The 54309-nt window shown below is 35.3% G+C and overlaps 3 protein-coding genes across 3 annotated transcripts; all 3 read right to left on the bottom strand.

The window, feature by feature from the left end:
* Window positions 1–17508: 17508 nt before the first annotated feature.
* On the bottom strand, window positions 17509–19671 carry HOXB5 (homeobox B5). The gene is made up of 3 exons (XM_088179475.1): window positions 19389–19671; window positions 19131–19295; window positions 17509–17824 (listed from the first exon to the last, which is right to left on the bottom strand). The coding sequence occupies exons 1-3, from the start codon at window positions 19669–19671 to the stop codon at window positions 17577–17579; spliced, it is 696 nt and encodes a 231-aa protein (XP_088035601.1). The 3' UTR covers window positions 17509–17576.
* A 4473-nt stretch (window positions 19672–24144) lies between these two features.
* HOXB6 (homeobox B6) lies at window positions 24145–26908 on the bottom strand. Its single transcript, XM_088179625.1, has 2 exons — window positions 26437–26908; window positions 24145–24409 (listed from the first exon to the last, which is right to left on the bottom strand). Exons 1-2 carry the CDS (start codon window positions 26906–26908, stop codon window positions 24150–24152), a joined length of 732 nt encoding a protein of 243 aa, XP_088035751.1. The 3' UTR covers window positions 24145–24149.
* An 18298-nt stretch (window positions 26909–45206) lies between these two features.
* Window positions 45207–51211, bottom strand: HOXB7 (homeobox B7). The gene is made up of 2 exons (XM_088179626.1): window positions 50713–51211; window positions 45207–46433 (listed from the first exon to the last, which is right to left on the bottom strand). Exons 1-2 carry the CDS (start codon window positions 51155–51157, stop codon window positions 46180–46182), a joined length of 699 nt encoding a protein of 232 aa, XP_088035752.1. The 5' UTR covers window positions 51158–51211; the 3' UTR covers window positions 45207–46179.
* Between the last annotated feature and the right edge of the window lie 3098 nt (window positions 51212–54309).

Genomic DNA, 54309 nt, shown 5'->3' with positions numbered 1-54309 from the left:
AAAAAAGGGAAATGCAGAAAAAAAGGAAAAAAACAAAAAAGGAGAAATGCAGAAAAAAGGGGGAAAAAGCAAAAAAAGGGGAAATGCAGAAAAAAGGGGAAAAAAGAAAAAAAAAGGGGGGAAATGCAGGAAAAAAAAGGGGAAAAAGAGGGGGAGGGAAAGAGGAGGGGGAAGCAGAAGAGAGGAAAAATCAGAAAAAAGGGAAAAGGAAAAAAGGGGGGAAAAGCGGAAAAAATGGGAAAAAGAAGGAGGGGAGGAAAAAAGGGAAAAAAGCAGAAAAGGGGAGGGGAAAGAAGGAGGAAAGGAAAATCAGAAAAGGGGGAAAAAAGAGGAAAAATGGGAAAAAAAAGGGAGGGGGGGAAAAAAGAAAAGGGGGAAAATCAGCAGGGAGGGGAGGGAAAGAAAAAAAGGGGGAAAAGTAGAGGTGGAAAAAGTAAAAAAAGAGGGAAAAAGAGGAAAAAAAAGGAGAAAAGAGGGGGAAAAGGAGGAAGGGAGGAAAAAACAGAAAAAGGGAGGAAAAAAAGCAGAAATGGGGGGAAAAAAGGAAAAAAAGGGGAAAAGAAGAGGTGGAAAAAGAAGAAAAAGGGGAAAAAAGAAGGGAAAAGGGAAAAAAATCAGGAAATGGGTGGAAAAGAAGGAGAAAGGGGGAAAGCAGAAAAAGGGAAAATTAAAAAAAGGGAAAAAAGAAGAAAGGGAGAAAAAAAAAACCAGAAAGGGGGAAGGAGGAGGGGAAATCAGAAAAGGGGAAAAAAACAGAAAAGGGGGAGGGAGAAAGAGGAGGGGAAACAGAAAGGGAGGGGAAAAGGAGGAGGAGAGAGAAAAAAGGGAAAAAGGGGGGAAAAAAGGAAAAAAAAGAAAAAAAAGAGGGTGGAAAAACAGGAAAAGAGGAAAAAAGAGAGGAGGAAAAAAGAGGGGAAAAACAGAAAAGGAGGAAAAAGAGGAAAAGAGGGAAAAGGGGGAAAAAAAAGAAAAGGGGAAAAAAGAAGAAAAGGGGAGAAAAAGAAGAAAAAGGGAGAAAAAGAAGAAAAAGGGGAAAAAAGAGGAAAAGGGGGAAAAGGAGGAAAAAAAAGAAGGGGAGAGGGAAAAGAAACAGAAGAGGGGAAAAAAGGAAAAAAAGAGGGGAAAAAAGAGAAGGGGGGGGAAAAGGAGAAAATGAGAAAAAGAAAAGGGGAGAAAAAGGAGAAAAGGGGAAAAAGAAAAAGGGGAAAAAGCAGGAAAAGGGGAGAAAAAGAAAAGGGGGAAAAGGAAAAAAAAGGAGGAAAAGAAGAAAAAGGGGAAAAATAAGAAAAGAGGGGAAAGGAAGAAAAGGGGGAAAATAAGAAAAGGGAGAAAAAGAAAGGGGGAGAAAAAGAAGAAAAGAGGAGAAAAAGGAAGAAAAAGGGAGAAAGAGAAGAAAAGAGAGAAAAGAGGGGGAAAAAACAGAAAAGGGGGTAAAAAGGAAGAAAAGAGGAAAAAGAAGTAAAAGGGAGAAAAAGAAGAAAAGAGGAGAAAAAGAAGAAAAGAGGAAAAAGGAGAAAAAGGGAGAAAAAGAAGAAAATGGGAAAAAAGAAGAAAAAGGAGAAAAAGCAGAAAAGGAGGGGAAAAAAAAAAAGAAAAGGAGGGGGGAGGGGAAAAAGCTGGAGGAGAGGGAGGTAAAAAAAAAAAATAAATAAAAATAAAATAAAATAAAATTTGGAGATCCTCGAGATCCCGCACAGCGGAGGCGGCGCCGGCCGCGAGCAGAAAATCGAAAAAAAAAAAAAAAAAAAAATTAAAAAAATTGGAAAAAAAAGGGGAAAAAATAGGAAAAAAAAATAGAAAAAAAAAAAACCAAAAAAAGGATGCGGGAGGCTCGGGCTGTGCTCGGTGTCTGCTGACCCCGCGATGATCCCGCGGCCATGAATTATTGATGAGATATCGGCAGCCCCATCCATCCCCCCGCCAGCAGCCAGCCCGCCCTCGAAATCCCTCCCAGATTTTTTTTTTTGGGGGGGGTTTTTTTGGGTTTTTTTGGGGTTTTTTTGGGGTTTTTTTGGGGGTTTTTTGGGGTTTTTTGGGGTTTTTTTGGGGTTTTTTGGGGTTTTTTTGGGGGTTTTTGGGGTTTTTTGGGTTTTTTTTTAAATTTTTTTAAATTTTTTTTTATTATTTTTTGGATAATTAAGGCAGGGTTATCCCGGTGGAGTTCGGTTTTTTCGTGGAGATTTTAAATTATTTTTTTTAAAAATTATTATTATTTTTTTTCGGGGTTTCGCTCCGAGCGAACCTTTCTCTCCTTTTCGCGTTTGAAATTTTTGTAATCTCAACTCTCGCGCCACGCAAAGCGCACGGAAAGCTCGGCAGAATAACACCCAAAAAATGGAAATAAGTGGAAATTAAAAATGAAAACCAATGGAAATAAATGGAAATGAAAAATGGAAATGAATGGAAATAAATAGAAATGAAAAATGAAAATGAATGGAAATAAGTGGAAATAAAAAATGGAAATAAATGGAAATAAAAAATGAAAATGAAGGGAAATAAATGGAAATAAAAAAATGAAAATGAATGGAAATAAATGGAAATAAATGGAAATAAACAATGGAAATAAATGGAAATAAAAAATGGAAATAAATGAAAAGAAAATATGGAAATAAATGGAAATAAACAATGAAAATAAGAAATGGAAATTTAAAAAAATGAAAGTAAACGAGAATAAAAAATGAAAATAAATGAAAATAAAAAATGGAAATAAAAAATGGAAATAAATGGAAGTAAATGGAAATAAAAAATGAAGATAAATGCAAATAAAAAGGGATAATAAATGAAAATAAACAACGAAAAAAATGGAAATAAAAATTGAAAATAAATGGAAATAAAAAATGGAAATAAATGGAAATAAAAAATGAAAATAAATGGAAATAAAAATTGAAAATAAATGGAAATAAAAATGAAAATAAATAGAAATAAAAAATGAAAATTAAAAATAAAAATAAACGGCCTCAGCGCAGCGCCACAACCTCGAGCCCAAATTCTTCCCCTCCTTCATTTTTTTGCTGAAAAAAACCCCAAAAAAAAACCCCAAATTAAACTGAATTTTACGGGCGAAATTTGATTTTTTTTTTTTTTTCACCTTCCAGCAGCGCCCGCAGCACGGAGGGACCTCCCGGCCCAACCCCTCCCCCAAAAATAAATTAAAAAAAAAAAAAAAAAAAAAAAAAAAAAAAAGCGCGGCTTAATGAGGGCTGTAATTAATCCCGACGCTCGTCAGGGCTCTGACAGGTTAAGGAACCTGAGCTCGGCTTTTGGGTGGGAAAAAAAAAGAAAAAAAAAAGAAAAAAAAAGAAGATTTAGGGTTTTTTATTTCCCTTTCAAATCCGTGTTTACGACAGGAAAGCCTCGGGGTGAGCACACAGGGCAAGGAGGGGAAAAAAAAACAAAAAAAAACAAAAAAAAAAGGAGTTTGGTGTAATGGGATTTATTTATTGCAGGGACAGGTGGGATTCCTCACTTGGCGGGTTTGGGGAGGGAAAAATGAAAAAAATAAGATTAAAAAAAAAAAAAATCCCAAATTTCAGCGTTGAGGGTTGGGGGAAATCGTAAAATCTGGTGATTCCCATGCACAAAAAAAAAAAATTTTAAAAAATAAATAAAAAAATAAAAATAAAAATAAAGTAAATAAAAATAGAAAGAAATAGAAATGGAAATGGAAATAGAAATAGAAATAGAAATTAAAATAAAAATAAAAATAGAAATAGAAATAGAAATGGAAATAGAAATAAAAATAAAAATAGAAATAAAAATAAAAATAAAAATAAAAATTAAAATAAACATAAAAATAGAAATAGAAATAGAAATAGAAATAGAAATAGAAATAAAAATAAAAATAAAAATAAAAATTAACATAAACATAAAAATAAAAAGAAATAGAAATAAACATAAACACAAACATAAAAATAGCAATAAAAATAAACATAAACATAAACATAAATTTTAAAAATAAAAACAAATTAAAAAAAAACCCCAACAGGGATTTCAAGGCCAGGTTTTGGCTCTCCTGGAGCTTGTCCCGGCCCCCCGAGCCGAAATTTGAATATTTGGTGTTTTCCCGTCTCCGCGGCTGCGGAAGGAGCGATTGTCCCGTGCCCGACGTGTGCCCTGGAAGGGGCAGAAAAGATGAAAAATGCGCAGGAAAATGGAAAATCCCCGCCCACCCGCGGGGCCTGAGCTGCGCTTTCCTGTTTGCTCCCCTCTCGTTTCCTTCGGCATCACAAATGGGCAGGGTTTAATTTTTTTTTAATTAGTTTTTCCTGTTTTTTTGAAAAAAAAAAAAAAAATATAGGAAGGGTGTGCCGAGCCCGTGACCTCTGGCAAGGCGGGAAATGAGACAATGACAAAGAGAAAAAAAAAATTAAAATAAAATAAAATAAAAGGGGAGAGGGTTTGGTCATGAGAAAAACAAAATATTAAAAAAAAAAAAAAATCCAAAATAATCCCCTTTAAAAAAAAAAAAATTCTCCGGAAATGCTGCAGGTAGAAATGGTGGATGGACAGAGGGAGGGGAGGATGGGGTTAAAAAAAAAAAAAAAAAAATTAAAAAATGAAAATTCCAGAGCCTGGGAACCGGGATGCTCCCGGCCAGGGCTGGTACCTGCTGCCACCTCAGCGAGGATTTCAAAAATCCCCGCTGGAAAATCCCGGGGAGAAAAATCCCACTGGAAAATCCCAGAGATAAAAACCCCACTGGAAAATCCCAGAGATACAAATCCACTGGAAAATCCCATGGATAAAAATCCATTTAAAAAATCCCATAGGTAGAAATCCACTAAAAAAAATCCCATGGACAGAAATCCATCGGAAAATCCCATTGCAAAAATCTCCACTAAAAAAATCCCATGGATATAAAACCCCACTGGAAAATCCCACGGATAAAAATCCCGTTGGAAAATCCCAAGGATAAAAATCCCATTGGAAAATCCCATAGATAAAAATCCACTGAGAAAATCCCATTGCTAAGAACCCCATTGGAAAATCCCATGGATAAAAATCCCACTGGAAAACTTCACTAAAAAAAATCCCACAGGAAAAAAATCCACTGAAAAATCCCATGGATAAAAACTCGATTAAAAACATCCCATAGATAAAAATCCACTAAAAAAAATCCCATTGCTAAGGACCTCATTGGAAAATCCCATTGGATAAAAATCCCGTTGGAAAACTTCACTTAAAAATCCCACAGGTAAAAATCCACTTGAAATCCTAGAGATAAAAATCCACTGAAAAATCCCAAAGCTAAAATCTCCATTAGAAACATCCCATAGATAAAAATCCATTTAAAAAATCCCATTGCTAAGAACTCCGTTGGAAAATCCCACGGATAGAAAACCGACTGGAAAATCCCACGGATAAAAATCCCATTGGAAAACTTTGCTAAAAAAATCCCACAGCTAAAAATCCACTGGAAAATCCCATGGATAAAAATCCATTAAAAAATCCCATAGATAGAAATCCATTGGAAAATCCCATTGGATAAAATCTCCACTTAAAAAATCCCATGGATATAAAACCGACTGGAAAATCCCATGGATAAAAATCCCATTGGCAAACTTCTCTAAAAAATCCCACAGGTAAAAATCCGCTGAAAAATCCCAAAACTAAGAACCCCATTGGAAAATCCCTCAGATAGAAATCCACTGGAAAACCCCACAGCTAAAATCTCCATTAAAAAAAAAAATTCTATAGATTAAAATCCACTGAAAAAATCCCATTGCTAAGAACCCCATTGGAAAATCCCATGGGTAAAATCTCCACTAAAAAAATCCCATGGATCAAAATCCCGTTGGAAAATCCCACAGCTAAAAAATCCCATTGGAAAACCCCAAAACTAAGAACCCCATTGGAAAACCCCGAGGCTAAAAATACACTGAAAATCCCACGGATAAAATCTCCACTGGAAAACTTCACTAAAAAATTCCACAGGTAAAAATCCACTGAAAAATCCCCATGGCTACAAATCCATGAAAAAAATCCCATAGACAGAAATCCACTAAAAAAATCCCGTGGATAGAAATCAACTGGAAAATCCCACGGATAAAAAACCCATTGGAAAACTTCACTAAAGAAATCCCACAGGTAAAAATCCTCTGAAAAATCCCAAAGCTGAGAACCCCATTGGAAAATCCCTCAGATAAAACCCCACTGGAAAATCCCATGGATAAAAATCCACTGGAAAATCCCATGGATAAAATCTCCACTAAAAAAAAAATCCCATAGTGGAAATCCACCGAAAAATCCCATGGATAAAATCTCCACTGAAAAAATCCCGTGGATAGAAATCCACTAAAAAAAATCCCATTGCTAAGGACCCCATTGGAAAATCCCATGGATAAAAATCCCACTGGAAAACTTCACTAAAAAATCCCACAGCTAAAAATCCGCTTGAAATCCTAGAGATCAAAATCCACTGGAAAATCCCACAGCTAAAATCTCCATTAGAAACATCCCATAGATAAAAATCCATTTAAAAAATCCCATTGCTAAGAACTCCGTTGGAAAATCCCACGGATAGAAATCGACTGGAAAATCCCACGGATAAAAATCCCATTGGAAAACTTCGCTAAAAAAATCCCACAGCTAAAAATCCTCTGAAAAATCCCATGGATAAAACCTCCACTGAAAAATCCCATAAATAGAAATCCGTTGGAAAATCCCATGGATAAAAATCCATTAAAAAATCCCATAGATAGAAATCCATTAAAAAAATCCCATGGACAGAAATCCATTGGAAAATCCCATTGGATAAAATCTCCACTTAAAAAATCCCATAGATAGAAATCCACTGAAAAAATCCCACGGATAAAAATCCCATTGGAAAACTTCACTTAAAAATCCCACAGCTAAAAATCCACTGAAAAATCCCAAAGCTGAGAACCCCATTGGAAAATCCCTCAGATAGAAATCCACTGGAAAACCCCATGGATAAAAACTCCATTAAAAATCCCATTGCTGAAAACCCCACCGAAAAAATCCCAAAACTAAAAACCCCATTGGAAAACTTCACTAAAAAATCCCATAACAAAAAAATCCCATAGTTAAAAATCCCATTGGAAAACTCCATTAAAAATCCCATTGCTGAAAATCCCACTGGAAAATCCCATGGCTAAAAATCCCATTGGAAAACTTCGCTAAAAAAATCCCAAAGCTAAAAATCCACTGAAAATCCCCTTGGAAAATCCCATGGCTAAAAAACCCATTGGAAATCCCTAAAGATAAAAAATCCCATTGGAAAAATCCATTAAAAACCCCATGGCTGAAAACCCCACTAAAAAAATGCCCCAGATCAAAATCCACTTGAAATCCTACAGACAAAAACCCCGTTGGAAAAATCCACTAAAAATCCCACAGATTAAATTCCACTGAAAAAAAAATCCCAAAGCTGAAAACCCCCTTGGAAAATCCCAAAGGTAAAAATCCCATTGGAAAACTCCATTAAAAATCCCATTGCTGAAAATCCCACTGAAAAATCCCATGGCTAAAAATCCCATTGGAAAATCCCAAAGTTAAAAATCCCAATGGAAAACTCCATTAAAAATCCCATGGCTAAAAATCCACTGAAAAATCCCAAAGTTAAAAATCCACTGAAAATCCCATTGGAAAATCCCATGGCTAAAAATCTTATTGGAAAACCCTAAAGCTAAAAATCCCATTGGAAAACTCCATCCAAAAAATCCCATAACTGAAAATCCCAAAGGTAAAAATCCCATTGGAAAACTTCACTGAAAAATCCCATGGCTAAAAATCCACTGAAAAATCCCATTGGAAAATCCCATGGCTAAAAATCCCAATTGGAAAACTCCATTAAAAATCCCATTGCTGAAAACCCCACCGAAAAATCCCATGGCTAAAAATCCCATTGGAAAATCCCATTGGAAATCTTCACTAAAAAATCCCATAGCAAAAAAATCCCAAAGCTAAAAATCCCATTGGAAAACTCCATTAAAAATCCCATTGCTGAAAACCCCACCGAAAAATCCCAAAAACTAAAAATCCCATTGGAAAACTTCACTAAAAAATCCCATAGCAAAAAAATCCCAAAGTTAAAAATCCCATTGGAAAATCCCATGGCTAAAAATCCCATTGGAAAATCCCAAAGTTAAAAACCCAATTGGAAAAATCCCAAACCTAAAATTCCCACTGGAAAATCCCAGAGCCAAAAATCCCATTGGAAAATTCCATTAAAAATCCCATAGCTGCAAATCCCACTGAAAAATCCCAAATATAAAATCCCACTGAAAAATCCCATTGGAAAATCCCAAAGTTAAAAACCCACTGAAAATCCCATTGGAAAATCCCACTGAAAAAAAGATTCCAAATCTAAAAACCCCAATTGGAAAACCCCACCAAAAAAATCCCAAATCTAAAAATCCACTGCAAATCCCATTGGAAAATCCCATTGAAAAATCCCATGGCTAAAAATCCACTGGAAAAAAATCCCAAATATAAAAACCCATTGGAAAACACCACTAAAAAAATCCTAAATATAAAAATCCACTGCAAATCCCATTGGAAAATCCCAAAGTTAAAAATCCCATTGGAAAATCCCACTAAAAAATCCCAAAGCCAAAACCCCACTGATTTTTATTCCCATAAATAAAAATCCCATAAATTAAAATCCCTTAAATAAAAATCTCATAAATAAAATTCCCATAAATAAAAATCCCTTAAATAAAAATCCCATAAATTAAAATCCCTTAAATAAAAATCCCAGAAATAAAATCCCATAAATAAAATCCCATCAATAAAATTCCCATAAATAAAAATCCCATCAATAAAAATCCCATCAATAAAAATCCCATAAATTAAAATCCCACTGGAAAATCCCAAAATTTGCTTTTATTTCACCCCAATTTTGCTGCGGCCACAGACCAGAAATGACGATTTTAAATATTAAATTTTTTTTTTTAAAAAAAAACCCAAAAAATCCCCAATTTGTGTCTCCTGCGGTGCGAGTGGGTTTGGATGGAAAATCTGGTGAGGAATATCCCAAAAAATTTGAATTTTTTTGGGATGAGGGGATGGATAATCCACGAGAGGGGGAACAGGAAATTTTGGGAATAGGAAATTTTTGGGGTCGGGGCACATCCCAAAATTTCCTGCTCAGATTTGGGAATTAAGAAAAAAAAAGAAAAAAAAATTTAAAAAAAATCCCAAATAAATTAAAAATCCTAAATTTCCCCAAATTTTGGGGGGATTAAAAAAAAAAAAAAAAAAAAAGAGAAAAAATAATAATTTTTTTTAAAAAAAAGAGAAAAAATAATAAAAAAAAATTAAAAAAAAGATAATTTCCTCACTAAAAAAAAACCAAAAAAAATCCAAAGAACCACCCCAAAAAACCAAAAAAAACCCCAAAACACCCCAAAAAATCCAAAGAAACCCCAAAAAACACAAAAAAAACCCCAAAGAAACCCAAAAAAAAACCCCAAAAAAATCAAAAAATAAAAAAATACCCAAAAAACAAACAAAAAAACCCCACAACAACCTTGGAATTTGGGGATTTTTTCCTCTATTTTTTTCTTTTGTTTTTTGGGGTTTTTTTGGGGTTTTTTTTGGGTTTGGTTTGGGGTTTTTGTGGAAATTTTTTTGTTGGTTTTTTTGTGTTTTTTTCCCTTTTTTTTGAGCTTTTTTGGGGTTTTTTGTGGGATTTTTTGGGGTTTTTTTAGGGTTTTTTGGTTATTTTTTGGGGGTTTTTTTTTTGTGCTTTTTGGGTTTTTTTCAATTTTTTTTTAATTATTATTATTTCCCCCCAATTTCCCACTTCCCATCTTCCCTTTTCCCATTCCCCCCCCCCCAAAAAAAAAAACCCCAAAAATTCCCAGAGTCACCTCAAAATCCCCCGGGGCCACCTGCCAGGCCAGGATAGAACAGAAAAATTCAATTTTTACCAAATTTTTCCATTTTTTTCTCCCATTTCCACACTGCCAGGGAAGAATAGAGCAAAAAAATTTGAATTTTTACCCAAATTTTTCCATTTTTTTTCCTCGTTTTCCACACTCAAATCACTGCCAGGGAAGGATGGAGCAGAAAAATTCAAATTTTACCAAATTTTTCCTTTTTTTCCCTCGTTTTCCACACTCGGATCCCCACCAGGCCAGGATAGAACAGGAAAATTCAATTTTTAACCAAAATTTTCCCATTTTTTCCTCCCATTTCCACACAGCCAGGGAAGAATAGAGCAAAAAAATTTGAATTTTCACTGAATTTTTCCCATTTTTCCTTCCCATTTTTACACTTCCAGGGAAGGATAGAACAGAAAATTTGAATTTTTACCCAAATTTTCCCATTTTTCCTCCTTTTCCACATTTCCAGGTAAGGATAGAACAGAAAAATTCAATTTTTACCAAATTTTTCCCATTTTTCCTTCCCATTTCCACACAGCCAGGAAAGAATAGAGCAAAAAATTTGAATTTTTACCAAATTTTTTTCATTTTTTTCCTCCCATTTCCACACTCAGATCCCCACCAGGCCAGGATAGAACAGGAAAATTCAATTTTTACCAAATTTTTCCCATTTTTTCCTCCCATTTCCACACTGCCAGGCAAGAATAGAGCAAAAAATTTGAATTTTTACCCAAATTTTTCCATTTTTTTTCCTCCTTTTCCACACTCGAATCCCCACCAGGCCAGAATGGAACTAAAAAATTGAATTTTTACCAAATTTTTCCCATTTTTCCTTCCCATTTTCAAGCTTCCAGGTAAGGATAGAACAGAAAAATTCAATTTTTTACCAAATTTTTTCCCATTTTTTCCTCCCTTTTCCCACTTTTTTCCCTGTCGGGCCTGGGATTTTGTGCTGGAATCAACTCCAAGCCAAAATTTGGTTTAAAACCTCCCCAAAACCCAGAATTAATTAATTTAATTTTTTTTTCTTTATAGAACAAATAATATTCCAGAATCACTTCCAGGCACTGAAGACCCTTCTGCCAAAAAATTAAATTAAATTAAATTAAATTAAACTGAATTCAATTCAATTCAATTCGGTTTTTTTTAATTTGAATTTTTTTTTAATTTGAATTTTTTTTCATTTGAATTTTTTTTAATTGGAATTTTTTTGATTTGAAATTTTTTTAATTGGAATTTTTTATTTGAATTTTTTTAAAATTTGATTTTTTAAATTTTATTTTTTTTTCATTTGAATTTTTTCAGTGGAATTTTTTTTATTTGAATTTTTTTATTTGAATTTTTTATTTGAATTTTTTTATTTGAATTTTTTTATTTGAATTTTTTTATTTGAATTTTTTTTAATTCCACTTTTTTTATTAGAATTTTTTTAATTAGATTTTTTTTAAATTTGAAATGGTTTTTTAAGCTGAATTTTTTTAAGTTGAATTTTTTTAAGTTGAACTTTTTAGCTTACTTTTTTAAATTAGAATAATTTTTTTAATTCGAATTTTCTTAATCAGATTTTTTAATCCGATTTTTTTTTAATCCGAATTTTTTTTACCTCCAATTCTTTTAAATCTGATTTTTTTAATTTGAATTTTTTTTTGCTGCTTCTACTACCCGCTTCATTTTCTTTTCAAATCCCATAAACTCACTTTATTTCATATTTCATTTCAAAAACCCTTTTTTTTTCTTTTTTTCTTTTCTTTCTTTTTTTCTTTTTTTTTTCCTTTTTTTCTTTTTTTCTTCATTTTTCTTTTTTTTTCTTTTTTTCTTTTTTTTTCTTTTTTTCTTTTTTTTTCTTTTCTTTTTCCTTTTTTCTTTTTTTCTTTTATTTTTCTTTTATTTTTCTTTTTTTTCATTTTTTCTTTTTTTTTCTTTTTTCTTTTTTTTTCCTTTTTTTTCTTTTTTTCCCCTTTTTTTCTTTTTTTCCCCCTTTTTTTCTTTTTTTTCCCCTTTTTTTTTTTCTTTTTTCTTTCATTTTTCTTTCATTTTTTTCCTTTTTTTCATTTTTTTTCCTTTTTTTTCCCCTTTTTTTCCCTTTTTTCCTTTTTTTTCTTTTATTTTTCTTTTATTTTTCTTTTTTCCCTTTTTTTTCCTTTTTTTATTTTTTTCTTTTTTTTCTTTTTTTTCTTTTTTTCTTTTTTTCTTTTTTTCTTTTTTTCCCTTTTTTCCTTTTTTCTTTTTTTTCCCTTTTTTTTCTTTTTTTTTCTTTTTTTTCTTTTTTCTTTCATTTTTTTTTCATTTTTCTTCCCTTTTTTTTTTCTTTTTTTTTCTTTTTTCTTTCATTTTTTTTTCATTTTTTTCCTTTTTTTTCCCTTTTTTTTCCTTTTTTCCCTTTTTCCCCTTTTTTCCTTTTTTTTAATTTTTATTTTTATTTTATTTTCATTATTATTATTATTTTCTATTTTTCTCTCCGGGCTCTCCGGGCTTTGCCATGCCCGGGCCGGTGTCAAATCCCCCAAACCATAAAACTTCACTTTATGGAGCCCACGTGACCCGCGGCAGCCAATGGGGGGCTCAGGCCCAGCCGGGCTCGTTTTTAGCCCCCAACTTCCCCACGAAATCCCCCAAAGCTCTCCGGACATCCCCCACGGCCCCTTTGCACACATTTGACTTTTTATTTTTATTTTTTTTTTTAAAGTAAAAAAGTGCCTTTTTTTTTTAAAAAAAAAAAATTATATATCTATAGGTAGATAGAGATATTTATTTATTTATTTATTTGTTTATTTCTATATTTATTTATTTCTTTACTTATTTCTATATTTATTTATTTCTTTATTTATTTCTATATTTATTTATTTCTGTATTTATTTATTTCTGTATTTATTTATTTCTGTATATTTATTTATGTATATTTATTTATTTATGTATATTTATGTCTTTATTTATTTATTTATTTATTTATTTATTTTTATATTTATTTCTTTATCTATTTTCTCTTTCTATTTATTTATCTATTTATTTCTTTATATAGATATTTATTTCTTTATATATATATTTATTTCTTTCTATATTTCCTGCTTTCTTTATCTATTTATTTCTTTTTCTATTTATTTCTTTCTATACTTATTTATTTATTTCCTTCTTTCTTTTTTTCTTTCTTTCTTTCTTTCTTTCTTTCTTTCTTTCTTTCTTTCTTTATTTTATTTATTTATTTATTTCTCTATTTATTTATTTATTTTTATTTATTTCTTTATGTATTTCTTTATCTATTTCTTTCTTTATTTCTTTATTTATTTCTCTATCTATTTCTTTATCTATTTATTTCTCTATTTATTTCTCTATTTCTTTATTTCTTTATTTATTTCTATTTCTTTCTTTATCTCTCTATTTCTTTATCTCTTTATTTCCTTATACATTGATTTCTATATTTATTTATTTATTTATTTACTTCTTTACTTCTTTATTTACTCATTTATTTACTTATTCCTATAGAAAAAAAAATACCAAAAAATCTAAAAATTACTATTAAAAAAAAAAATTAATAATAATTAATCCAAAAGGGGAAAAAAAATAAAAATAAAAAATGGAGCCAACGTTTTTTGGGACGTTCCAGCCCCGTCCTCTCCTCCCTCTCCCAACCCCTTAAAGGAGAGCCCAGATTAAGTTTGGTAAGTTCCGAGCTCAAACTTTCCTTGGCGCGCCTAAAACCCCGAGCGACTTTAAACCGAGCTTAAAACCGAGCTTAAAACCGAGATTCAAACCGAGATTGAAACCCAGCTTTAAACTGACTTTCAAACCGAGTTTTAAACCGAGATTTGAGATGAATTTTAAGCCCAGTTGTTTTAAACCGAGATTTAAGCTGAGTTGTAAACCGAGTTTTAAACCGAGTTTTCAACTGAGTTTTGAGCCGAGCTTTAAGATGAATTTTAAGCTGAGTTGTTTTAAACCGAGTTTTAAGCCGAGTTGTAAACCGAGATTTAAGATGAGTTGTAAACCGAGCTTTAAACTGAGGTGTAAACTGAGCTTTAAACTGAGCTTTAAACTGAGCTTTGAACTGAGTTTTGAACTGAGTTTTAAACTGAGTTTTAAACTGAGTTTTAAACTGAGTTTTAAGCTGAGTTTTAATCCGAGTTGTTTAAAGCCGAGTTTTAAACCGACCTTTAAGCTGAGTTATGAACTCGGTTTTAAAATGAGTTTTAAGCTGAGTTTTAAGCTGAGTTTTAAGCGGAATTTTAAGCGGAATTTTAAGCCCGGCTCCCCGGCCCAGCCGAGCGGTGAATTTGCCGGAGTTAAATTGTGCGGTGACAGAAATTGAGATTTCCCTGCTTAAACCGGGCTTTGCTAAACCCGGCACGAACAGCAGAGCCCGGCTTTGGGCGCAGAAAAATCAGATTTATGTCCGCGCTCTTAATAAAAACTCGGCTTTGAGCGCAGAAAAATCGGATTTATCTCGGTGTTCTTAATAAAAACTCGGCTTTGGGCGAAGAAAAAATCGGATTTATCTTCGTGTTTTAATAAAATCTCGGCTTTGGGCACGGGAAAATCGGGTTTATCTTCGTGATCTTAATAAAAACTCGGCTTTGGGCGCAGAAAAATCGGATTTATCTTCGTGCTTTGAGTTTAGGCGCGGGCTTTGCCGCCTCTGCCGTTTCAAATGTGATTTTTGACAAATTTATTGGAATTCTTTTATTTTATTTTATTTTATTTTTTTCCCCTTTCCTCTCTCTGTCTCTTCCCGGCCGAACATTCCCCGAAACTCTCGGCAAACCGGCAAGAGAACGAGGGGAGGGGAAAAAAATTAAAAAAATAATAAAAATTATAAAAAAATTTTATTTTTTAAAAAAAGCGTCGGGAGCGGCTTCGAAACCTCCTGGGGGGATTTTGGGGCGAATCCCGGCGGGTTTGGGGGTGACGGAGCTGGGGGGGGGGGGGGGGAGGGCTGAGATTGGGGAGATTTTGGGGCGAATTCGGGCGATTTTCAGCAATTTCGGACGATTTTGAGCAATTTCGGACGATTTAGGAGCGATTTCGGACGATTTAGGAGCGATTTCGGACGATTTAGGAGCGATTTCGGACGATTTTTAGGCGATTTTGGGGCGATTTCGAGCGATTTATGAGCGATTTATGAGCGATTTACGAGCGATTTATGAGCGATTTTAGGCGATTTTAGGCAATTTTGGAGCGATTTCAGGCGATTTTTGAGCGATTTATGAGCAATTTTAGGCGATTTTTCAGCGATTTTGAGCGATTTTGAGCGATTTATGAGCAATTTTAGGCGATTTTTCAGCGATTTTGAGCGATTTATGAGCGATTTTAGGCGATTTTTCAGCGATTTTCAGCGATTTTGAGCGATTTATGAGCGATTTTAGGCAATTTCAGGCGATTTATGAGCGATTTCAGGCGATTTACGAGCGATTTCAGGCGATTTCGGGCAATTTTAGGCGATTTACGAGCGGTTTTTGAGCGATTTACGAGCGATTTCTGCGCCGTTTCCGTGCGGTTTTCTGCGCGATTTCTGCGCGATTTTTTTGCGCGATTTCTCTGCAATTTCTGTGAATTTCTGCGCCATTTCTCTGCAATTTTTCTGCAATTTCTCTGCAATTTCTCTGCAATTTCTGCGCCGTTTCTGCTGCCCGGGAGAGGTTGAGGAGGTGCCGGGCTTTGACGAATTTCGGAGTTTATTTTATTTTATTTTATTTTATTTTATTTTATTTTATTTTATATTTTTGGGGGGAAAAGGGGGAGGTTGAAATTTGAAAATGCCACCGGGAGCCTTGGAGAGTCGGGGGAAAAAAAAACGTTTATTGGAATTGGAGTAAAGCTACAAACAAATACAAAAAAAAGCTTTTTTTTAAATTTTTTTTTTGTATTTTTTTTGTTGGTTTTTTTTTTTTAACGGCCGAGAACTACCAGACGTGACAAATGCCATTATTATTATTATTATTATTATTATTATTAATTAATTTTATTTTTTTTTAAACACAGAACATCGCATTCACTCTGCCCGCTACTCCTATGAAATATTTCTAATATTTACAAATATCCAGAGCGCTCCAGCGTCAATTCCTTCCCGCTTTATCGAGATTTTCTTCCTTTTTTTTTTTTTTTTTTTTAATTATTATAATTTTTTTTTTTTTTTTCTTCACCCCACCTCTCGGAATTTTTAGGCTGGGATTAGAAATCCCGGCCTGGAGTTTGGATTAAAACACAGACTGGAGAATTTTAAGACAGAAAGATACAGAGTTGCTTTTTTTTTGCTTTTTTTGGCTTTTTTTGGCTTTTTTTTTGCTTTTTTTTTGCTTTTTTTTGCTTTTTTTTTTTTGCTTTTTTTCCCCCCTGTTTTTCCCATTTTTTGTTCATCTTTTTAAAGACTTTTTTTTCATTTCATTTTTATTATTTTTTTTTTTTTTTCAGCAACCCCCGATTTTCGCTTAGGTAGAGATGAACTCACCTCAAAAGCGAGAAACTAAAAATAATTAAAAAATAAAAAATAAAAATATAAGGGAGAGAGGGGTGGTGAGGGGAAAAAAAAAAAAAAAAAAAGAGAAAATCCCAACAAATAAAGGCGCGGATCAGTTCTGGATTTATAAATAAGTTAAAACATTGAAAAGATCACAAAACACAATTTCCCAAAAAAGCATCAAGAGACACAAACACCGAGGAGAACACCGAGAGCAGGAGGAGCAGCTGGAAATTAAAATTTAATTAAAAATTTTTTTTTTTCTTTCCTTTTTTTTTTTTTTTTCTCTCTCTCTTTAAAAAAAAAAAAAAAATTTAACAACACGAACTAAAAAACGCCACGAGCTCAGTGCTGGGAAAACCAACACGAGCCGGGTTTGGGGTTTTTTTATTTTAATTTTTTTTTTGTTATTTTGGGGGTTTTTTTTGGTTTTTTTTTTTTAGAATAAATCAACCAGATGCCAACAAGAAGGTGCCTCGCTGTACAGAGCTCCGAAATTCAGATTATTCATTTATTTCATTGTTATTATCCACTTTTTTTTCTTTTTTTTTTTTTTTTTGGGTTGTTAAATCTTTTTCTTCTTCTTCATCCTCATCATCATCATCACCTTCTTCTGGCTTTTTTTTTTTTTTTTTTTTTTAATCTTTTTGTTGTTGTTTTTCTCCTTTCTCTCTCTCTCTCTGTCTCCTGGAGGATTTTTTTTTTTTTAATTTTTTTTTTTTTAATTTTTATCTTTTTTTTCTTCTTGTTCTCCTCTCTCTCTCTCTCTCCTGGAGAATATTTTAATTTTTTTTTTTCTTTTTGAATTTTTATCTTTTTTTTCTTCTTGTTCTCCTCTCTCTCTCTTTTTCCTGGAGAATTTTTTTTTCAATTTTTATCTTTTTTTTGTTGTTCTCCTCTCTCTCTCTCTCTCTCCCGGACGATATATTGAATTTTTTTTTAATTTTTTTTTTTCCTTGTTGCTTCTCTCTCTCTCTCTCTCTCTCTCTCTCCCGGACAATATATTGAATTTTTTTTTTTTTTCTAATTTTTACTTTTTTTCCTTGTTGCTCCTCTCTCCCGGACAATATATTGATTTTTTTAAAATTTTTTTTTAATTTTTTTTTTTCCTTGTTGCTCCCCTTTCTCTCTCTCTCTCTCCCGGACAATATATTGATTTTTTTTAAATTTTTTTTAACTTTTACTTTTTTTCCTTGTTGCTCCCCTCTCTCTCCCGGACAATATATTGATTTTTTTTTTCCAAAAATTTTCTCTTTAAATTTTTTTTTTTAAACTTCTCACTGCTGAAACGCGCTGCCCGCCGAGGCCAAACTCATACTTTTCAGTTTATTATCCTTTTTCCATTTCATGCGGCGGTTCTGGAACCAGATTTTGATCTGGCGCTCGCTCAGGCAGAGCGCGTGGGCGATCTCGATCCTCCTCCTCCTCGTCAGGTACCGATTGAAATGAAATTCCTTCTCCAATTCCAGCGTCTGGTACCTGGTGTACGCTGTCCTCGCCCTCTTCCCGTCCGGTCCAGTCATGTCTGGATAACAACAGCGCCGAGTTGGAATTTTTTTCCCATTTTTTTTTCCATTTTTTTCCCATTTTTTCCCCCTATTTTTCCCTATTTTTCCCTATTTTTTCCTATTTTTCCCCTCTTTTTTTACTCTTTTTAAAGTATTTTTTATCGATTATTCGGATTTTTAAGCCGATTTTTCGCGCTGCTGCTTTTTTTTCTCTTTTTTTTTTTTTTAAGCTGTTATTTCCCCCCCAAATTACAACATTTCCACCCTCCCTCCTCTCTCCTTTTTTGTTGTTTTGTTGTTTTTTTTTTTTTTTTCCACCCTCCCCTTTCACGCACGTGTAAAATCCCCCCAAGACTTGGCCCCTCCGGACCTGACTCGAGATCCATAAATTTTCCCGGCCGAGAGAGGTCTGGGAATCTCTGTCCTCTTTTTTTTTATTTATTATTATTATTATTATTTATTATTATTTATTTTATTATTATTATTATTATTTTCCGCTCCCTCCTGGGTGTTCCCGCGGCTCTGGGCAGGTTTAGCGCCCCAGCAGAAAATCGGGAATTGAGCAGAGATGAGGTCGGGAGGAGGTGATTTATATTTATTTTATATTTCTTTTATATTTCTTTTATATTTATTTTATATTTATTTTATATTTATTTTATATTTTTATTTTATTTTTTCTTTCCCTGTGATTTTTTTTAGGGGGTTTTGTCGAGGGTAGATGGTGAAAAAAATAAAATCCCCCGCGAGGTGCGAGCCCCATCTGCGCCGATAATTCCGTTTTAATTCTCAATTTTCCACCCTCCCCACGGCCGGGAACGCGCCCTCCCCTCGAATTTTCAATTCACCTTCTCCCACCGTCCGCGGAAAAACTTTTAAAATAATAAATAATAATAATAATAAATTTTTTTTTTTAAAGAAAAGCGGCGGGTTAAGGGGCGAGGAGAGCGAAAGTGAAATAAAATAAAATCGCAGAGAGCGATTCCCACCCCCAACCCCCCCAACCTTTTCCCAGGCGCCTTCGGAGCGAGAAATACAAAAGCAATAAAAAAAAAAAAAAAAGAAAAAAAAAAAGCTGCGATTCCCATCAAAGGAATAAAAGGGAGAGGAGAGAGGGCGAGGGGACAAGAGGAGGAGGGGGGGGGAGAAAATAAATAATAAAATAAAAAAAAATAATTTAAAAAAAAAAAAAAAAAAGAGGGGAAATTAGCGAGGAACGGAGAGGAAAAAAGGACGCGGGGAGGGGGAAAAAATCGACAATAAAAATAGGAAAAAAAATATAAATAAATTAAAAAAAAAAAGGAGAAGAAGGAGAAGTAGCCGTACCATGGCTAATGTGAAGTTTCCTCATCCAAGGGAATATCTGCGGTTCCGCCGCCGCCGTGGATGTCGCGATAGGCTCAGCCTGCGCCGCGCCCCGCTCGCCTCCGCTCTCCGCGAAACCCGCGCAGTCCCCGGCGGCCGCCGCCGGCTCCGCCACCACCGCGGCCGCTTTGGAATCGCCGGCATGAGGAGGATGAGGAGGAGGATGAGCAGGAGGAGGAGGAGGAGGAGGAGGAGGAGGAGGAGGAGAGGATAAAGAGCAGCCGGAGCCCGGCGGCCCCAGGGCTCCGTGCGGGGCCGGGCTGGCGAAGGGAGCGCGGGGGCTCCGCGGCGCGCAGTGCGCGGGGGCTCGGCCCAGGCTCAGGTCGATGCCGTTGTAGCCGTAGGAGCCGTAGGAGCCGGAGTGCATGGCGGTGGTGGCGGTGCTGGTGCTGGTGGCGCCGCCCGTGTCGCGATAGGAGCCGCTCACAGAACTGCCGGCCCCATAATAGTCGGGGCCATCGGGGAAGCGCCCTGAGAACGAGTTTACAAAGTACGAGCTCATTCGGGTGATTTTTTTTTTTCTCTCTTTTTTTTTTTTTTTTTTTTTTTTTGGCGGTGGGGGGAGAGGTTTTGTCCTTTTTTTTTTTTTTTTTTGGGGAGGGGGGAGTTATTTTTTTTTTCTCTCTCTGTCTCTGTCTCTCTATTTTTTTTTTTTTTCCTCTCTCTTTTTTATTTTTTTGTTTTTTTGATTTGTGGCCGTAACCCCCCGCGCTCGCAGGATTTATGATGTATTAATGAATTATAGCCACGCACTGTACTCGGCTTTTTTTGCGATCCACGGCCAAATATGAGGAGGGGGGGGGTGGGGGTGGGGGTGGGGGTGGGGGAGGGGTGGGGGTTGGGGGGGGGGGGGGGAGGGGTGCGCGTTTTGGCAGTCACGTGCTTTTTGTTGACCACTCGTAAATTCTCGCCCATGACCTCAAGAGCGAATTCACGCTCCGCGCTCCGCAAATAAATGACGAGAGCCCCGAGCTCGCTTTTAGGCCCCGGACTCGTTGGTTTCCCCCACCTCCCACCCCCCAAAAATAAAAAAAAAAAAAGAAAAAAAGAAAAAAAAAATAAATAATTTAAAGAAAAAAAAAAAATTCCATCTCGGCCACGGCTTTTCCCCCCCGCCTGGGCGGAGCGCGCCACCTGCCGGCCGTGTCGCGATATCACAACGTTTATTTTTATTTTTTTTTTGGGGGGGGTGTCCGGTTCCCCTTCCAAAAAAAAAAAAAAAAAAAAAAAATTAAAAAAAAAAATTAAAATTAATCCCCGGCGTCTCGATCCGTTCTGCGTCGCTTCGGGTCTGTCGCTTTAAAAACGAAAAAAAATTTAAAAAAAAAAAAAAAATTTTATTTTTTTATTTTAAAAAATCGTGGTGGGGTCTGCGCGTCCTGGGCGGGTCCGGCTTTTCCCATCCGCGGTCCTGAGTTCGCTGAATTTTTTGGGGGATTTTTTTTTGAGGGAAAAATCTTTGGGATTCTGGCGCGGAGAAGTTTGGGATGAAGATTTTTGGGGTGGCCTCGAGGTCTCTGTGGGTGCCCGGAGTTGAAGAAGTGAAAATTTTTTGTTTTTTTTTTCTTTTTTGGGTTTCTTGTTCCGTCAGGAAAAAAAAAAAAAAAAATCGAGATTTCCTTCGCTTCTCTTGGAGCTCGCACCTTTAATTCTGGAGAAAGGAGAGGGGGGGAAAAAAAAACCCCAAAAAACAAAACAAAACCAAAAAATCCTGAAAGGAAAAATGAGCGAGAAAAAGGAAAATAAAACCCCAAAAAAAAAAAAATTCCAGGTTGATTTTTAGGATTTTCCTCTTCCTCTCTTGAGCTGCGCGTTTTTTCCTTGACCCGCGGGGAATTTTGGGGGATCAAAAACTCCCAAAAATTTTGGGGGGGGGGGAGGAAAAACTTTGCCAATCCATTAATTTCCTTTTCATTTCCGCCTCTTTTTTTTTTTTTTCCTGCCTTCCTCCTTTTTCCAGTCTTTAAAAAAAAAAAATCCTCTTTTTTCCCCCTTTTTTTCTCCTTTTTTTCCCCCTTTTTCCCCCTTTTTAAACTTTTTTTTTTTTAAATTTTCTCTCTATTTTTCTTCTTTTTTTAATTTATTTATTTTTAATTTATTTATTTTTTTTTCCCCCCAAGGCAGTTGAGGAATTTCGTGCTCCTCGCCTGCGACTCGTCGCGAAGGACGCTCCTTATTGCGAGTGACACATAATTATAATAATTAAAGGGGGCAATTAAAAACGTGGCGATAACATTAAATTATTCCCGCACGAAATTCAATTTTAAAAAAAAAATTAAAAAATTGACATTAAAAAGCCGCTCGTGGCTTCTCCCACCCAGCTTTTCCTAAATCCTTTCCTAAATCCCCCTCTCCATCACAGGATTTAAAAATAAAAAAAAATAAATTCGGGTTTTTTTCCATTCTATTCCTTTAAAAAATTCGGGTATTCCGCAAGAAATTCCTCAAAACTTTCCTCGCTCCCATCCCCAACTCCGGAGAGGGAGAAAAATCAAAATTTTTTCATTTTTTTCTCTTTCCAAGCAACTTAATTCCGATTTTTTTCCGCCCTTTATTTTCGCTTTAAACGGACGCTGATTTTCCTCAAGCTGCGAAATTTTTTTTTTTTTTTTTTTGTGAATTCTCTGGAAATCTGGGGATTTTTTAAAAATTATTATTTTAATTTTTTTTTTTTTTTTGGGGCACTTCTCGCTTTTCTTGGAGGGGCGCGGAGCGAAGGCAGCAGATGTTTGAAAGATGCCGGGAGAATGTTTTGGTATCTTTGGTAGATAAATGAGTTTTTTTTCTTTTTTTTTTCTTTTTTTCCCTTTTTTTTTTGCCCTTTTCCTTGATTTATGACGGAGATGTGACGGCGTTTCGTCATAACTCTTTGTACTGGAACACTAAAAATATTTAAAAAAAAAAAAAAAAAAAAAAGAGGAAAAATAAAAATAAAACAGAGAGAGAGAGGAGCTAAAGGCAAAAATGTCAGCCAGGAAAAAAAGTTGAAAAAGTTTTAAATTCAAGATTAGACCCAATAAAAAAAATAATTTAAAAAAAAAAAAAAAAAAAAGGGGAAAATCAGATTTTTCTGCTTCTGTGACTTCCTTGTCCCGAGCAAAAAAAAAAAAAAAATTTCCTTTAAGATCGAGAATCCGCTTGGAAAAAAGGGAAAAAAAATTTAAAAAAAATTTAAAAAAAATTTTTAAAAAAATCCAAAAATCAGAATTAAATCAGCGCCAATAATGACAGGGGAGGGCGAGTGCGGGTGAGATCCAAGAGTTGATTTTTATTCGAGAATTCCACGTTCAGACCTAAGACAAACTCCAAACACGACACGTACAAAAATTAATAAAATAGAACTTTCTGTCATTGTCGCTTCCTTTTCGTTGTTGTTGTTTTCTTCTCCTATTTTTTCCTATTTTTTCCCTATTTTTTTCCTATTTTTTCCCTATTTTTTTCCCATTTTTTTCCTATTTTTTTCCTATTTTTCCCTATTTTTTCCCTATTTTTTCCCCTATTTTTTTCCTATTTTTTCCCTATTTTTTTCCCATTTTTTCCTATTTTTTCCCTATTTTTTCCCTATTTTTTCCCTATTTTTTCCCTATTTTTTCCCTATTTTATTTCGGTTTGTTTTTGCAGCCTTTGTAGGTAGTACTCGTTCTTTCAGTAGGTTTTGTTTTTCCTTTTTTTTTTTTTTTTTCCTTTGTAAAATAAAAAGGAAAAAAATAATAATAATAAAAATTAAAAATAAAAACTACCACCCAAACTAATCACAAAAAACCCTAAGGGCTTGATTAATTCACCAAAAAAAAAAAAAAATTAATTTTTTTTTTAAGTTAATTTTTTTTAATTAATTTTTTTTTTTTTTTTTTTTAAAAGGAAAATTCAAACAAAAAAAAAACGATTTATGTCAACCGTGCATGAAACATTTGGACAAAATTAGGACAATTAACACCCCAAATGACAAATATTGCAGCACTTCCATTAAATACAAGAGTTAGCAGATTACTGACAGTGACACCAAGGGTAAAAACACGGCTAAAACTTCTTTTTTTTTAATTTTTTTTATATATTTTTTCTTTTTTTTTCTTTTTTTTTAAATATTTTTTGCTCTTTCCTTTCCTTTTCCTCTTTCCCTCTTTTCCCCCCCCTCTCTCCGCGTTGTCGCTTTTGAATTTGTTTTTATTCGAATAATTATAATTTTTATTCCAGGAGAGGAGGGTGCGGAGCGGGAGGGAAAGGGAGGCGCAGGAAGGGCCAAAAACAAACAACAACAAAAAAAAAAATAAAAAATTCAAAACTCGATTAGAAACCGGATTTTTTTTCCTAATTTCTCTTTTTTTTTTGCTGTTTGTTTCTGGATGAAACCACACCATTTATTTTAATTTTTTTGGGGGTGGAATTTTTGTTTGTTTGTGGCCAAAAAAAAAAAAAACCAAAACAGGAATTCGAGCTCAGGGCGCTGAGAACCCAAACTTTGTGCGGGGATTTTCCTCGCACTCCCCCCATTAGGATTTCCACATTAAAAAATTCGGATTTTTTCATCATTTTTCCCCTCTTTTTAAATACGGATTTTTTAATTTTTTTTTTTTTTTACTCCCAATTTTTTTTATATATATTTTGGGGGGGATATTTTTTTATTATTTTTTTTTTCACTCCCAATTTTTTTTATTATTATTATTTTTTTTGGGAGGGGGATTTTTTTTTTTAATTTTTTTTTTCACTCCCAATTTTTTTTTTTTTTATTATTTTTTGGGGGGAGGGGATTTTTTTTTTATTATTATTTTTTTTTCACTCCCTTTTTTTTTTTTTTTTCGGGGTGAGGGATTTTTTTTTTTTAATTTTTTTTTTTCACTCCCAATTTTTTTTTATTTATTTATTTTTGGGGGGGATTTTTTTTTAAATATTTTTTTTTCACTCCCAATTTTTTTATTTATTTATTTTTTTTGGGGGGGGGGATTTTTTTTAATTTTTTTTTTTTTTTAATTTTTTTTTTTTTCACTCTGCCGTTTTCTCCTCTTCCTCCTCGGCGCTGAGCTGCGAGGAGTTGAGCAGTTTATTTTCTTTTTTCCATTTCATGCGGCGGTTCTGGAACCAGATTTTGATCTGGCGCTCGCTCAGGCCGAGCCCGTGCGCGATCTCGATCCTCCTCCTCCTCGTCAGGTACCGATTGAAATGAAATTCCTTCTCCAATTCCAGCGTCTGGTACCTGGTGTAAGTTTGGCGACCTCGGCGACCGCTGGGACCGAAGGAAGAACCTGCCACGCCAACAAAAAAAAATTTAAAAAAAAAATTTAAAATTTAAATTATTTAACCCCCCCCAAAAAAAAAAAAAAAAAAAAAAAATCGGGAAAAATGAAGAAGTAACGAGGAGGAAATAGAGGATGGGAATAGGAGAGGGGAATGGGGAGGGTGAAAGGAGAAAACGCCGAGAGGGATTTTGGGGATTGTTCTGGAGAATTTTGGGATTATTCTGGAGAATTTTGGGATTATTCTGGAGAATTTTGGATTATTCTGAGGATTTTGGGGATTATTTTGGGGAGAATTTGGGATTATTCTGGAGAATTTTGGGATTATTCTGGGGAATTTGGGGATTATTCTGACGATTTCGGGGATTGTTCTGGAGAATTTTGGGATTATTTTGAGGGGTTTTGGGACTGTTCTGGAGAATTTTGGGATTATTCTGAGGATTTTTGGGACTGTTCTGGGGAATTTTGCGACTGTTCTGAGGATTTTGGGGGATTATTTTGAGGATTTTTGGGATTATTCTGGGGATTTGGGGGATTATCCTGGGATTGATTTTTGGGGATTATTCTGGGGTTGATTTGGGGATTATTCTGAGGCTGATTTTGGGGATTATTCCGGGATTGATTTTTAGGATTATTCTGAGGATTTTGGGATCATTCTGCTGTTGATTTTTGGGGATTATTCTGAGACTGATTTTTGTGATTATTCTGGGATTGATTTTGGGGATTATCCTGGGATTGATTTTGGGGATTATTCCGGGGTTGATTTTGGGGATTATTCTGAGGCTGATTTTGGGGATTATTCTCAGGCTGATTTTTGGGGATTATTCTGGGATTGATTTTGGGGATTATTCTGAGGCTGATTTTGGGGATTATCCTGGGATTGATTTTGGGGATTGTTCTCAGGCTGATTTTGGGTTTATCCTGCGATTGATTTTGGGGATTATTCTCAGGCTGATTTTGGGTTTATCCTGCGATTGATTTTGGGGATTATTCCGGGGATGGATTTTTAGAATTATCCTGGGACCGTCCCAAATTTTGGCATCTCCAGGAGCGTCCCGGACCTTAAGCCGGGCTTTGGACACCCCTAAGGCGGGACCCAAATCGATCTCGAGGTGTTTTTTCCGCCCTCCCCGCAGGCCGGGGCCAACGGACCCGCGCAAATTCCGCGCTCCGGAGGAAATTTTGGAGCCTCAAAGGCAGGAAACGCCTCCGGAGCGGGCGGAAAGCGGAGCAGCCGGGCTTTTATCGCGCTTTTTTCCTTTTATTTTTAATTATTTTTTAATCGGAGTGAACGGAGTTTAAACGAGTCGGTAACGCCAAGAAGGAGAGAGAGAAAGGGGGGGAAAAATAAAATTAAAGAAAATCCTTTTCCTCCTCCCCTTCCTCCAGGCAGGCTTTTCATGAAAGGTTAAAAACGTAATTTTTAATGGGTTTTTTACGTTTTTTTAATTGCGGGATAAAGACGGGGAGGGGGGGGGAGCTCCGGGAGTGTAAAATCATCGCGATCTGATTTAGGAAAAGATTATTTTTCCCCCCCGGAGACAGAGACAAATCGCTGTGGCTGAGTGACGCCAAAACCAGCGAGAAGGGCAAAAACAAGGGGGGGAAAATCCAAATAAAATTAAAATTAGGTGAAGGGAGGGGCGCGGGGTCGGAATTTCGGAGTTTTTAGCTCGGGCTGCAGGGACGGAGAGAATCGCGGAAGTTTTGGAGCCTCCCAAAGTTTTTTTTTTTTTTTCCTCCCCCCACCCGCGCGCCCTCTGGAAGTTTTTTTTTGGGTTTGTTTTTTTTTTTTTTTTTAAGGGCTGTAAAATTGAACCTTCCTCCCCTCGCTCGTTCTCTGGCGCTAACAAATTAAAACAAAAAAAAAAAGAAAAGAAAAGCAGCGGGAGAAGGAGGGGAGGGAGAGGTAGAAGAAGAAGGAGAGGAGGAGGAGGAGGAGGAGATTGATGCATTTTTCTATTTTTCCCCGTATAAAAAAATTAAAAAAAAAAAAGAAAGAAAAGGAAAGAAAAAAAAAAATTAAATAAACTCACTATTGCACGAATTCATCCGCTGCATCCAGGGGTAAACGGGCGCGCAGCATTTCTGCTCCTCGCTCTCTCCGAAGGCGCTTTTGCCCTGCGCGCAATCCGCCTTGCGCGCCTCGGCCGCGAACGCCCCCTCGTCCAAAGGGCCGGGGGGACACGAGAGCTCCTTGTCCCGAAAAAAAGGCCCGGAGCCCCCGTAATCACAGGAGGATCCGCGGGCGCCGAAAACGGCCGAGCTGTGCGGGTAATAAGGAGAGGAAGAGGAAGAAGAAGAGGAAGAAGAGGATGAAGAGGAGGATGAGGATGAGGAGGAGGAGGAGGAGTAACCGCCCTTGTCGTGCGCGGCTCCGAAGGTGGCGGGGTAGTGGCGCAGAGGATCCGCGTAGCCCGAGGGGTAGAGCGGGATCTGGCCCAGGAAAGGCTCCTGCCCCGGCGCCAGGCTCACCGGGAAGGCGGAGTTCACGAAATAAGAACTCATCGGAAACAAAAAAAAAAAAAAAAAAAAAAAAAAGAAGAGAGAGAGAGAGGGAAACGAAGAAAAGCAAAATATTTTCCCCCTTTTTATCTCCTTTTTTTTGTTGTTTTTTTTTTCTCCTTTTATCGTTATTTTTGTCGGTTTTGTTTTTTAAAGGGGGGTGGTCGCCTCTTCGGTTTGTTTTTGGATGCTGTGCAAAGGCGCGCGCGCCGTTTCCCCCCTCTCGGCGTACAAAAAAAAAAAAAATATAATAATAATAATAATAATTATTATTTTCCTCCTCCTCTTAAAACCCTCTCTTCCTTTCTTTTTTTTTTTTTTTTTTTTTTTTCCCTTTTAAAATTAAAAAAAAAATATGATTTGTTGCAGTTTTATAGCCCGAGCCGTCCGGCTATTAGCTCGATGTGGCAGAATTGGGGGTGGGTTGTTTTTTTTTTTTTTAAATTTTTTTTTTTCTTTTTTTTTTTTTTTTTTTTTTTTTTTTTTTAGCCGAAGGGGAGGTGGCGCGGTGCCAACCAGGGGACACGAGGAAATAGAAGCGTCTGATCCGGGCCTGACCAATCGCAGCAGCTCCAGGGTTTTTTTCCTTTTTTTTTTTTTTAATTTTTTTTTTTAGTTTTTTTTTTTTTTTTAACAAAAACAGCGCCCGAGAGGAGCTGAAATCCCACCAGGGACCCCCCACCCCCGACCCCTTCTCCCCTCCCCCGGAACGAGCGAAAGAGGAGATGGAAATCGGCCCCGAAATTCAGAAATAAATTCGTTTATTCGGTAAATAAATGAGTTAAATCAATCAATTAATTTCCTCCCCCCCCCCCTTTCCCTTTCTTCATCATCCTCATCCTCCTCTCTCCTCCCCCTTTTCCAAGCTCGCCGTTGAAATTTTTATTTTTTTGCGAGTGCGGCGTAAAAAAAAAAAAAAAAAAACCGCAATAATTATTTAAAAAAAAAAACAATTAAAAAAAAAAAAGTTAATTCCTCGCGTTCGCCCGAAGTTGAATTCCCTCCCCCTCCCTCGTTTTAAAACCGCTCGGAAATGTTCGAGATAAAAAAAAAAAATAATGAAAATTAAAAGTTTTTTTTATTATTTTTTTCGGTTTTTTTTGGTGTTAAGTTCGCAAGGAGGAAAACTCCGCGCTTTGCGTTCGCCCCGCTTGGAAAAAATAAAGAAAGAAATAAATAAAATTTTAGCCAAATTGGTTAATTAGCGTTAATTAGCGCTCGGCAAAATGAGAAACCAAACTCGAGTTTTGGCGGCGCCGCAAAAAAAAAATCTCCGCGATTCGGGAGGAAAATGAGGAATAAAAATCCCCCAAAAAACCCCCAAAAAAACCCCAAAAATCGAAATATTTCCCGTCTCCTTCGGGCTCAGCTCGTTCTGCTCCTCCTGGTGCCGTCTCGAGGGGTTTTTTTTGTTAATTCCGGCCCCAAATTCGGATTTTTCCGCCCCAAAAATGATCGGGGATTCCGGGGAAAATCGGAATTCAACGACGCGAGGGTTCGGGAGAGCGGAGCCGCCTCAGGGTTCTCATCCCCAGCCCAAAAAATTCCGATTTTTTTTTTTAATTTTTTTCCCCCAATTTCAACCCCCTCGAAAGGGAAAACCGAAAGTCTGCGTCACCCTAAAAGCTCCGCTTTTTAAATTTTTTTATTCCCTTTTTATTTTGTTTTATTTCATTTTATTTCATTTTATTTCATTTTATTTCATTCTATTATTTTCTTTCGTTTCATTTTATTTCAGTTTATTTTCTTTTATTTCATTTTATTTCATTTAATTTATTTCGCTTTCTTTTATTTCATTTCAATTGATTTTATTTTATTTCATTTTATTTTTGCCTCGTTTGGTTCTACCTGAGCTCCTCGCTGGCTCAAGGTGAGCTCGAAGCTCTTCTGGCCTTTTTTTTTTTTTTTTTTTTTATTTCTTTCTCTTTTTTTAATTTTTTTTTTTTTATTTCCAAAGGGGGAAAATCAAAGTCACAGCAGCCAAAAAAAATTATATTAAAAAAAAGAAAAAAAAAAAAAAAAAAGAAAGACAAAAGGGGAAAAACAAGGAAAAAAAGGGGGAAAAAAGGGGAAAAAAAGAGGAAAAAAAGGGGAAAAAAATTAAAAATTCACTGTATTTTTCCATCTCTCTGTCGGGGGAGGTGAAAATCCTCGAAAATCCGGGAATTGTTGCCAAAATCTCGATTTTACGACTTGAGCGGCTCCGAAAAGCGCGATCGGATTTTATTTCATTTATTTCATTTATTTAATTAATTTTATTGAAGGGATTTGTTTCATCGCGGGCCGAGAATTCCAGGAAATAACAAAAGGAGGAAATGATTTTTCCATCCCCCTCCTTTCTCCTTGATAATCTGAATTTTTTTTTTTTTATTTTTTTTTTTTCTGGCGGATTTTCCCTTTTTTTTGTGCCGGGAATGGGCGCGAAGTGGGGAGGAAATTAAAAAAAAATTAAAAAAAAATAAAAGTTGGGGGGTGATTAAAAAAAAATAAAGTGGGGAAATTAAAATAAATAAAAATAAAAAGGGAGAGTGGAAAAAATAAAGGGGAAATCGGGAAAAGAATGAAAGGGGAAATTGGAAAAAATAAGAGGAAAATTAAAAAAAAAATAAAAATTTAAAAGAAAAAGGGGAAAGTGAAAAAAAAAATTAATTGGGGAAATTGAAAAAGGAAAATTTTTAAAGGAAAAGGGGAAATTGAAAAAATAATAAATGGGGGAAATTGGAAAAGGGAAATTGAAAAATAAATCGGGGGAAATGGAAAAGCAACGGAAAAATTTGAAAGAAAAAGGGAAAATGGAAGAAAAAAAATAAATCGGGGAAATGAAAAAAAAAGGGGGGAAATTGAAAAAATGGAAAATTTAAGGAAAAATGGGGAAATTAAATTAAAAAAAGGAAAATTAAAGAGAAAAAAAGGAAAATTAAAGGGAAAAAAAGGAAAATTAAAGGGAAAAAAAGAGGTTGAGGGGGGAGGATGAGTAGAGAAGATAAGAGGGGGAAAAGGGGGGAAAAAAGGGAAAAAAATGGGGAAAAAAGGGAATAAAAGGGGGGAAAAAAAGGGGGAAAAATGGGGGAAAAAAGGGAATAAAAGGGGGGAAAAAAAGGGGGAAAAATGGGGGAAAAAAGGGAATAAAAGGGGAGGAAAAGGGGAATAAAAGGGGGGAAAAAGGGGAAATAAAAGGGGAATAAAAGAGGAATAAAAGGGGGAAAAAAGAGGAATAAAAAGGGGGAAAAAGGGGGGAAAATGGGGGAAAAAATAGGAATAAAAGGGGAATAAAAGGGGGGAAAAAAGGGGAATAAAAGGGGGGAAAAGGGGAAAAAATAGAAATAAAAGAGATGGAAAAAAAGAGGAAAAAAAGGGGGAAAAAAAGGGAAAAAAAAGAAGATTAAGGGGCCAGGGGAACTCTGCTTTTCATCCTTTGGGAGTTTCGCAATTTTTGTGGCTCTGCAATAAAATCCTGGCGATTATCAGGCTCCGGCAGTAAATTCCTTTTTTTTTTTGTTCTTTTTGTCTTTTTTTTTGGTTTTTTTTTTAGGAGGTAAAAAAATGCGATGTCGTGATAACCCAGCAGCAAATCGGCCGGAAAAAAAGAAAAAAAAAAAAAGAAAAAAAAATTTTGTTTATTCTCGGTTTTTCCGCCAGACGCGGGAGAATTGTCCGGGAATTTAAAAAAAAAAAAAAAAAAAAAAAATCGTTGGGGGAAAGAATTAAAAAATAAAATTAAAATTAAGGATAAAATTAAAAATGAAATTTTTTTTTTAAAATTCTGATCGTTGGAATAATTGGAGGATTGGGGGAAAAAAAACAAAAAAAAAACCGAAAAAAACCGAAAAAAAACCCCCAAACACCCCAATTTTTTAATATATTTATTTTTATATATTTATATTTATAAATTAATTTTGAAATGTTTATTTTCATAGATTTCTTTTTGATTTATTTTCTTTATTTTACTTCTTGATTTTTGATCTATTGCTTGATTTAATGCATTTATTTATTTAATATATTTAATTTATATCTTTTTTCTATAAATATTGATTTTTATTGGTTTCTTTGATAGATTTATTTCCTTCATTTATTTCTTTTCTTTTTTTTTATTTCTTTTCTTGATTTATTTCTTTTCTCTTTTCATTTCTTTCACATTTTTATTTCTTTCATATTTTTATTTCTCTTCTATTTTTACTTTTTTTTAAAAAAAATCTTTTTATTTCTTTGATATTTTTATTTTTTTCGGACCCAGACCAGCTCAGACCTGGAATTTTGGGGGGGATTTTTTTAAAATTTTTTTTTTGGATTTTGGGAGGGATTTTTGGGGAATTTTTGGGGAATTTTGGGGGGATTTTTTAAATTATTTTTTGGAATTTTTTGGGGAACTTTTTTAGGGATTTTTTGGGATTTTGGGGCGATTTTGGGGGGATTTTTTGGGATTTTTGGGGGGATTTTTTGGGGATTTTTTTTTTTATTTTGGGGGATTTTTTATGGGGGATTGGGGATTTTTTTTCAGTTTTGGGGGGGATTTTTTTTGGTGTTTTTGGGGTTTTTCTTGCCTTTTTTTTTGAGGGTTTTGGGGGGATTTTGGGGTTTTTGGGGCGGTTTTCTGGGTTTTTTTTATTTTGATTTTTTTTCTGTTTTTTGGCTTTTTTGGGGGGGTCTTTTGGGGTTTTTTGGGTTTTTCTTGGGATTTTCTGAGGGGTTTTTTTGAGGTTTTTTGGGAGATTTTTTGCGGTTTTGGGGGGGAGTTTTGGGGTTTTGGGGGGGATTTTTTTGGGTTTTTTTTTGTGTTTTTGTGAGGGTTTTTTTGGGTTTTTTTGGTTTTTGGGGGGTTCTTTTTGAGGGTTTTTTTGTGGGTTTTTTGTGGTTTTTTGGGTTTATTTTGGCTCTCGGTTTTCCAGCAGAGCTCGGGGGATGAAGGGAATTCCAACAACTCCCAAATATTTCAGTTGGCCCCGATCAAAAAATGAAATTTTTATTTTTCTATTTTTAATTTTTTTCCTTTTTCAATTTTTTTCCTTTTTCCCCCCTTTTAATTTTTTCCTTTTTTTCTCCCTTTTTAAATTTTATTTTCCTTTATTTCTTTTTTAAATTTTATTTTCCTTTTTTTCTTTTTAAAAATTTTTCCCTTTTTTAAATTTTTTCCTTTTTAATTTTTTCCTTTTTTTCTTTTTTCCCCCTTTTTAACTTTTTTCCTTTTTTATCCCTTTTTAAAATTTTATTTTCCTTTTTTTCTTCTCCTTTTTTAAATTTTATTTTCCTTTTTTTCTTTTTCAAATTTTTTCCTTTTTTTTTCTTTTTTAAATTTTTTCCTTTTTTCATTTTTTCCTTTTTTCCCCCTTCTTAAATTTTATTTTCCTTTTTTTTCCTCCTTTTAAAAATTTTATTTTCTTATTTCCTTTTTTAAATTTTTTTCCTTTTTTTTTCTTTTTTAATTTTTTTCCTTTTTCAAATTTTTTCCTTTTTTTTTTTAATTTTTTTTTCCTTTTTCTTTTCCCTTTTTTAAATTTTTCCCCTTTTAATTTTATTTTTCCCTTTTAATTTTATTTTTCCCTTTTAATTTTATTTTTTCCCTTTTAATTTTGTTTTTCCCTCGGAATTCCCGATCCCTGCCGGGAATTTATTGCGGCCATAAAATCAAGGCACGAAAAGAAAAAAAAAAAAACAAAACTTTGTTCTTGGAATTCAGACTCTGGGGGGGAAAAAAACCAAAAAAACCAAAAAGAAAACTCAAAAAAAACCCAAAAAACCCCCCAAAAATAAAGCAAAAAAACCCCAAACAAGAACAAAAAAACCCTCAAAAAATAAAAATGAAAATGAAAATAGAAATAGAAATAAAAATAAAAATAAAAAAAAATAAAAATAAAAATAAAAATAAAAATAAAAATAAAAATAAAAATAAAAATAAAAATAAAAATAAAAATAAAAATAAAAGTAAAAGTAAAAATAAAAATAAAATTTAAATTTATAAAAACGAGCTTCAGGGTGGTAAAAAAAAAGGGGGAAAAAGGGAGAAAAAAATGAAGAAAAGGGGAAAAGGGAAAAAAGAAAAAAAGGGGAAAAAAGGGAAAAAAGGGAATAAAAGGGGAAAAGGGGGAAAAATGAAAATAAGAGAAAATGAAAAAAAGGGGGAAAATAAAAAGGGAAATGAGGGGAAAATGGAAAAAAAAAGAAAAATGAAAAATGAAAAAATGAAAAAAGTGAAAAACGCAAAAAGGGAAAAAAAATGGAAAAAAAAAGAAAAATGAAAGAAATGAAAAAAAATTAAAAAGGGGAAAATTGAAAAGAATGAAAAATGAAAATAATGAAAAAATGAAAAGAAGTAAAAGAATGAAAAAATTAATCAAATGAAAAGAATGAAAATAATGAAAATAATTTTTAAAAGGGAGAAAAAGGTGGAAAAAATTAAAAAAGGGAGAAAAATTAAAAAAAAAAAAAAAGGAAAGAAAATTAAAAAAAGAAGGGGGGTGGAAAAATAATGAAAACAACAAAAAAAAAAATCTCATTTCTCGCCTGAAAGCGAATTGGCAGCAATTGAAGTTGAATTGCGCTGAACTTCCTTAATCAGCTCGTTAATAATTAATCAGCAATCATCATTCAAACCATTTCCTTGGCTTCCATTAAGGAGAGCGGCTAATTATTAACGAGAAAATTAAAAAAAAAAAAATAAATAAAAAGAAAAAATAAATCAAAAAAGGGGGAGGAAAAAAAAAAAACCCCAAAAATCCGAATATTCCCGCAATTCCTGAGCGGGAAAGGAAAATTTTGGGGGAAAATCGCGTTTTTCTCCTCAGTTTTTATAATTTTTTTAATTATTATTATTTTTTTTTTAGGTTTTTTTTCTCCATCGCCATCAGAGCAAAAATGAAATTTTTTTTCCCCTCATTTTTATTGTTTTAAAATTATTTTTTTTTTAGTTTTCCGTTATCGCAGAAAACTGAATTTTACCCTCATTTTTATTAAATTTTTAATTAATTTTTTTTTTTTAATTTTCCCCCATCACCAACACGGGGTGGGGGAGGGGAGGGTGGGGGAGGGGCCACAAAAGTGACCCCAGAGAGCCCCGGGACCCCCCCCCTTTTATTTCATTTTATTCCCTTTTATTTCATTTTATTCCCTTTTATTTCAGTTTATTCCCTTTTATTTCCTTTTATTTCAGTTTATTTCCTTTTATTCCCTTTTATTCCTTTATTTCGTTTTATTTCATTTTATTTCATTTTATCTCATTTTATTTCATTTATTTCCCTTTTATTCCCTTTTATTTCATTTTATTTCCTTGGATTTCCTTTTATTTCATTTCTTTCCATTTTTCTCATTTCCCCCCATTTTTTTCCATTTTATTCCATTTCTTTCCATTTTTTCTTTTTTTTTTTTTCCATTTTATTCCACTTAATTCCATTTATTTCATTTTTTTCCTATTTTCTCCATTTTATTCACATTTTTTTCTATTTTTCCCCTTTTTACCTTTTATTTCCATTTATTTCCATTTATTTCCATTTATTTCCATTTATTTCCATTTATTTCCACTCATTTCCATTTCTTTTATCTTTTCTCTTTTTTTCCATTTTATTTCCTTTTTTTTCCCCTTTTTCCTCCTTTTTTTTCCATTTTTTCCCCATTCTATTTCATATTTTTATTTAATTATTTTATTTTTTTTTAATCAGGAGCTGCCAAATCCCCCCCGGGCTCTTCCCGTCACGACCCCGAGGGATTTGGGGAAAAAAAAAACCAAAAAAACCCCAAAAAACAAACAAAAAAAAAAAACCAAAAAAACCAAAATCCCAGAATAAAAATAAAATAAAAAGAATAAAATAAAAAGAATAGAAAAGAAGAAAAAGAAGAAAAATTAATAAAAATGATAAAGAGAATAAAGAGAATAAAAAGAATGGAGAGAATAAAAATAATAAAAAAGAATAAAAATGATAAAGAGAATAAAAAGAATAAAACAGAATAAAAAGAATAAAAAAGAATTTTAAAAATAACGAGAATAAAAAGAATAAAACAGAATAAAAAGATTAAAGAGAATAAAAAGAATAAAGAGAATAAAAAGAATAGAAGGAATAAAAATAATAGAAGGAACAGAAAGAAGAAAAAGAATAAAACAGAATAAAAAGAATAAAAAACCCCAAAAAGAATAGAAAAGAAAAAAATAATAAAATAAATAATAAAAAATAAAATAATGAAAAAATAATAAAAAATCCAACAACAAAAGATAAAAATACTAAAAAACCCCAAATAATCAAAATAATCAAAATAAAATAATCAAAATAATTTTAAAATAATCAAAATAATGAAACCCCAGGGGATCAGGTCCCGTTTCGGGCGAGCCCAAATCAGGGAGGGACCCCCCAAAAATCCCCAAAAATCCCAAAAAATCCAAAAAATTCCCAAAAAAACCCAAAAATTCCCCAAAAAATTCCCCAAAATCCGCGCGCTGTCGGTAGGTGGCAGCAAACAGCGCGGAATGGGCGAGCACCGGGACACCCTTCATTAACATTTCCATTAATTAATATTTCTATTAATTAATATTTCCTTTCATTGACGATTCAGGGAGACACCGAAGGGGGACACCCCAAAAATTCCCCCAAAATTCCCTCAAATCGCCCCAAAATTCCCTCGAATCGCCCCAAAATCGACCCCAAAAATCTCCAAAATCTCTCAAAATTACCCAAAATAACCAAAATTACCCCAAATTCACCCCGAAATCGCCCCAAAAATCACCTCAAAATCGCACGAAATGGCCCCAAAATAATCCAAAATCATCCAAAATAATCCAAAATAACCCAAAATAATCCAAAATAACCCAAAATAATCCAAAATAACCCAAAATAATCCGAATTCTCTCCAAGTCGCCTCAAAATCATCTCAAACGACTCCAAAATCGCCTCAAATGACCCCAAAATCACCCCCAAAATCTCCAAAATCGCTCAAAATCAATCAAAATTACCCAAAATAACCAAAATCGCCCAAAATCGCACGAAATGACCCCAAAATGACCCCAAAATCACCTTAAATGACCCCAAAATCGCCTCAGATCACCCGGAAATCACCCAAATTCACCCCAAAATCGCACAAATTCACCCCAAAATCACCCCGAAAACGTCCAAAAGCACTCAAAATTATCCAAAATAACCCAAAATAACCCAAATTCACCCCAAAATCACCTCAGATCACCCCAAAACCATCCAAAATCACTCCAAATTATCCATAATAACCCAAAATAACCCAAATTCACCCCAAAAATCACCCCAAAGTCACCTCAAATGACCCCAAAATGGCCCAAAATGGCCCAAAATGACCCCAAATTCAGACAAATTCACCCCAAAATGGCCCAAAACGACCCCAAAATGGCACAAAATGACCCCAAAATCGTCTCAAATGACCCCAAAATGGCACAAAATGACCCCAAAATCGCATAAATTCACGTTAAAATTGCCCAAAATGACCCCAAAACGGCACAAATTGACCCCAAATTCACACAAATTCACCCCAAAATCACCTCAAATCACCCCAAAATGGCCCAAAATGACCCCAAAATCTCACAAATCCACCCCAGAATCGCCTCAAATGACCCCAAAATGGCCCAAATTCACCCAAATTCACCTCAAAATGGCCTCAGATCACCCCAAAATCGCCCGAAATCACCCCAAAATCGTCTCCAATGAACCGAAAATCGCACGAATTCCCCCAAGTTCACCCCAAAATCACCTCAAATGACCCCAAAATCGCCCGAAATGACCCCGAAACGGCCTCAAATCACCCCAAAATGACCCCAAATTCACCCAAATTCACCCAAATGGCCTCAGATCACCCCAAAATCGCACGAAATGACCCCAAAATGGCACAAATTCACCCCAAAATGGCCCAAAATGACCCCAAAATCGCACAAATTCACCCCAAAATGGCACAAAATGACCCCAAAATCGCACAAATTCACCCCAAAATCACCTCAGATCATCCCAAAATCGCACGAAATGACCCCAAAATCGCACAAATTCACCCTAAAATTGCCCAAAATGACCCCAAAATGGCCCAAAATGACCCCAAAATCGTCTCAAATGACCCCAAAATCGCGCAAATTCACCCCAAAATGGCACAAAATGACCCCAAAATCGCACAAATTCACCCCAAAATCACCTCAGATCACCCCAAAATGACCCCAAATTCACCCAAATCCATCCAAATTCACCCCAAAATGACCCCAAAATGACCCCAAAATCGTCTCAAATGACCCCAAAATCACCTCAAATCACCCCAAAATGGCACAAATTCACCCCAAAATGGCCCCAAATTCACCCAAATTCACCTCAAATGGCCTCAGACCGGCCCAAAATGGCCCAAAATGGCCCCAAATTCTCCCAAATTCATCTCAAATGGCCTCAAATCACCCAAAAATGGCACAAATTCACCCCAAAATGACCCCAAAATGGCCCAAAATGGCCCCAAATGACCCCAAATTCTCCCAAATTCTCCCAAATTCTCCCAAATTTTCCCCAAATTCTCCCCGGGCCCCGCTCTCCCCTCGGCGCCGAAATGGTTAAAAATCCTCACCGGGGATTTCCCGTTTAAATCCCTGGGAAAATTCAAATTTCTGCAATAAAACTTTCATTTCTCAACATTTTTCATGCACAGGAAAAAAAAAATTCATCAGTAGGAATAATAATAATAATAAAAATAATTAAAATAGGGGAAAAAAATAATTAATAGGGATCATCATAATAATAATTTTTATTTTTTTTTCCGAATAGGAAAAAATAGATATATTTTAAAAAATAATAATTAAAAAAAGATTTTTTTTTTTTTGAGGGGAGGTTGAACCGGCATCGTTTAATTTTTTTTAATTATTTATTTTTTAATTAAAAAAAAAAAAAAATTTAAAAATATCTTATTGCCCGCCATAGGAAATAAATCGTCACGTCATAAAATATTTGATGTTGAAATCATAAATCTCCTTTTATCCCCCCCGCCAACCTTTCATTATCTCTTTTTATTTTTTTTTTTTAATTATTATTTTAATTTATTAACCATCACCTCGGATGAAAGCAAATATTTCACCACGCACCAAATACCGAGAGAAAATAAAATAAAATAAAATAAAATAAAATAAAATAAAATAATAAAATAAAATAAAATAAAATAAAATAAAATAAATAAAATACAATAAAATAAAATAAAATAAATAAAATAAAATAAAATAATAAAATAAAATAAAATAAAATAAAATAAAATAAAATAAAATAAAATAAAATAAAATAAATAAAATAAAATAAAATAAATAAAATAAAATAAAATAAAATAAAACAAAATAAAATAAAATAAAATAAAATAAATAAAATAAAATAATTATAATAATAATAATAATAAATAAAGGAGATTTAAAGCCACAATCAACTCGGCGGGAATATTTAATTTTTTTATTTTTATTTTTTTTTTAGGGGGGGTGGGAAAGGAGAAATTTGAGCCGAACCCGGAATGGAAAAGCCCAAAATCCGCATTAAACGCAATTAAAATTAATCGTGTTAATTGGTTCCCGACGTCATCCTCATTTGGGAGTCGAGGAGAGAATTAAAAAAAAATAAAAATTATATCAATAAATAAAATTACAATGAGAGCGCTGCGCTCTGGGCTGCCCTCATTTTTTATTTATTTAATTTTTTTTTTTCCCTTTCCTCTTTTTATTTAATTTTTTTTTTCTTCCCCCTCCTTTTTTTTTTTTTTGGTTATTTTTAATTTTTTTTTTTTAATAGATATAATATATAAATATTATTTTATTTATTTTTTTCAGATTTTTTTCGACCACCAAACCTCCCCCGCTGGAAATTCCGCCGAAATTATCGAGACCAGAGGGGGGGAGAAAAAAAATCAAAATTAAAAAAAAAAACAAAACAAAAACAACAACAATAATAATTAATAATAATAATTAATAATAAACCACAACAACCGCCCGCAAAGGCGATTTTGAAATTCAAAATTAAAAATTAAAAATTCTAAATTAAAATAAAATCTTGGCTCACATCCGGCAGCCTCCGCGTGACCTCAGAGGCTCCGTTTGGATCACTCCGAGATTCCCATTTTTTATTTTTTTTTTTTTTAATTATTTCCCTTTTTTTTTTCTTCCATTTTTCCTCCCTTTTTTTTTTTTTTTTTAATTCCCCCTTTATTTTTTAATCACCTTTATTGTTTTATCTCCCTCTTTTTATTCCCTTTATTTTTTTATTCCCTTTATTTTTTATTCCCTTTATTCTTCCACCCCCTTTTTTTTATTTCCCTTTATTTTTTATTCCCTTTATTTTTTTATTCCCTTTATTTTTTATTCCCTTTATTTTTTCACCCCCTTTTTTTAATTCCCTTTATTTTTTCACCCCCTTTATTTTTTATTCCCTTTATTTTTTTATTCCCTTTATTTTTTATGTCCCTTTATTTTTTTATTTCCCTTTATTTTTTTATTTCCCTTTATTTTTATTCCCTTTATTTTATTATTTCCCTTTATTTTATAATTCCCTTTATTTTTTTATTTCCCTTTATTTTTTATTTCCCTTTCTTTTTTCACCCCCTTTATTTTTTTCCCTTTATTTTTTATTCCCTTCATTTTTTATCCCCTTTATTTTTTATTCCCTTTATTTTTTACTCCCTTTATTTTTTATTTCCCTTTCTTTTTTCCATTCCCTTTTTCTCTTTTCCTTCTTTTTTTTCCCTCCCCTTTTCCATCCCCTTTTTCCTTCCACCATCCCTCCCTCCTCTATTTTATTTTTTTTCCCCCTCCCACCTTTATATTTATTTTTTTTTCCCTTTTCCCCTTCAATTCTCCACCCCAAATCTCAAATTTTCCCCACCACATCCCCAAAAAAATTTCAATTCCTCCTTTCCACCCTCATTTACCACCACAAACCATTTATTTTTTTAAAAAAAAATCACATTAAAATCACATTTTCACCGGAAAAAAAACCTCAACAACCCCCAACCCGCCGGAATATTTCCATATATCACCGCAATAAAATAAAAATAAAATCTTTTCTTACTTTTCGGAGTCTTTTCCTTCCCCGTGGGTGAATTTTGGGTCCGCGGGGTGACAAAAATCGTCCCAATCCGAGCTCCGTGGCCCCTCCCGGGGGCTCCTCGCCTTTTTGTGCCGCTCGCCCAAAAAAAAAACTCGACGGGCACCGGAGGCCCTCGGTGATGATTAAAAAATTTATCCTCATCCCTCCAAAAAATTTTAAAAAAAATTAAATTTAAAGAAAAAAAAAATTAACGGTCAGGGGGGGGAGCGATGGGGGAGGGCGGGGTGGGGGTGGGGGTGGGGGAAGGGATTTTTTTTTTTTTTTTTTTTGGTGTTAAAAATGGGGAAATTGGGGGTTTTTGGGGTTTTTTTTTTTTTGGCGGGGAGGGGGTTAAAAAATGAGGGGAAGGGGAGGTGGTGGTTGGGGGGGATGGGGGGTGGGATAATGGGAAAATGGGGGGGAAATGGGGAAAAATGGGAAAAATGGGGGGAAAAAATGGGGAAAAATGGGGGAAAAAATGGGAAAAAATGGGGGGAAAATGAGGAATAAAATGGGGAAAAAATGGGGGAAAAATGGGAAAAAAATATGGGGAAATGGGGGAAAAATTTGAGAAAAAAATGGGGAAAAATAGGGAAAAAATGGGAAAAAATTGAGGAAAAAATTGAGGAAAAATGGGAAAAAATGGGGGAAAAATTGGGGAAAAATGGGGGGAAATGGGGAAAAAATGGAGAAAAAAATGGGGAAAATAGGGGGAAAATGAGGAAAAAATGGGAGAAAATAGGGGAAAAATGAGAAAAAAATGGGGGAAAAATGGGGGAAAAATGGGGGAAAAATGGGGGGAAAATGGGGAAAAATAGGGAAAAATGGGGGGAAAAAATGGGAAAAAATGGGGAAAAAAATGGGAAAAAAAAAAAAAAGGGAAAAAACGAGGGATGAAGGGTGGGAGCCCAAAGGTGCGAGTGAGTTCAGGATTTTTTCCCCCCCCACCACCCACCCCCTCCCCTTTTTCCCCCCCCCTTCGTTTTAGCTCAGCTCCAGCTTTAACACACACACACACCAAAAAAAAAAAAAAAAAAAAATTAAAATAAAATTAAAAAAAATCCAAAATGATTAAATAAAATAAAAAAAAAATAAAAAATTGGAGAGGGCGAGAGCCCTTCAGAGGACACCGATCCGACCCAAGGTGCAGCGGACAGAAGAATGGTGCGATATAACCACATGGGAAATCATAAAAAAGTTCATGTTCACGGTTAACAGTCCACATGACCGGCCCCGGCCAATCCCAGAAGCCAGCCACTCATAAAGTTCTAGCACAAAGTTGTAAATTTTCATAAAAACAACAAGGAATTTATTGCATTTCTTCATGACCGGGGTTTAACAGCAGGCTTTTTCTTCGCCGCCATCTTTTTCTTTTTTTTTTTTTTTTTTAAATTTTTTTTTTCCTCTCTCCCCTTTATTTTTCCTTTTTTCCCCCCTCTAAAAATTATATACATTAAAAAAAAAAAATTAAAAAAAAAAATTTAAAATTACGTCGGAATATTTTCATATTTTTTTATTATTTTTTAATTTTTCTTCCGACCCCACCCTCGCTTTGAATTTCAGGAGGGGGTGACGGAGAATTTTGGGGAATTTAAAAAAAAAAAAAAAAAAAAATTAATTAATTCCTCATAATCCCCGACAATAAAACCTCCCCCCCCTCCCCGGAATAAAGAGCTGGAGGTTTGAGCTCGGATTGAAATGGGGGAAAACCAGCGGGGATTGGGCGATTTTGGGCTCGTTTCTCCTTTTTTGGGGATTTTTTTTTTTTTTTTTTTTTTAAAGGCTGAAAGGAGCAGCCGGGAGGATTTGGGGGCGGGGGGGGAAATAAAAGAGAGAAAAGAAAAAGGGGCCGGGTTTGGGTTTGGGACCGGGTTTGGGTTTGGGACCGGGTTTGGGGTCGATTTGGGGTCGGGTTTGGGTTTGGGTTTGGGTTTGGGTTTGGGACCGGGTTTGGGTTTGGGACCGGGTTTGGGCTTGATGTGGGGTCGGGTTCGGGTTTGGGATCCGGTTTGGGGTCGGGTTTGGGTTCGGCTTTGGGCTCGATTTGGGCTCGATTCGGGTTCGGATTTGGGTTCGGGTTTGGGTTTGGGCTCAGCTTTGGGTTCGGGTTTGGGTTCGGATTTGGGTTCGGGTTCGGGTTTGGGGTCGGCTTTGGGGTGGATTTAGGTTCGATTTGGGCTCAATTTGGGCTCAGTTTTGGGCTCAGATTTGGGCTCAGTTTGGACTCAGATTGGGGCTCAATTTGGGCTCGATTTAGGCTCAATTTGGGCTCAGATTTGAGTTCGATTTAGGCTCAGATTTAGGCTCGGTTTGGGCTCAGATTTGGGCTCAGTTTGGGCTCAGTTTGGGCTCAGTTCGGGCTCAGATTTAGGCTCGATTTAGGCTCAGTTTGGGCTCAGATTTAGGCTCAGTTCGGGCTCAGATTTAGGCTCGATTTAGGCTCAGTTTGGGCTCAGTTTGGGCTCAGTTTGAGCTCAGATTTGAGCTCGATTTGGGCTCAGTTTGGGCTCGATTTGGGCTCAGATTTAGACTCGATTTAGGCTCAGTTTGGTCTCAGATTTAGGCTCGGCTTTGGGCTCGGGTCCCAAATCCCCGCGGGGACCCCGCCCTCGTCCCCTCCGTGTCCCCCGGGTTGGGATTTTGGGGGGTCCCGGCTGCTCCCAAACTTTGTTATTTTTTTTTTTTTTTTTTTTTCCATGGAATTCTCCCCAAATTTCGCCCCGCCCCCAGATGGGGGAGAGGGGGGGGGGGGCACAGGAAAAAAAAAGAAAATTCTGGAATAATTTATAATTTTTTAAAATTTTGTATTTCCCCAAGCTCGCTCTGCAAAGGAGCTGCAGCGAGAAAATGAAAAAAAAAATTTAAAAAAATTTAAAAATTGAATTTTCCCCTCTCGGTTTTTCCTCTGCGAATGGGAATTTCCACGTGGGGGGGGGGGGGGAAAAAAGAAAAAGGGAAATAAAGAAATAAAGAAATAAAGAAATAAAGGAATAAAGGAATAAAGAAATAAAGAAATAAAGAAATAAAGGAATAAAGGAATAAAGAAATAAAGGAATAAAGGAGTAAAGAAATAAAGGAGTAAAGGAATAAAAAAATAAAGAAATAAAGAAATAAAGGAATAAAGGAATAAAGGAATAAAGGAGTAAAGGAATAAAGAAATAAACGAAATAAAGGAATAAAGGAATAAAGGAATAAATGAATTAAAGGAATAAAGGAATAAATGAATTAAAGGAATAAAGGAATAAATGAAATAAAGAAATAAATGAAATAAATCTCGGTTTTTAAAGGGGATTTTGAGAATTGGGGCGAGTCTGGGGGCGAGCAGATCCCTGAGGTGGAGCTTTAATTTGGGGAGAAAAAAGGGGGAAAAAAAAGAAGAAAAAAAAGGAAAAAAAGGGGGAAAAAAAGGAAAAAATCATCCCCGAGGAGGCGCCGGGGCACGAAATCATCGGGGGGTGACGGGAGGAGGAAAAGCAGCGAGGCCGGACGGGAGGAAGCGGAAAATGAGGAGATTTGGGGCGATTTGGGGGCTTTTTTTTCTTTGTTTTTTGGCTTTTTTTCGTTTCTTTTTTGGTTTTTTTTTCTTTGTTTTTTGGGGTTTTTTGGCGGTTTGTTTGTTGGGTTTTTGGGGGTTTTTTTGTTTTTTTTTTTAGATTTTATTTAACATTATTTAATTGATTTTCTTCTCATCTCTTAGGATTTCAAATCCCAATTCCCCTTCTGCGTCTTTTCCACCTCGTGGATGAAAACCCCGAGTCTTTGAGCGAAAAGGAAATAAATAAAAAAAAAATAAAATAAATTAAATAAATTAAATAACTAAAATAACTAAAATAAATAAAATAAATTAAATAAATTAAATAAATTAAATAAATTAAATAAATGGAATAAATGGAATAAATACAATAAATAAAATAAATGGAATAAACGCAATAAATTAAATAAATAAAATAAATAAAAGAAATACAATAAATACGAGAAATGCCATAAATACAATAAATAAAATCAATCAAATCAATGGAATAAAAGAAATAAATACAATAAATAAAAGAAATAAAATAAAATAGATAAATACAATAAAGAAAATAAATAAATAAAATAAACACAACAACCAAAAATAAAATAAATAAAATTAACCCACAAACACGCGCTGACATTTTCTCTCCTTTTTGTTTTTTTTTTACCCCGTTGATTTTTTTTTTTTAATTTAATTTTTTTTTTTCTCTTCCTTTCTTCTCCTTTTCCCTGCCCGCCTTTAATTGCTTTAATTTCTTTTCGGGCGCTAATGAAGGAACTCCAGCCCCACACAAAGGAATGGGAGGGAGAAAAAGAAAATCATAAAGAAAGAAAATGGAGAATTCGTCACCAGGAGGGGGGAATTCAAAGCGAGGAGCGGGAAAGTTCTTTCAATTCTTTTATTTTGGTTTATTTTGTTTTATTTTGGTTTATTTTGGTTTGGTTTGTTTTATTTTTTTATGTTATTTCGTGTAATATTATTTTATTTTATTCTATTCTCTTTTCTTTTTTTTTTATTCTATTTTATTTTTTGTTCTGTTATTTTATGTTATTTTATGTTATTTTATTTTACTTTATTTTACTTTATTTTATTTTATTTTATTTTATTTTATTTTACTTTATTTTATTCGACTTTATTTTATTCTACTTTATTTTATTCTATTCTATTCTATTCTATTCTATTCTATTCTATTCTATTCTATTCTATTCTATGTTGTTATTTTATTTTATTTTATTTTATTTTATTTTATTTTATTTTATTTTATTTTATGTTATTTTATGTTATTTTATTTACTTTATTTTACTTTAGTTTACTTTATTTTGTTTTATTTTACTTTAGTTTACTTTAGTTTATTCTACTTTTTTTAAATTCTATTTTACTCTATTTTACTCTATTTTATTTTATTTTATTTTATTTTATTTCATTTCATTTCATTTTATTTTCTTATTCTCTTCCAGAGAGCCACAGGGGCAGAGAATCCCGCCCGCGTTTCCAGAACGGCGCCGAAAAAAATCGATTTTTTCTCGGGATTTTCCCCAAATCCCCCGGAAAAAATTCCCGAAATCCGCGACGGATCCGCCGTGCCAAAGGAAAAAAGGGGAGAAATTCGGGTGAAAAATCGGGATAAAAGCACATTTCATCACTTTTATTTCAAATAAAAAAAAAATTAAAAATAAATAAATTTTAAAAGTTGTTTGTTTTTTTTTTTTTTTTTTTAAACGAGCCGAAAAGGAAGGCACCCAAGGCGCTGCGGATGATTGGAGATTTCCTTTTTATTTCCGAGAATAATGATCACAGACGAAGGGAAATAATAATAATAATTATTATTATTAATAATAATTAATAACAACGACAACAACAACAACAAAAAAGCAACTTCTCGGCCATTAAATAATCTACTTTGCTATACAACATTTGACGTAGCACGATATTAATTCCGATTTTTTTTATATATTTTTTTTGTTTGTTTTTTCCCCTTTTTTGTTTTTTTTTTTTTGCCCCCTCCCTCCCCTCTCGAACAAAAATTTTCCACGGACAAAAAAGAAAAAAAAAAAACACAAAAAAACCCCCACAGAGGTTACAGGGAGGAAGGAAAATTAATAATAATTAATATTCTGTACAGGATTCTACGTTCTAAATTTAATTTGCATTCAGGTTTTTTTTTTTTTTGTTGTTGTTTTTTTAATTTTTTGGGGTTTTTTTTTCTAAGTTAAAGGTGCTAAAACACGACCACGTTACTTCATCACCCACCCGCCACCCACCAAAAAAAAAAAAATTAAAAATTTAAAATAAAAAATTAAAAAAAAAAAACAAATTTACGCAGCGAAAAGTACAAATTACTGGCGCTAGAGGAAGGCTCACAAAACAAAACCGAAAAAAAAATTAATAATAATAATAATAATAATTACAAAAAAGTTTCTATCCTGACTCTAAAGCCACGTTTAATAGGTAGATATTCTATGGTACAAAAAGAAAAACCAAAAAAAAAAAAAAGATTTTTTTTTTATTTTAATATAGGTAGTATTTTCTTCTCAGTGTCATGAAACGCAACTCAGCGCTCCGGGGGGGATATTTTTAATTTTTTCTCATTTATTCTCACTCACAGTCCTTTTTATTTCCATTTTTTTGTTACTTTTAACTCCTTTTCCGCTGTTTTTCCCCCCATTATTTTATTTTTTTTTACCTTCCCCTCTCCTTTTCCCCCTTCATCCACATCTCTAATTTTTTTTTTTTTTTTTTTACTCCTCCTCATCCTCCTCTCCTTCCGTTTTTTCCTGCCCGCTGGAGCCGGGCCCGGCGCTTTTATTTTCTTTTTTCCATTTCATGCGGCGGTTCTGGAACCAGATTTTGATCTGGCGCTCGCTCAGGCAGAGCGCGTGGGCGATCTCGATCCTCCTCCTCCTCGTCAGGTACCGATTGAAATGAAATTCCTTCTCCAATTCCAGCGTCTGGTACCTGGTGTAAGTTTGGCGGCCTCGTTTTCTGTCCGTTCCTGCCAAAAAAATAAAAAAAAAAAAAGCAAATTTTGGGTCAGTTTTAGGGATTTAATTTGGTGGTTTTTTTTTTTTTCCCCGTGTGTTTTTCGCTGTGTTTCTTGAGCAGCCCCGTCTGCAGGGTCAAATTTTAATTTTTATTTTTATTTCTATCTTTATTTCTATTTTTATTTCTATTTCTATTCCTATTTCTAGTTCCAGTTCCAGTTCCAGTTCCAGTTCCAGTTCCTTTTCCTTTTCCAGTTCCATTTCCATTTCCATTTCCATTTCCATTTCCATTTCCATTTCCATTCTACTTCCATTTTATTTCCATTCTATTTCCATTTTATTTCCATTCCATTTCCATTCCATTTCCATTTCCATTTCCATTTCCATTTCCATTTCCATTTCCATTTCCATTTCCATTTCCATTTCCATTTCCATTCCATTTCCATTCCATTTCCATTTCCATTTCCATTCCATTTCCATTTCCATTTCCATTTCCATTTCCATTTCCATTTCCATTTCCATTCTATTTCCATTTCCATTTCCATTCCATTTCCATTTCCATTTCCATTTCCATTTCCATTTCCATTTCCATTTCCATTTCCATTTCCATTTCCATTTCCATTTCCATTTCCATTCCATTTCCATTCCATTTCCATTTCCATTTCCATTCCATTTCTATTTCCATTCCCATTTCCATTTCCATTTCCATTTCCATTTCCATCTCCATCTCCACCTCTATCTCTATTTCCATTTCCATTTCAATTCCTATTTCCTATATTTATTTATTTTTTCCTTTTATTTTTAAAGGATTTTCCTTCTTCTCCAACTTTTTCCTCGCCGCTCCCAACCCCCCCCCTCAAACTCGAATTTCCTTTTTATTCTTTTTTTTTTTTCTTTTTTTTTTTTTTTTTAATCTCTCACGTCAACAAGAAAGTTCCCAAAGTTTCCTGCCCTCCCAACAGCGGGCGGGCCCGGAGTTCCTGCCGAGATTTTCATCTTAAAAAAAAACCCAAAAAAACAACAACAATAAAAAAAACCACAAAAATCTGGGATGTTTTGGGGCGGAAAAACAACAGAACAGGGGAGGGAAAGAGAAACATCTGAAACCTCCACGAACCCGACGGCTCGCGCTCTCCTGAAGCTGTCACCGGGCTTTTAATCGGGATTTTGGGGGATTTTTGGGGGTTTTTTTGGGGTTTTTTGGGGGTGTGAAGGTGGGAAACGCTCGGCTCGCAGCCCGGATCGTCACCGCCTTTGTTGTTGATTTTCCTCCTCCAGTCGCGACATTTCCTGGATTCCTGCTCGGGAATTTTTCCACAGCTGCGGTTTGTGATCGCGGCCGGCCCGAACGCTCTGAGAATTCCCTTTTCTTTTCTTTCTTTTTAAAATTTTCTTTTCTTTTCTTTCTTTCTTTTCTCTCTTTCTTTTCTCTCTTTCTTTCTTTCTTTCTTTCTTTCTTTCTTTCTTTCTTTCTTTCTTTCTTTCTTTCTTTCTTTCTTTCTTTCTTTCTTTCTTTCTTTCTTTCTTTCTTTCTTTCTTTCTTTCTTTTCTTTCTTTTCTTTCTTTCTTTTCCTTCCTTCCTTCCTCCCTCCCTCCTTTCTTTTCTCTCTTTTTTCTCTTTTTCTCTCTTTTTTCTCTTTTTCTCTCTTTTCTCTTTTCTCTCTTTTTCCCTCTTTTTTCTCTTTTTCTCTCTTTTCTCTCTTTTTTCTCTCTTTTCTCTCTTTTCTCTCTTTTTTCTCTTTTTCTCTCTTTTCTCTCTTTTCTCTCTTTTCTCTTTTTCTCTTTTTCTCTCTTTTTTCTCTTTTCTCTCTTTTCTCTTTTCTCTCTTTTTCTCCTTTTTTCTCTTTTCTCTCTCTTTTTTCTTTCTCCCCACAGCAGCAGCTCCGGGGGGGCCTCTCCTCCAATTCCTTCTCCTTCCTCTCCCCTTTTCCCCCCCAAACCCATCCCTCTTTCCATTCCTTTCCCCCCTCTTTTTTTCCCCCCCCTTTTCCTTTTATTTTTTTTTCCCCCTCTTTTGTAACAACGACAACAACAACAAGAAAAGATCCAGTCACTAAAGGAAAAAAAAAAAGCCGAAATAGGGCTGGCTGAGCTGTAAAATAAAAATGTGCCGGTGGTGGAATGCGGGCTGTAAAATCCGCGGAGGGCAGAGCCATAAAGCGCCGCTCAATGGGGATGACAACTCCATCCCTGCTCGCCGCTGGAATTCCCGAGGAACGCCGAGAAAAGGGGGGGCTGCCAGGGCTTTTCCTGCCCCCCCCAAGTCGAGATTTTTCTGCTTTTAGGCTCAGCTCATTCCAGAACTTGCTGGGGTTTTTTTTGTTTTTTTTTTTGTGGTTTTTTTTGTTAGGGTTTGGGGTTTGTTTTGGTTTTTTTTTTTTTTTTTTTTTTTTTTTTGGAGCTGAAAGAGGAGAGAGGGAGCGTGGGGGGCTTCTTAAATCTTAAAGCCGGATAAAAGCGGGGATGAAGTGTTTACGAGCAGAAATATTCGGTCTTTGATAAATCAACTGTAAAAGCCGATGAGTTATGGAGCGGGTAATGGAGAGAAGTGACCACCAAAAAAGCGCCGGGGTAATTCCAGCCTCCACATCCCGCGCTCCTCTCCCCCTCCCCGGCCTTCCCGGCTCTCCTGAGGAGCCTCTCCCGGATCTTTCCGGGGATGATTCCCTGGAATTGCGATCCTGGAGGCCGGAAAAGGAGCCCGGGCTTTGTCCCCGCCGTTCCCAGGCGGGACAGCGGCGCCTTTTCCTTTCTTTTGGGGGATCCCGAGGGTGAGAGGAGCGCCCCGAGGGAGCACCGGGCACTGGGACCGGTCCCAGAGTGGCCACGGGAACTGGGACCAGTGCCAGGAGTGACCAGGGGCACTGGGACCAGTCCCACGGACACTGTGACCAGTCCCAGAGTGACCACGGGCACTGGGACCAGTCCCAGAGTGGCCACGGGAACTGGGACCGGTCCCAGAGTGACCACGGGCACTGGGACCAGTCCCAGAGTGGCCACGGGAACTGGGACCGGTCCCAGAGTGACCACGGGCACTGGGACCAGTGCCAGAGTGACCAGGGGCACTGGGACCAGTGCCAGAGTGACCAGGGGCACTGGGACCGGTCCCAGAGTGACCACGGGTACTCTGACCAGTCCCAGAGTGGCCACGGGAACTGGGACCGGTCCCACGGACACAGTGACCATTCCCAGTGTGACCACGGGCACTGGGACCAGTCCCAGAGTGACCAGGGGTACTCTGACCAGTCCCACGGACACTGGGACCAGTTCCAGGGGTGACCACGGGCACTGTGACCCCCCCCGACACTGTGACCCCCCCCCGACACTGTGACCCCCCCACTCGTGGCCACCGACACCGTGACCATCCCCAGCCCGACCCCGCAGCACCCCGGGGGGAAGCGAGGCCACCCCAGGACCCTTGCAGGGAGGGGGGGCAGGATCTTTATTAATTATTAATTGACGTTAATAGCCCGAGACGGGAGCACGGCGGGAGCGGAGGTTTTGGGACACGAGTGGGGCCAGCGTGACCCGGAGTGAGGCGGCCCCAGGAGCCCCAAAAATCCAGGCTGGGCACCCCAAAAAGTGAATTCCTGCCGGATTTTGGGACAGAACGTGCCCTCACCTTAATTTATTTCTCCCTCCATCCATTATCCATCATCCATCCTTCCTCCATCCCCATCCCGGCCGCGCTGTCACCGCTTGGGATGCGGGATTGATTGATTTTTATTTTTTTTTTCTTTTTTTTTTTGGAGAATTTTAATTATTTTTTTAAATTTTTCTTTTTCTCCTGGAGCTCTGCTGTCCCTGACACGGCAGCTCTCGGGACACCGCCGGCGGATTTTTGGTCACCTCAAAACCAACGAGAGCAGCTCCCAACCCCCCGAATTTCAGCCCCCGAGCCATCTCTGTGTTCCCAAGCCGGGGAAGGGGCTCCCGGTGATTTCCGTCTGTCCCCTCGGGGACAAACAGACACAACCCCGAGAAATATTTAAAGATAAAAGGATTTTTTTTTTTTTACGGCGAAGCGGGGTGGGGGGGGGGGGGGGTTTGTGGCTTTTCTCTCTTTTTTTTTTTCAAAGCCGCCTTTTTACCGAAACGCCACCAAACGAATTGGGGACAATCCCCCCACCCCCCCCAACACCCACCCACCTTCCTCCTCCTCCTCCTCCTCCTCCTTCACCCCCCCCCAGGCTCACTCCAGCAAATAATTCACACTCCCCCCACCCCTTAAACCCCCTCCCTTCATCATCATCATCTTCATCCTCCTCCTCCTCCTCCTCCCTGCCTTACCTGTGCTCCTCATCCAGGGATAAATGCGGAAATTTCCGTCGCTCCCCAGATCCGCGCGGGCTCCGCGCTCGCTTTTGGCGCAGGCGGCTTCGGGCGCGTCGGGAGCGCACAGGGCGGAGAGGCCGCGCTCGAAAGCAGAGCAGGGCAGGCCGAAGGAATTGGGCTCCAGGCCGTAAGGAGAGGAATAAACGCCCGCAGGAGCGTGCGGGTGAGCCGAGGAAGAGGAGGAAGAAGAAGAAGAGGAAGAAGAGGAAGAAGAGGAAGAAGAGCAGCCGGGATAAATGGAGGGCACGGAAGGGGAGAAGGGAGAAGTGGCAGGAGCTCCATAAGGAGAGGCCGAGGAAAAAGCACAAGAAGTTTGATCCGGGAAAACTCCGGCCGGGAAAACGGAGCCCGCGCCTTGGTATTTGGAAAATAAAGCGTTGCTGTAATACAATGAACTCATAATTTGGCCGCGTGATTTGTAGGTCGGGACGTTTTAGTGTCGGTTTTACGAGGTACCGTGATATATTAGGGAATTAAGAGTGCAGATTTACACCAAAAAGGAGGTGTGTTTTATTTTTTTTTTTTTTTTTTGTGTGTGTGCGCGTCTTTTTTTTTTTTTTTTTTTTTTTTTTTTTTTCCTCTGCCGGCCCCGGTGACGCGCGGGCACGTGGCTACGGCGGCTCCAATCGCCAGCCTCGCCCTCCTCGGGGGCACGGGATTGATCAAATCTGATAAATAATTGATGCCCTATTAAAAAAAAAAAAAAAAACTCGGTGGGTCTCGGCTGCAAGGGGTGAAATCGTGCCCGGAGTCGATGAGAGAAGCTGGGAGCGGGGATTGGGAGAGAGGGGAGGGAGGGAGAGAGGGGGGGAAAAAAAAATGGGAAAAGAAATTTGTTGGGAGGAAATAAAAATAAAGAAATAAAAATAAAGAAGTAAGAAGAAAAATAAGAATAGGAATAGGAATAGGAATAAAAATAAGAATAAAAGTAAAAATAAGAATAGGAATAGGAATAGGAATAGGAATAGGAATAAGAATGAGAATAAGAATAGGAATAAGAATAAGAATAAGAATAGGAATAGGAAAAAGAGTAAGATTAAAAATAAAAATAAAAGTAAGAATGAAAATAAGAATAAGAATAAGAATAAGAATAGGAATAAGAATAAGAATAAGAATAAGAATAAGAATAAGAATAAAATAAGAATAAGAATAAGAATAAGAATAAGAATAGAAATAAAAATAAAATAAATAAAAATAAGAATAAGAATAAGAATAAAAATAAAAATAAAAATAAAAATAAAAATAAAAATAAAAATAAAAATAAAAATAAAAATAAAAATAAAAATAAAATAGAAATAAAAATAAGAATAAAAATCAAAATAAAAATCAAAATAAAAATACAAGTAAAAATAAGAATACAAATAAAAATAAAAATAAAATTTGAACTAAAATAAAAAATAAAACCACAAATAAATAAAAGGGAAGGGGGGTGTCAGGGGCACGCTGCTGACGTTCCTCGGTGTCTCTTTGGGAGGAAGAGGAGCGGATTTCTGCTCTTCCCTTTCTCCATCCCAATTCCTCCCTCGCACCATTTCCTCGGCTCCCCGCTACTTCATTTCTTCATTTCTTCATTTTTTCTTTTTTTCCTCCGCTGTCCACAATTCCCTCCCCTCCCCCCTCGACCCTCACCCCCTCCAAAAACCCAAAATAAAATAAAATAAATAAAATAAAATAAAATAAAATAAAATAAAATAAAATAAACTCAAGACCAAGGTGCCATTGATAGGGAACCGTTTCCCCCGGGGCCGTTCCTCTCGATATTTCATTTATTTCTTCATTAATTCCGCGGCTCCGCGGGGCTGGGGCCGCCACCGCCCCCCGCTCTCCTTGGGGCCAAAATTCCGCGTAAAGGAGCGCCCGGCAGCGCTTTTTCCGCGGGGCTCAACCCGGCAGATTTCATTTGATTTATTTTATTTATTTTATTTATTTTATTTTTGTTGTTGTTGTTGTTGGAACCGTCCAAATTCTCCAGTTCTGTCAGTTTTGGGGTTTTTTTTTAATTTATTTGTGGTGCTCCAGCAGTTTTGGGGGTTTTTTTTCTTGATTTTTGGTGTGTTGTATTTTATTTTTAATTTTTTTATTTTTTTCAGTGAGGAGGTGGTGGGATGGGATGGGATGGGTGGGGGTGAGAAGAGAAAAATAAAAATAATAATAAATGAAAAGAAATAAAAAATGAAAAGAAATAAAAAATAAAAGATAAAAATATTAGAAAATTTTAAAATTAAAAAATGAAAATTAAAAATAAAAATTTAAAAATTAAAAATTAAAAAATTAAAAAATAAATAAAAATAAAACATAAAAAATAAAACATAAAAAAATAAAAAATAAAAATAAAAATTAAAAAATTAAAAAATTTAAAAAATTAAAAAATAAATAAAAATAAAACATAAAAAATAAAAAAAATAAAAATAAAATAAAAATAAAAAATTAAAATAAAAATATAAAAAAAATAAAAAATAAAAAATTAAAAATAACAATAAAATAAAAATTAAAAACAAAAAATAAAAAATAGGAATAAAATTAAAAACTAAAACTAAAAATAAAAATAAAAAATAAAAAACTTTTTAAATAAATAAATAAATAAATAAATAAATAATAAATAAATAAAAAATAAAGAAATAAGAAGTGTGGGGGGCAGGAAAACGGGACAAAGGCGCGGGGTTTGCGCGGGTTTCTCCTTCCCCAAGGTTACGAGCGTCCCGCGGCTCAGCTGCGCTCCACACTCCATTAAAAAAAAAAAAAAACCACAAAAAAGTGATTTTCACCCAAGCCAGGAGCGCCCCGAGAGGGTGAAAAGGAGAAAGGAAAAAAAAAAAAAAATTAAATTTTTTTTTTTTTTACAAAGAGGTGAAATACGAGAAGCGTTACCTTGAGATTTCCGAGCTGTCAGAGGAAGGAGGAAAAAAAAATAAAATAAAATAAAATAAAATAAATCAAAATAAATCCAAATAAGAGGAGGAAACGGAGAAACCGCGGCCCCTTCCCCTCCCCTCGGCCCAGCCCGGCCCAGGGCGAATTTTACTTTTTTCTTCCACATAAATTGAATTTTTTTCTATTTTTTTCCAGTTAATATTTCCTTTTTTTTTTTTTTTTTTTTTTTATCCCAACCGTCCTGGAGAATGAAAAGAAGGGGACGGTCACGGAATTTTCTGCCTTGTAAACTTTTTTTTTTTTTTTTTTTTTTTTTTTTCTTTTTTCTTTTTTATTGGAACTTTTTCTTCCGCCGCTTCCAGCTTTAGACAACAGAACAAAGTGGTGAAAGAACAACAAAATATAGCATTAGTTCCCCAATAAAGTAATTCACGTTTACAGTGTACATTCTTTTTTCACAGTTAACCTAAAAATCACTTTACAACTCGCTTCACTGTGCGCATGCTAACTAAAGGAGAGAAAAAAGCTTTTTTTTGGGTTTTTTTTTGCTTTTTTTTGGCTTTTTTTTTGCTTTTTTTTTGCTTTTTTTTGGGGGGAAGGAGACACCGAAAAATCGGGGGGGGGAAAAAAAAAAAAAAAAATCGAAATAATTTTAATAATAATTAATTAAAGAACGGATTA

This window comes from Sturnus vulgaris, chromosome 27 (assembly GCF_052056855.1).
Source record: "Sturnus vulgaris isolate bStuVul1 chromosome 27, bStuVul1.hap1, whole genome shotgun sequence".
Lineage (NCBI taxonomy): Eukaryota > Metazoa > Chordata > Aves > Passeriformes > Sturnidae > Sturnus > Sturnus vulgaris.
The sequence above is the reverse complement of the archived record's forward strand: the minus strand, read 5'-3'. Positions and strand labels throughout refer to the sequence as shown.

Coding starts and splice junctions, on each gene's coding strand:
- HOXB6 (XM_088179625.1), bottom strand. CDS start 26,908: ATGAGTTCTTATTTCGTGAACTCCGCCTTCCCGGTGAGCCTGGCGCCG. Junction 24,410..26,436: donor GCGGATGAATTCGTGCAATA/GTGAGTTTATTT, acceptor TTGGCGTGGCAG/GTTCTTCCTTCGGTCCCAGC.
- HOXB5 (XM_088179475.1), bottom strand. CDS start 19,671: ATGAGCTCGTACTTTGTAAACTCGTTCTCAGGGCGCTTCCCCGATGGC. Junction 19,296..19,388: donor GGGGCCGCCGGGCTCCGGCT/GCTCTTTATCCT, acceptor GCGATTCCAAAG/CGGCCGCGGTGGTGGCGGAG. Junction 17,825..19,130: donor GAAACTTCACATTAGCCATG/GTACGGCTACTT, acceptor GTTGTTATCCAG/ACATGACTGGACCGGACGGG.
- HOXB7 (XM_088179626.1), bottom strand. CDS start 51,157: ATGAGTTCATTGTATTACAGCAACGCTTTATTTTCCAAATACCAAGGC. Junction 46,434..50,712: donor TCCCTGGATGAGGAGCACAG/GTAAGGCAGGGA, acceptor TTTTTTTGGCAG/GAACGGACAGAAAACGAGGC.